A 72,089-nucleotide genomic window follows, 5' to 3' on the forward strand; every position below is an offset into this window, starting at 1 on the left:
AATAGGTGAAGGGGATTAAGAGACATTTCTATTAAAGAGCACTAAATAATGTATAAAATTGTTGAATCACTATATGTACACCTGAAACTAAATAACACTGTATGTTAACTACACTGGAAATTAAAAAAAAAAAAACAACAACAAAAGAAAACATACAATGGAGACTTGACTCATTCTGAGGTATCCAGGAAGCCTTAGACAAGTCACTTCACATCTCTTAGCATTCGGTTTTTCACTTATAAAATCGGGAATAATTAAACATATCTCTCCCTGAGATTTAGATAATGATTATTAGAGGTTTGAGACAATTTATGTCAAATTCCTAGCAAAATACTTAGCACACAATATAATAGGTAGTTATGATTGCTCATTAACTAACTGAAAGATTATCCATGCAAATTAAGAATCCCAAAGGTCAAGATCGAATTTTAAACTCTAAAGAGTTCGTCAATAATACTGCTAATTTAATTTGCTAGTTACTTTTAAAAGATGAAATATAAATTATATAAATTCTAAATATGGTATCATATATAATTAAGTCTTTATAATTGTTTTTCTGTATGCCGTGCAGGAACCAAAGAGGATGTATCTCGATTCAACTTAATGGGTAAATCAATCACCACCATCCAGATCTTTCTTGCAACTAAAGTGAAAGTCTTTTTTATTTTTTCCAGCTACTTGAAACAAATTGAAAAATATGAACCTGGAAACCAAGCCAACCAAAGTTCTAATAAGCCAGAGTGGACTTTTGGACGGCATCAGCATTCTGGTCCTCTTCAATTTAAGGATAGATTTGGAACTAGCTGAAGAAATGTAATCAGCATCTTCTCAAAGAAAGAGGTGGACTTAATTGAAAGCTGAAATTTGTGTGCCCTAATATATTCCTTTGGAATTATGAGGCTTAGAATAGACAATCACAAGATACCACAAAACAAATATATCCATATAATCTGTACACAAGAATACTGGGAGTCCTGCAGAAATAGTGATTGAAATAGAAATAGTGATTGTCCCCCCTCTCGTTACCCCACCCCATCATCCCCCCCCATGCCAAAATGCTTCCATTCCTCAGAACTGGCACATTTTCTAATGCCTCTTCACCTGGGTCTCCCCCACCCCCATCTCTTCTAAATTGTATTCATATTTAAGTCTTGAGCTTGCTGCATTCTCCAGAGAGCCTTCCTTGATTCTACCCACCTAAGTCTAGATAAGGTGTCCGTCTTAAATCCTCTCATAAACACAAAAGCTTCCTGTCCTCCCCCATGGCAGTCCTCTCCACACTCTTCTCTATCCTCCAACAGACTATCAGCCAGCCTCCTTAGGGCAATGACTATGTCATTCTGTTTCCCAGTTATAAACCTCCCAACTAGTACAGTGGCTGGCACAACACTCAATATTATTTAAATACTATACATTTAAATGGTCAGTGGGAACTGAGCAACCCAACTGACAGGATGTAGGGCAGGAAGCTCATGCCTTCCAAATATCACAGCGAGAAGGCAGCCCTCCAACCTTTCCAGCTACCATCTTAATTATGAGCTCATCCCTTCGTGACAATTGTTTAACAGCAACTCAACTCGAACTCAAACTAGAATGAGAGAGGATAGTATTGGGCTTTCCACAGGGTGGAGCCTCAACAAATGTTTAAAAGGAGACATCATTCCAATGGTTGCTTTGATCCAAGAAAAGAAAGGAATAAAAGTGTAAGACAACAAGGCTTTATCAGACTGTTCGCATCCCTTTAGCAGGCCAACTCTCATGTCCTCCTTTAAGGTGTGGCCCCTTTTGAAATCTGTGGGGTGTAGGTTGCTGAAGAGACCATCTGTTTTGCAACAGAGAATACTTTAGGAATAGGAGTGCAGGTGTTAACTGTCAGGCAGCTGAAGACTGATCTCTGCCTCCCCTCCTCCACCCCTCCACTCCTTAGCCCTCAGTGGCTCCCCCTTCTACTCCTTCACTCCTTTCTCCTCCTGCTCAACCACCAGCCACCACAACAGGCCCCCTACACTCACACCAGACAACCATCATCAGGACCATCCTCTATGCTTTGGGATCAGCTCCCTTCCCAGTCCCTCCCCTATCCACACAAAAAGCTTCTCTCTGAGGCACAAAATATTTACCAGAGATCTAACCGTAAACACTCACTTCCCCAATGAGTGGTGAGTAAGAAGGAGTCAAAATAATGTATAAAAATGGCTGGGATGGCAATCAGTCTTCTGCGTAAAAAAGAAAAATTCCCCTTTGGTTTTAACCATCTTCATTGTTCTGTCTAGTCCCAGGGCCTCCCACCCAAAGCTGATGACTGCCTGCTTCAAACCCTGCCACATCAGCAGGGAAGGAGCCTAGCGGCATTTGGTATTTGCATCAGTTTCCAGGAATGTGTTTCAAGTTATCAGTTTACTCTGCAGAGATATTTTTCCTTTAAGTTTATAAATGTGTGCTTGAACTGATACTTCACTAGTTTTCAAAAACTAGCTGAGCATTTTTTAAACTAAAAAAGAAATGACAGTCATGCTTCTACAAAATGTTCTCCCGTTTAAATGATCAGATTTGACTGTGGATTCCTCCTTGTAAAAACCCTCCTAGAACTGACCAGATACCCTTTCAAATTCCTTCCCTCCGAGTTACTTCAAAAAGTCTTTCTGAGTTATCCCCCAAGTCAGTGCCCTTAAGTAGAAGGGTTTATTATAGTTCTGTTTTCTCCCTTTTATTTCCATTTACCTGTTTGTTTTTAAGTTTAGAGAAAGCAACCACTTTAAGAATATTCAATGCCTTTGGTTTATAGCAGCTGCTGATGGAGTTAACTTAGGCAGAAATTTTTCCTTAAAGCACAGCCAAAAAAAAAAAAAGAAAGAAAGAAAGAAAGAAAAGAAAGGGGGGAAAAAACAAGGAAGGGAGAGATGGGGAAAAAAGAAAAGGGGGTTGGGGAAAGGAGGAATTGCAGCCCACTCACTTCTGTTTGGCACAGAGAGAATTGACCTAAAGATGTCCTTTTACGTTGACTTCTGGGAGCCCTTGGCATTCTGAGTAGCACAGGACTGCCTCACTGGGGGTGCAGAGCAGGCAGAAGTGCAGCCCCAGCCTTATGGGCCTGGAATGACATCTCAAGAGAGTTGAAAAAAGGGCCATCCACTGAGGTTGACTGCACCCAGTATTTCTGCACCCAGTAATTCTCAGGAGCTCTCACTGAGGGCTTTCACCCTCAGTCCTGAGCTCAGGGTGAAGATCTCAGTTCCTCCTCTGCCTGGTGGGGAGCAAAGAATGGGATGGGGCTGAAAGGGGAGAAGGAAGTTGGGTGTTCGGGAGGGAGTTAATATCCACACTGGTGAGGACGCTGCTTGGGGTGTGACCAAAGAAGACTGCCCCATCTCAGAATCGAATTGGAAGCCCCTCCAGGTGGGCTAGGTGTTTTCCCCAAGGTGTAGAGAGGAGCCAGGAGGAAGCCAAGAACGTGCTTGGGCGTTACCTATAAGAGTGGGGTCAGTGAATACACAGGGAGCTCGGGGCACTGGGGGTCTCGTTGGAGAGTTATCTGAGTCCAGGCTCCTCATGGAGCTGATTAATCCAGACAAGGCATCAGTGGAGAAGAGAAGGTGGAGAGTGGAAACCCCAAGGGGGAGAGGATGGATTCTCCACTGCAATCTCAGAAAGGAGAGACCCCGTAAAAGAGGCGTCCAGGTGGTCACTTGCAATCTTTTTGCTGGGCCCGATAATCTCCAAAGCCGAAGCTGAGAGTGGCCTCAGTATAGGAAGGGAAGGACTTCCCGAATGGCGGGGCCAGTCTGGTGTGCGCAAAGCATATCCTCCCCAGTGCTCAGTGCCACGCTACCCCTCGCGTGTTCCCCCCTCTCCCCAATGGCAGGCGTCCTCGGACTCCAACCCAACCCTGCACAGACAGAACCCCCTTCTCACCCTCTCCCGGAGCCAGGAGAGAGCGTTACTGCTGAAAAAGTGGGGGCACACACGCCCCAAAGCTGGAAAAAGCTGGGCGCGGGTGGGGGAGGGGACAGGAACAGGGGGCGGGGGGCGGAGGGAGGGCGGCCTCCCGCTGCGCCACGCTGTCGAATCCCCACTCCCTCTTCCCTTGCTTCCTCTGCGCCCGCCGCGCGCCCTCCACCCTGCGGGTGGCCTGCAGGGCACAAGGTGAGACAGGGCTGGACAGCTCCTGCTTTGATCTCCGGGCTCCCGTCCTTTCTACAGCTGCCTGGCAGCCCAGAGATCTGCAAAGTGTGCCCACGTTGGTGTCTACCGAGCGCTCCGACGTGTCCAAAAGTGTTTCCAAACTTGGAAAGGGCGGGGAAGGGCGGGGGGATGGGGAGGGCGGAGGTATGCAGACAGCGAGTCAGAGTTTCCCCTTGAAAGCCTCAAAAGTGTCCACGTCCTCAAAAAGAATGGAACCAATTTAAGAAGCCGGCCCCGTGGCCACGTCCCTCCCCCCTTCACTCCCTCCTCTGCGCCCCCGCAGTCTCCTCCCAGCTGTGGCTGCCCGGGCCCCCAGCCCCAGCCTTCCGATTGGTGGAGGCGCTTTTGGAGGCACCCTCCGGCCAGAGAAACTTTGGCCGTATAAATAGGGCAGATCCGGGCTTTATTATTTTAGCACCAAGGCGGCAGGAGGTTTCGGCTAAGTTGGAGGTACCGGCCACGACTGCATGCCTGCGCCCGCCAGGTGATACCTCCGCCGGTGACCCAGGGGCTCTGCGACACAAGGAGTCTGCATGTCTAAGTGGTAGACATGCTCAGCTTTGTGGATACGCGGACTTTGTTGCTGCTTGCAGTAACGTCGTGCCTAGCAACATGCCAATGTAAGTGCCTTGAGCTTGTTTGGGGCGGCCGGGGGGAGAAAGTTTAGATGGGTGGGCACCCTGGTCTGAAAAATGAAATCCTACAGTCAAGTCTAGGTCTAGCTTGGAGGCAAGGCTCCCTGGCATGTGGAGAAAGGCAGGCATGTATGAGAAACGTGGAAATTATTTTAGAAATGAAAACAGAAAAGACTCAACCCTCCCCCAAAGTTAGGGAACTTTTCTCTCAACTTGAAGTGAGTCTTAATTTTATTTGGATCCTCTGATCAGTGAGGCTCAAAAGAGAACGGAAAGTCTTTTTCCTAAGGGTGAGATATTGACAACTATCGGGCCCATGGCTGCACTGATGCCCACCTTGTAAAATTTGAGGCCTGCTTTAGAAAGCCCTTGAATTTAGTCATGTAGAACTCACCCCCTAAGGGCTTTGCTCCTCTGGGCGGTTTAGGCTTGCCTGCATGATGAAGATAACTATGAGGCGCCCTCTGGAGGGAGGACAGTGAAAGCACAGGGGACCAGGCCTTACGCTAATGGAATCCCCATGAGAGAGACCCCTACAGGTTTACAAAGGGAGGTGACCTGCGTTTCTGATTAAAGCCATTCCCGGTGGCTAGTGAGTGTATCCTGGGAAGGAAAATGATGTTACTTGGAATGGATACAGTCTGAAGAGTAGAATTAGCTTCTCCATTTATTATCTGGTCATGGACATGGTGACATTACTTAATTAAAATCTGTTTTGCCTTTCGTTGAGCCTGCAAGTTACCTCTTTATCATGTTCTTAATGACAGTCAGACATTCTGAACACAGCAAGCTGGAAAATATCAACACGGATCTGAAACTCAAGAGACCCGGGGTTTTCCAATGACTTGGCCACTAATTTACCATGTGACCTCGGGCAAGTCCTACTGAGCCTTTTCTAAAATGCAGAATACAGATTAGATGGACTCTGAGGCTACTTTCAGACAAAGGTTTCATGACCAGACTTCAGTGTCAAGATAGAAAGAAGAAAATCGGTCCTTCTTAAAAATGGCTGCCTAATTACCAAAGATACTGACTTGATAGAGTCGGAGGGGTGTCTGGCCACACCCAGCACTCCGAAAAGTTTGCTCCACCCACATGCCACGGTGTCTACCATTGCATCATTGTCGATGCATTTGTGTGTATGTGTGTGTGTTTCTCCCTTTGTCCACTTTCAGTATTCACACTGTGGATACTAATGAGTGATTGTATGGAACAAATTCACATTACCAATTTTGTTTTTATGAGACCTGAGGATGGGGGGAAAAGTTGGCTCCTAAAGGAAAGATGAAAACAGACCTAGGGAAGTCTGAAGGTACAAAAAGGCAACTCACCTTCTGACCAACAGCCAACGTCAGTCTGGAATAAAAGTTACCAAACACACAGTTCTTCAAAATGGCTCAGTCTGAGTAATGAAAAGGCAAATTTCCAAAATCATAAGGAGTTCCGTTAATCAGGCCTGGGCATAATTCTTCTTCCTACTGATGGACACAATGAAGTAAACATATCATTTTCCTTATTTAAAAGTAATTCTCATAAATTGCCCTTAAATATCAGTGCTGGATGTGGTCCACCCTCCTGAATTGTGACTCTTGAAACAGATGTTCTCACTCCAAATGACACACTTCTTGGCCACCTAATTAAAGCAATTTTTGGGGGGTGATTCATCTCGTTGCCAGCTTGGCCACCCTCATATCCTGTGTTAACCTATAATTTTTCTACCGTAGGAGAGGAATTCAGTCTTTAAGGTCTTAGAGCAATTATGGCAAAGGGGGGGGATATTACTTCAGTGTGTTTTTCCCATTACTTCTCAAGATCTTTCGTTTTTCCATTTATACAGAGGCAATTCCTTCTCAGGGACAAAAGAGATATATATTGGTAAAATGACCTTACCTAATTTAAGTGAACCAATGTAAAGCAAAATTTCGGATGTCTAAATGGCTCCATTTTCATGGTGATTAATTTGCAAATTAGACCTTTTGAAAAAGGACATTAAGAATGGTATAAACTCAATGAAGCACTAGGTAACTTTTATAAAAAATGAAATATTTAGGTAACAAAGTTCCCGAAGTTTTCCCTTTTTTAGAGTTTTAGGTATCAAAAACTATCTACACCATAAATTATTTCCTCATCAGTGTACTAGTCTTACATTCAGCCACCCACCCATTCAGTTTATCAACTTAATTACTATGCATTGGAAATATCCTTTGGACACATTAATATTTCACAGCATTTATAAAATAGTAAATAATTAACAATTTAATTCCAAAATATATTTACATATTAATATTGCAAACAAATCACCCTGCTGATCCCTGCCATACTTTTGACCTGCATAATTTCCAAGTCATTAGAATATTCTTAATAAAAAATACACTTGATCCTTTAATTAGGTAAGTCAATTTTATAGGCTAATATGTCTATTTGTTAATTGCTGCTACGAATCAATGAAATGATACTAATGATTATTTACCTCTTTTCCCTTTCCTCTACAGCTTTACAAGAGGTGAGTAAAATTACTTTTAGAATTTGTTTTTTTATACTGGGATGGTTTTGGCCGCGCTTATGCCTTCTCTGGGGAAGGAAGAGAAGGTTATAGTGGTGTGGAACAATTTGGATTTCCAAGAAAATCCTCAAGAGTTATGGTAGTCAAACTTTGCTGGCTGCCTAGAAAGTACCCACCCCAATTTCCAAAATGGGCGGTGCTATTGAATGAGACCACAAGAATGCTCATAAGAAACAGAATAAATAATCCAGTGGAAGTTTGGGTTTTAAGCATCCACTACCACGAAGCAGGAGACTTCACAGAGCTAGAGAATCTTGTTACTCCCTTGGAATCATTTGCAAGAGTATTAGGAACAAATTCTTAGCTCATGAATTGAATTTGAGGCATAATTAGAGATAAGTTTGCATTTTGGTTCTGAACATGTTATTTAATTTGTGGGTAAAATTTAAAATCATACTTTGAAATTTTGGAATAATGGTATGCATGATGTATGTACTCTTAGATATATTTGTATACTATACAGAAATGGGAGCCATTTTAAAAAATACACAATTTTTCTCATAATTATTTCTTATTCTTTTCTAGGAAACTGCAAGAAAGGTAAGAGTCTAATACTTTTCCATAATATCTGAAATGATCAGAAATAACTTCTAATTTAACTAAATTTATAGCAAACTACAGAAGGAAAATACTTTGTCAAGATTTTGCTCACATGGATATGCATTAAGTAAACCATAAAATAAAGTAGCTTTGATTTTTAAGATAACCAAGTTTTATTATCTTCCAGAATTATCTCTAATTATATTATACAAACTGGTGATTTACATACTAAAGAAAAAAAGACTTAATTCTGGAGATGGAAGGAGTATTATGTTAATTATAGGTAGTAAATGAAAGTTTATTTTAAAGGGCTTTTTAAATATACTGTTAACAGTGTAACAAAATGATAACTTTATCCACAGAAATCATATTTCTAAAAATAGTAGTTATAGTATTGGCCTAATGACTGGAGACTGCAGCCTCTAGTCTCCCAGGTTGAAAACATTACATGTAATTATAATAAAAACAATGTATATTTTCTATTGTATTATGCCATTTTTACAGCTACTTTCTAATAATACAGTGTTTAGATCAGTCTTACCGACTAATTATTGTCAAGACTGCTTTCTCGTTCACTGGAAATTGCTTAGACATTTATTATTCTGCTGTTTGTATCTTCCTCACAGGGCCCAGCTGGAGATAGAGGACCACGTGGAGAAAGGGTGTGTAATTTTTGAACTATTAAAAAGCTTTGGACCATATTTGAATAACTACAGATTAGACAGTTCATAGGATTATTATGTATTGAGATATTTGCACCAACTTTTAAGCAGATAATGCCCCGCAGAAGAGGAGAATGAGAATTATTATATATAATCACTATTTTTCTAGATCAAGATTATCTTTTTAGAAAGCCAAGATGTTAAAACCAGCCATGTTCTTTGCATTGGTTTGTCTTCGTTTTCAGTACACTTGTCCAACTTATGCATAATGGACATGCATCTACCTACACCCACAGTCCTCTCTTTGCACATGTTTTGTTTGCTTTTCAAGCAAGATCTCTTACAAAGCCCGGGAATAGTGAAACAGCAGTCAACAACATGCTTCCGCCTAAATTCATAAATGTGCAAGTTAGGTTTACGATTTATTCATGGTATTCTTAGATCTCTGTGCTCTGCTTATTTGGCATGTACAGCTACATTATAATGACACTTTTGCCAATATATAAATACCTATATCTAATATCTATTGGGAAGCGCAGTCTAAAATGTATTCCACTCCCAACAGTCTAGTAGAGGTCGCATTATGTCAGTAAATTACTGTAACGACATGAATAGTGTTAACGGTAGGCAGTCTGCAGGATTTTCTACCTTGTGATAAAGTGACTTTATCATCCTATCAATTAATCTACCATTCATACATAGTATACCAAAACAGTTGAGTAAGTTCATCAATCTGAAACTGACAATCAATATACAGAGAACACCACTGTGCACTGATCTCCATGTGAAATTTATAGAATTATAAATGGTAGCTATAATTTCTATCTTTATTTGAATCCTGGAGCTCCATTTTGAATTAATATTCAAAGGCTGAGCTATCCCTCTTCCAGCGGAACTAGTCTGCCCGGTGTCGTCTTTGTGTATCAGTCACTAAACCTCCTTCTAAGAAAGACCCACGTCATAAGTGAAGTTCAATCGATGACAAATATGGCGTATTAAATTTCCTTACCCCTTGCATTGAAAGGTCTGAACCACTGATCTTACCACATATATTAGGTCTCCTTTTATGTGTATAGGTTTCTATGGGGGTCTGTCTAACCATGACCGAATTTGCTTTTTACAAAACAGGGTCCACCAGGCCCACCAGGCAGAGATGGTGACGATGGTATCCCAGGCCCTCCTGGTCCACCTGGACCTCCTGGCCCCCCTGGTCTTGGCGGGGTAAGGCGTCTTAAGTACTGCTAACTTTTAGGTCACTTCAGTGTCTTCTACCTCTATTGATAGAAGGCTCATTGTGGAGCTTATTTTTAACAGTTAAGGGAGAATCTGCTATTTGGATATCAGTACATTTTATTTCATTTCTTTGGTTTCTTCATTCAAGATTTTGCTTTGCCTGGTTTCTTTGTGAGCCCTTGTCAGTTACAGAACTGGTCTTTGTGTTCACTGAAGGTAGCTGCAGCCCTCACGACTATTATTTAATTTGGGGATTTAATATCTTTCATCAGTAGGGCACAAATAAGAGGTGTTGCATTATTAAAGAGTTTGATTAGATTGAATTATAAGTGAAATCCCTGGTCTTCAGCAATTTCACAAACATCCTACTCTTTTTATTCTCCTTGGCTTGAAGTCTGCTGAACCAACATTCAAAGTAGTTTTAGGTTTAATTTGCTTGAAACTAATTTGAGAAAAGTACATTTCCCTTTTTCATTAATATCTTCTTTTAGCTTTATGTCTTTAACAATGGTATGAGTGCCAAATGGCCTCACTGCAGGAAGGAAAACATATTTGCTTAATTGGTTAGCACTATGAATCAGGAGCCTGATTCTAATATCCAACTGTATGCCAGTAAAATAAGACCTTTCTCCCCCAGAAGATCTTATTATGATTGCTTATCTACTGAGTGCATTAAAAAGCACCTCCTTTAATAGATCTACTACTATAAGAGAGATCTTTAACAGTAAAGTTATTACTGTGAACTATTTTTTAAAAGTTTAATCTTCCAAGGGCATTTTAATTTAATTTTCCTCTAAACTTGAAAACTCTTTATATCCTTTTTTGAAACTCCAGCAAGAAAAAGGCCTCTCAGTCACTTTTGTGTAGTTCTGGAGGAGCAGGACAACAGGTGGAAATGCAAAGGTGACCTCTCGGTCTCTGCTCAATTTCTCAGGAGTCTCCAAGGACTTAAAGTTTAGAAAGCTCCCCTTTCTCAGTGTAGAGCTAGAGGGTGGGAGAGGGGAGAGGTGATTGGCAGAGCGGAAAGGGTTTGAAAAAATGAGGTGAGGAAGCTTCCCACTTCAAACCAGGTGGGGATTCCATTTTAAACTTATATTCTCTCCTGACTTTTTAGGAACTTAGCTCAATATGGAATTATAAACTAATACGTTTCTAAAAATATCACTCCTTTTTTTTTAAATAACAACATAAAAATCTGCACAAGTAGGATGAGAAAATGAACTACAGAGCTGGTAATTTTTATATAATGTGTTTTTTTCTCTCTAGAACTTTGCGGCTCAGTATGATCCTGGTAAAGGAGTTGGCCTTGGCCCTGGACCAATGGTATGCTTCCCTCTTTTTAATCTCAGCTAAAAAAATTACTGAATAGAGAATTTGTTTCTATGTAAAAAATTTCACATTGCCATTTCCTTAACTACCCTAGGTTAACACTCAATACTTAGATCAGATAACGGCAACAAGTCCTTTTGTATTCAAATCTACAAGAATCTAAGCCTAGATCTGAGGGCTGAATTTTCTCTACAAACATGTGTCCAGTGTGTAAATAATCTCTAGACATAGTAACTATAATTTAGATAAATCAATTTAATTTGAAAGAGTGATCACTCTGATTAATTTTTTTATATCCTTTAACATTGCTTAGAATTTTAAGCATCCCGTAGAGATGCAGAGCTATTAAGTTCTATAAACTTGCTGGAAAGGAATAGCAAGTTCTAGTCCAGCCCATTTTTTTAAAAAATGCTTTATTGATTTCTTTCTTTATATATGTATTTGAGTGGGGGATGGAAGAGCAGAGGGAGAGGGACAAGCAGATTCTGTGCTGAGTATGGAGCCCAATTCGGGGCTCAGTCCCAAAACCTTGAGGTCACGACCTGAGCCAAAACCAAGAGTCGGAGGCTTAACCCACTGAACCAGCCAGATGCCCCCGCCCATTTGCCCTACACGAGAGAGTTTAAACTTTACTAGGGCCATGGAAGTGGTTAATGACAAAACTAGGACTTCCCTTCAGGCAGGATATCTGATAATCAATGACATCGTGTCTCAGGTATCTAGTACTTGAATAAAACATCAATTTATTCAGCAACTATTTATCAGACGCCTTCTGTGAGCTCTTCAGAACAGCACCTGTACTAGGGCGCTAGGGATGTAGCCGCGAATATGGCAGAATCTCACCCTCCCTCAAGGAGTTAACAGTACTGGAAATGTTTCTTTTAATACCTTTTGATTAATACCTTTTTAGTCTATTATAAATCCATACAGAAGAGAATAGGAGTGTAATTTAGCATTCATATCACTCAGCACAAATAGTCAGCAACATATCCTATAATTTGAGTAATAGCTAGAAAAGTTCCCTGCATGATTACGATGATGATGGTGTATCTTTAACAAGCAAGCCTTCCAATAAGCATTAATAAGATGTGTTAGAAAAAAAAAATAATATGAGCATGCACAATATATACTAGTATGTATAAAATAAAGGCAAAAATGGCTGGAACTAAAAATATTAAGTTAATTAAACACTGCAGTGTAACGTTAACATGGTCTATAAAGTATGAATTTCACCTGGACAGTGCATTCAGTGCTCTGTCTTCAAAAGAAGATGTTCGGCTGGACCTAATGGTCCACAGTAAGCTAATCCACTGTAAGGGCAAGATAATATTTTGTGTAAATTAAAACTCTCACTTGAGAAGTAATGTGCCTTTAATTGATGATTTCCAATTTCCTGATTTTTCTGGTAATTTTCAAACATCCATATCTAAAATGAAGAAGTAGAGATTTTCTTTGGCTTTGTTTGTATTGGGTATTTGAAATTAGCCATTTCAGCTAATGCTGAACATTAGTCAGCTTTAAAGCAGTACCTATGTCTCAGGAAGAAGCTAAAGGGGAAAAAAAAGTAAAACGCTAATAAAATAGCCTACATAAGCCCAGAAAATTAATATGGATTTCAGATTCCCCTGACTTTGGAACATTTTCTGGGGGGCACAAAACAGAGTGTTTTACTTTTAAATATCAGTGAAATATAATTTAAGCTTGCACCATCCCCACACAGTCACAGACATATGTAATCAGCAGATATGTGGTTCACAAATAAGAAAGATAGGCAGCAATAAAGTATTAAAATAATTTTCCATGTTGGAAAATCAATAACTCTAAAACCCCACAGGGTTCTTCTCTGAATTAATGAGTAATCATCGTCCGTCTCACAGCCTCCACAAAATAACTGCCTTTTATGTAAATGAAATTGTTGCAAATATGCGGAAAAATGAATAAATATAATTAAAAATTCATGGTGTCAAAGAAAATTATTTTTAATGTATACCTAAAAAATTATTTTGATTGAAAAGTGACAGTTTCTTTTAATGTGGAAGCAATTTCTAAAACCAAACAAATAATTCTTATAATTAAGATGAGCTGCTTTTTAATAAAATCCATATTATTTCACTCTAGGCATTAATACCGTGGGGCAGACTTGCCTGCAGAGTCCCCATGGTTGATGTGTCATGAACAAATTACCCTAGACTTGCCTATGCAATATTTTCAGCATGAAGGAGCTGGCCCCTACAAGAGCTCTTGCACAGACCTGCTTACTGCAAAGGGGAGTCAAGAATGTGGATTTAACTCACAAACTAGTAACACTGTCTCGCTCTACTTGCCTGTGGGACAGAAGGAAAAACAAAAGGAAGAAGCATCTGCTGTGGGTGTGGGCCACATTTTCAGTAATAACATTAGAACCTTCTAGGAGGATGTTTCAATAATGTTTCATTCTTCCTTCACCCCTCACTACCTCAGCTTTGGTCTGACATTTTCATCAGTCCCCAGCAGCCCTAAAAGGAGCTATAAGGTTACATAACAAACCTCCCTCTAATCATTAAGAAGGGCTGTTGATCCTTTTCAATTGATGCCCCTTGTGGCAAGAAAAATATCAATTTCTTCGCTAAATATGACAGGGGGAGATGACCTATGATCGAGGCAATCCGAATGGAAATGCTTCACCCACTGCCCAGAAGGTGGTTGTATATTCCATACTGTGCACACGGCTCCAATTCATGGCTTTAGAACAATCTGGATCAGCCCAGTTGTCTGCAAATTTAAGGAACCTGTGTCCACCCACCCAATTGGGTTCTGCTGATTTGGCTAGGAGAAAAGGCAGAAGCGAAGACAGAGAAATAGTGGAGGAAATGTTGGTCTGTAAGAGCCTCCCTGGCGGAAACAAAAACTGTGAAATAAAACCAGGACAATTCTGTTTGTCTATCACAAAATGTCGGTGGCACTACTATGCCAGTGCTCTCCAACTCAAACCAAAGCCTTCTCAGTGCTAAGACTTGTCCTCTTTCCAGGGCTTGATGGGACCTCGAGGGCCACCTGGTGCGTCTGGCGCTCCTGTAAGTACCCACAGCTGGTAACCTTTCTTATGGAAAAAGCCAGAGTTAAAGAGATGTGTGGAGTATGACGTACTGGTTTCTTTTAGGGCCCCCAAGGTTTCCAAGGACCTGCTGGTGAGCCCGGTGAACCTGGTCAAACTGTGAGTACATTTTCACCCATTGTGGTAGATTATGTTTCTTCAAGATGTTTATTAATACAACCTCAATGAAATGATTGGTCTCCTGTTTTCTTCAGGGTCCTGCGGGTGCTCGAGGTCCACCTGGGCCTCCTGGCAAGGCTGGGGAGGATGTGAGTATTCACTCATAAGCATTTCGAAAATGCTATTTAAACACTCCCTCCTCGACAAGACTTTCTGGATTCAAATGAAGTATTCGGCCAAAAGCTGGATATGCCCGACATAAGTCACCCCATGTGGAAGATGTTATTTTCATGAAATCTTAGTTTGTATTTTGGGAAATTCATTGTCCATTAAGTATGTGTTCGGACCCACATCTTTATAGAATGCCTTTTTCCCTCATCTTTAAAACCAAGATGTTCCAACTTTGATCTGATGGCTTAGCAAGAAAAGGCTGACTCTACGATGCTTTCATGTTTTAGGGTCACCCTGGAAAACCTGGACGACCCGGTGAGAGAGGAGTTGTTGGACCACAGGTAAGCTTTTTATCCTGGGGTCTCCAGCCCAGACGTCAGAGGCATCTCCCATGCAAGGTGGACAGTAAAACCGGTATCCGTCTAAACAGTTACCTAGATGTTGGATTGCTTGTACCACTCACTGAAAGCATCTGACTGAGCAGGGAGCCCAGTCAAGAATGCATACAGTGTTTGTTAGTGCGAGGAATGTCGTTTTAATGACAGCAAGCTTGCCGTAAGCCAAACCCTGTTTTGTTCAAACAGCCTAGTGTTACTCAAGTGAGAGCAAGCGGATGCGCTTAAAATATCCTAGTCTTTGATTCCAAGTTCGAACTTCAATGGGAAGAAATACTTTGGAGGGAAGAAATCATTGTTTTCTAATTTAGAATGAAAACATGACTTGTCCTCTTCTGTGTTTCCTTTTAAGGGTGCTCGTGGCTTCCCTGGGACCCCTGGACTTCCTGGCTTCAAGGGCATTCGGGTGAGCACATTCTTTACCCAGAGAGTACATGCTTTTAGGAAAAGCCTCGACTATATTTAAACTCCTGGGTGACACATACTTGCTTCCAAATTCCTGGAATTCGCCAGAGAAAAGAGAGTTAGAGAAGAGTTCAGATGGCTGAAAAGTATGGTGGGATGCACTTTGCTCAGTGTGCTCCCAGCTTCCAAGAAATGAGGATCCCTACAGAGAAAATTGTATAAAAGGCGTACGACTTGAAGAGGTACTTAAAACCATCTGAAAATGGTAAAAATTATTTAAGAGGGAGAGGCTGTGAGAGAGCATCTAATTCTATTTCCTTCCCTTCCAAGTGCAGAGAGGAGGCTTACCTGGGACAATGGAGCAAGTCTGCCCCTTGCAGCCGGCTGGCCTGGCCGGCTGGACCCTCCCTTGCACAGAAGGGGTCACCCCTGGGTGAGGGCAGGATTTGACCAAGCACTGTGATGGAATGGCATTTTAATAATAAGGATTTGCATTTCAGGGACACAATGGTCTGGATGGATTGAAGGGACAGCCCGGTGCTCCAGGTGTGAAGGTAAATACTAAGCCAGAACATTGTTGTTGTTGCTTTTTTAAATTGACTGTAATTCCCCATGACCATCAGAAGGGATATTTTTAGTGAAGACTACTCATATTCCAAAGAATATCTTATTTCCTCTTCATTATTTCAGAGCCTCAGTGGTGAGGCTATGGGATTCTGTGACAAAAGTCCAATTATTAATACCATTTCTTTAATTCAATAGCTGTTAAACAGTTGAGATAAAAATAATGTCAATAGTTTCTTCCTTCATTTCCTATCCTCCAATTTCAGCTGATCTCTGTAGCCAAAATAAAAGTAAATAAACATATCATCAGATACTGGAACACTATGTTATTTTAAACTGTAAATTCTCCTTTGCCATGCACTAATTAGATAGGTACATTCATGTCACAATACACTTTTCAACCTCTTTCCTGTGATTTATCTGTGCACACTCAAAAAATTTTTAATTAGGTAATTAAAGTCTCAGAAGTGTGTTATCTCTTGGCTAGGCTCTTCTCTGACAGCGTTTTCAACTATAAAATGTTCTCTCTCCTATTAAGGAGATAATGTGATATTAAAGTGAATACCAACGTAATTACAAATTAATGAGTAACGAATACTAGCGGGACTAGAAATGAACATGAATATGGAGAATCTGTTCTAACTTTCCAGCTGCCACACAAATGGATAAGGTCAAACTCATTCTCCCTAGAGCCTAATGTAATAGCTCAGCCTACTAGTCCCAGCATCATAAAATGTTAGCACCGAAAGGAGCTCATTTTGCAAATGAGGGAAACTGAGGCACAGAGAGAATGAGTGACTTGTCCAGAGTCACACATCTAGCAGTTAGGAGGGCAGAGGCTAGAAGTTCTGACTCTCAAAGAACAACTTTGTGCTTATTCCCAAAGAGTACACTTGACGTAGAAGCCTAGAAATGAATGGTTCCTAAAGGGTCTGTGAAATCTGTTTCTTCCAGACCCTAATCAGATTCCTTAGTAGCAAAGTTCCTTCACATGTGCCATTTTATTAAATGACTGTTCCCCCTCCCCTGCCGGTACCATGGTTTTTACTCAAGATAAGAATATGGGTTGGAAATAAATAAGACAGCTGTGAAAAATATTAGAAAGCTTTACATTTCCATGCATATTTTACAAAAATGAAAACACTGAGTGTAAGAATAACTTGAAAGAGGGTAAATACAGTTCTTTTGAAAGCAATTTATTCTCTGCCATCTCTTTTTATGATATCATTCCTAATACATAAGCCTAGTCAAAATCATACCCAAAATCTAAGGGGAAATATTAGAGCTGGGTTACATAACCCTCAAATGACCACATCTCCCTAGTACTCTGGTATCTGCTATTATCTATATTAAAAACGCATATTTTAGAAATTTAAAATTTTATGGATTGGCGTAATTGAGAAAGTCTATCTGTGTAAGAAATGTTACAAAATATATAAATGATTCAAATTAAAATAATAGGGTAGGGGCGCCTGGGTGGCTCAGCGGGTTAAACCTCTGCCTTTGGCTCAGGTCATGATCTCAGGGTCCTAAGATCGAGCCCTGCATCGGGCTCTCTGCTTAGCGGGGAACCTGCTTCCTCCTCTCTCTCTGCCTGCCTCCCTGCCTACTTGTGATCTCTGTCTGTCAAATAAATTAAAAATTTTAAAAAAAATAATAAAAAATAAAATAATAGGGTAAAAATGACTCAATCAGAAAAAAAAACTGATACCCTGAAATGAACAAAAACTCAATCCTTCTTTTCCACATAGGGTGAACCCGGTGCCCCTGGTGAAAATGGAACACCAGGTCAAACAGTAAGTATGGATGACTTGATTATAAATCTAAATGTATATCCTCTGTGCAAGCTGGAACTTCTTTCATGTTTTTGCTAATTACCATTTCCCTTGGCATTGTACTCTTTGATATGTTTCTAATAACCTTCTGCATACTTAATTGAAATCCATTACCTTTTAGTTGGAATTAGAACAAGACCTATTTATTTCTAGTGGATTCTTGTGCATGTTAGAAATTGGACAAAGCAAATGATGCCTGTGACATTTCTTAAATTAGCATTGTGGATGTCATTGAAAATATTTCTGCTTCTAGGGAGCCCGTGGGCTTCCTGGTGAGAGAGGACGTGTCGGTGCCCCTGGTCCAGCTGTGAGTGCTTCCGTTTTTGTCCCTTATCCTTTTAAAAATTGTTCTAATAACTGCCACTGAACTTTCCTCTGACTTTGTCTCCTTATTTTCTTCATAGGGTGCCCGTGGAAGTGATGGAAGTGTGGGTCCTGTGGGTCCTGCTGTAAGTTTTGACACTGAAGAATTTGGGAAGGGTTGAGAATTGGGGATGGAAACTATCTTCTTTATTAATTTGTAAAAATAATACCATTTTAGACACCTTACCAAATGTTCTATGTGGTTTCTCAAAGGTTCTATTTATAAGTACTGTGGCCTCCAGGGCTCTTCGTTGCTACATAAAGTAAAATCTACCTTCCCTTGGATACTTGAATGTATCCCCTTTGGTATTAATGGCAACAGACTGTCCATTTTCTCTTTGCCAGGATTAAATAAGATCAAGCCACTCTAAGCCACTTTAATTTTCTGGTCTTGTTGTGTTGTTAACTTGCTGGGAAGCAGTTTCTTACCATATTCTACTTCGGTTTCAGGGTCCTATTGGGTCTGCTGGCCCTCCAGGCTTCCCTGGTGCTCCTGGCCCCAAGGTAAAAACACTGCCAACCATTGTCATTACCTTGATCCATTTCTTACTGTGATGTGAAAGGCAGGCCCTGTGTTTGCAGATAGGAAGCTACACCACAGGGAGCTCAATGAGTGCCCCTTTCAGAATGGATGTAGAATGACCCGTTTTCTCACTTAAAGCTTGATGTGGATCATGTCTCTGTACTTGAGCTCAGGAACATAGATACAGAAGCCAACATAGAACTTTATTTTATGGGACCCCTCTGGGATATACTCCCAAACTAGTGAGGACTGACTAGCCGAGAACCAGAGTGTCTATCACAGAGAGACAGAGGTAGGTGAAGATGGTAGGTACCCAAGATGGCAGAACAAGGCCAGGAAAATAGGAACCCCAGTCCAAATCTGTGGTACCAAACGAGATGAGGGAAATGATTGCAGTTCCGAAGAAAGTTCGTGGAACTTGGGGGCTTAAAAATGGAGATACGCTGTTTAATTATCTGCAGACCAATGCCTTGGTGTCATTCCCTCTTTTAGGGTGAACTCGGACCTGTTGGTAACCCTGGTCCTGCTGGTCCTGCGGGTCCCCGTGGTGAAGTGGGTCTTCCAGGTGTCTCTGGCCCCGTTGGACCTCCTGTAAGTAGCCACCATCATCAGCCTCATAGAGTGGAAGCAGGCAGAAGGAGTGAAGGTGGGGTCAAAGAACAGAAACACTCCCATTGACTGATGACCTTCTCTTCTCTTTTTCCTCACAGGGCAACCCTGGAGCCAATGGCCTGACTGGTGCTAAAGGAGCTGCTGTGAGTATCTGGCCACCCTGGGCCACTCTGCTTTTAGGCACACTTGGGCGCATGCCCCCTCGTCTGCTCAGCGCCTCAGGACCCACCACACCACATTGTCTCCACAGGGCCTGCCCGGTGTTGCTGGTGCTCCCGGCCTCCCTGGACCCCGTGGAATTCCCGGCCCTGTTGGCGCTGCTGGTGCTACTGGGGCCAGAGGACTAGTGGTAAGTGGTCATGGCTGCAGCTCCCACCATCTTGAAAGGCCAACTCGGCTGTCATTTTGTCACCATCTCAACTTCTTGCGGTCTTCACATTTTTGTTTTTTTCTTTCCTGAGCATTTTTAGTGTGTATTACTTCTGTGAGTGCCTGTACATGTCTGGTCTGTCTATGTGTCTGTGTGTCTCTCTCTCTCACACACACACCCCTCCTGCTATCCTGGAACACTCCCCAGATGTCAGTGAGGTAGATTTCTATATTGCTCTTGTCTGTTCAGTGAAGCCAGTCCCCTGTCAGCTATTTGAATGTGAACCTGGACGCACATTTCTCTTTACCTTGATCCATAAATATTCCAAGATGTTTGTCTGTGAGAGAGCTGTGACACCTGTTTTTCCTTTGACCCCCATTTTGTATTGAACCCTAGGGTGAGCCTGGTCCAGCTGGTTCCAAAGGAGAGAGTGGCAACAAAGGTGAACCCGTAAGTAGTTCTATGACCAAATTTTATGGATTTATTACTTGTTCAATCTAAAAAGTCATACTTTTACTTTTTTAAAAAAAATTACTTTTTCTCTGGCTAGATAGGACATAAAAATGATTTTTCCTATTCTCTCCTCTTTTGCTTTTCTCATGAAACAGGGCTCTGCTGGGCCCCAAGGTCCTCCTGGTCCCAGTGGTGAAGAAGGAAAGAGAGGCCCCAATGGTGAAGCTGGATCTGCTGGCCCCTCTGGACCTCCTGGGCTGAGAGTAGGTTCCAGATGCTCTTGACACCCTGACTTACCAGCGGGATCTGAGGACACCCTTTCATTGGGAATTGGTCAGAACTACTGAGTGCATTTTCTAGACAAGGAGAGCATCTGCTTTCCATCTTCTTTATTAAATCAGTGACTCTCAGTTTGGTCTGGAAACAATGCTGACCTACTTTTGTAGAATGCCTCCTCTACACATTCCTTTGAGGTTTGGGTAAAGTTTTCTGGCTTGGTTTTTTTGTTTGTATCTCTCCCTTCAGGGCATCAAGATTTCTTGCATGCAAGCCATGTCTCAGTAAACACTGCCCTATGGGATTCAGGGGTTTTTCCCAATCCTTCCTGTTTCATTTACTTTCTTACAGGGAAGTCCTGGTTCCCGTGGTCTTCCTGGAGCTGATGGCAGAGCTGGTGTCATGGTGAGCTGTCCATTACTCACTCCCGGGGAAGGAATCTGATGCTTCTTTTGGTGGGGCTGTCATTCAATTTAGCATCCTCCCCTCTCCCTTCTGTTGAATAGGGTCCTCCCGGCCCTCGTGGTGCAACTGGCCCTGCGGGTGTCCGAGGTCCCAATGGAGATTCTGGTCGCCCTGGAGAGCCTGGCCTCATGGGACCCCGAGTAAGTTTCAGATTGATTTGGAGCAAGTCATACCTGGCACTGTTTTCCTTTTTGAAAGGAATGATTAATATTAGAAGACAAAAAAAAAAAGGAACCATCCAAAGTGTATCTGTTAGTAGATTTGCTGATGGTTGCCTTTTTAATTTAACTTTATCAAAGCCCAGAGATATTTTTACGAATTTGGTTAGTTCATCAATTTCTTATTTATTACTTGATCCAATGGTTGTGAGGTTTTTTGAAGAGTAGATTTGTTTTAATATACCCAAATTAGGTTGGTTCTCCTATCAGCATGAATCTTTTATCTCAATTTGTGAGTTTTATATAAGGTGTCCATGAAATGTATTAGGACTATACATTATCAGTGTATTAGATTCATAAGTGAAATCATTTTTCCAGCAATCACAAAATGCTTTAATGTATTCAACATCACACTAGCCATGGAGAAATGACCTTTAGATTCGTAGACACTCTAATCCATAGCAATAGAGTGATTTTTTTTTTGCCTCCATTATCTCTTATGGATGAATATCATCTGTAATTGTACCATAAACAAGTAATAAAGACACCAAATGTAGCAATAAAAAAATCCACTTTGAAAATTGCTTGCTGAAAGTATTTGTTTTTCTACTATGAGGTAAAGAACATGATACATTTTGCCCATAGAGTATGTTGCTTCCCAGTTTCTTGAGATCTCCATAAATGAATCCATTGCACTAAACTCCAATGAAAGGAAAGGTATAAAAAAAAACTGAGAGGAGAAAGATTTCAGAGCTCTTTTCATACCTCCCAGCTAGTGGCTAATACCCCTATTGGTTTACCCTAGGCAACGAACGAAAAGTCGGGGGTGGGGTGAGGGGAAGCGCTTTTGTGAGGTTTTCATAAATTGGAGTCTCGAGTATGTAAGTTGAAGTGCCGACATGAAAGCATCCTCATTTACTTTATAGGGTTTTCCTGGGGCCCCTGGAAATACTGGCCCAGCTGGTAAAGAAGGTCCCATGGTAAGAGTTGCTCCTCTTCCATTATATTTTCAAGGACGCTTCGTGCGCTCTTATCAAGTCTATTCTGCGGCTTATTTATACATGCACACACTGAAAATAAATATCAGCCACATACATCATCTGGGAATGCAAAGTAATAGATTGTAATTATGGAGTCCAGATGAATGCCGGACGGGAAGGAGGGAAGGGAAAAAAAAAAACATGGCAGGGAAAATTGAAGAGGGTGACGAGGGTCTGGAAAGGGAGGGGAAGGAGGGAATTGGGTGCATCTGAGATTGACTTGGCTGTGTGTGTACTGACATCCTATTTAGAAAAGGAAAATGGATTCATAATTCATTGACACTTTATACCAGGAAGCTCTGTGTGTTGCGAGGATGATTCTGTTTCTTCCTACGGGAGCATCCCCGGCTTGAGGTCGGGAGACCCCAGTCGATGCTGAGTGAACTTTAAACAAACTCTGCTTTCAGGGCCTCCCTGGTATTGATGGCAGGCCGGGACCGATCGGCCCAGCTGGAGCAAGAGGAGAGCCTGGCAACATCGGATTCCCTGGACCCAAAGGCCCCACCGTAAGCACAGCACACCCTCTTCCCTCGGCACGTTCACCAAATCCTGGCTTCCCGGCTGCCATCCATCCACTCCACCTCAAGGGCGGGGGGGTCCCTTTCACCACAAGAACACTGCAAGCCCCTTAGCACAGTGGCAGCCGCTCTCCAGGGTATCACTGCACACCTGATGGGGATCCGCCTCCAGAGCTTGCGTCCCTGCGGACGCAGGTGGGCCTCATTGCACTTGGGAGTTGCGAGATGGTGGGACGTGCCCTAGCGGACAGAATTCAAAGACTAGGAACCTAAGAAAAGAAAAGCAAGCAAGAAATTAACCTTTCAGAATTGTCGTGGTTAATTTGACATTGTGTCCTTTTTTTTAAAATGTTTATTCTAGGGTGATCCTGGCAAACCCGGTGAGAAAGGTCATGCTGGCCTTGCTGGTGCACGGGTAGGTGCTGACTTCGCGTATCTGCCCACGTAGCTTTCCCTCTGGAAACACGCGTCCTCCGAGGCCATCTGATAGAATTCTGTCCTTGTCTTTTCAAAATGGCATCCCCAGAGATCCTTTTACAGTCCCAGAATATCTTTTTTCTTTTTCGATCACACTTATAAGGCAGTGGAGCGCCAACAAATCAGAATGTGTATTAGGTCAAAATTATTTATGGGTGCATTTGATTTTTATTTAATCTATGATTAAAAAGCTATGCAGATGCTAGTAGCATTCTCAGGCCTTCATAAATTGCCCTCCATTCGTGGACTTCCCACAAGCCATATCAAAAGTTGGCATTTGGGCAGGGGACCCACAGTGAGTCATGCTAAGATGGGACATGTTGAGAAAGTAATGTATGAGGCTTTGAGTCTTCTTAACCTCACAGGTAATGCTGTACCTCTCTGTGACCTATTGTAGGGGGCTCCAGGTCCTGATGGAAACAATGGTGCTCAGGGGCCTCCTGGGCCACAAGTGAGTATTTCTCCCATTCTCGTCCTTTGCTGCCCCAAATGAAGCTAGTCCTCCCAAATGACCGTCTCCTTTTTCCTGTGCAAAAGTTGTCTGGGCAGACAGCAATGGTGCCGTACATCTCTACTTAGGCCCTCTTTACTATTACTTTCAGGGTGTCCAAGGTGGAAAAGGTGAACAAGGTCCTGCTGGTCCTCCAGGCTTCCAGGTAAGTCAACAGAGACAAACAGAATATTGCCTTTGCTTATACTAGCTGGTTGTAAATCCCCAGAGCACACCCCCAGCACAGAGCATGATTTCAGAACTGAAGTAAAGAAGGGTCCACCTTTTCAAGGCAAACTTTTGTGTAACTCTTTAATAACCTAGAATAGTTCGTGATCGTGTCGATATCAGATAGCGTCCAGAAAAAAACAATTATTCGCAAATCCTCTGACTAGAGTCACAAGATTGAGATTTGTGGTTTTTTTCATCTAGGGTCTGCCTGGCCCCGCAGGTACAGCTGGTGAAGTTGGCAAACCAGGAGAAAGGGTGAGTAAAACAAGGGATAGCAGGCTCACGGAAATTTGGGACTTCTCCCCCACCCCCATCCCAGGGAACGCAGGACTGCACTGCAATTATATTATGCAAAAAGAAACTTTCTATTTCATATGTTAATGATAGTGTTCTACTTACATTGGTACTTTGGAGAGAATAAACCCAGTTACTCGCACTGTCTTGGAATAACAACTCCTTTGTTTTAAAGACTGAATGAAACACTGCATTATGAAAGGAAAATATATCAATGAATATTCCATTTAATAGCCTTACTTTCTGTCTTGTTCTTGGTAATGTTAACATGCAAATTATTTCCTTCCCCATAGTGAAAAAGTAAATGCACTGCTTTTCCACCAAACTAGACCCTGAAAAATTGCATTTAATGTTTTTCTTGGCATTCAGACATGACACTGCTAGCCACAATCAGGGCAGGAGTTCTGAGTCATTTTCTCTGGTAATTGTGATGAATGTGCCTCAATTCAGTTACATTCTGTGGCCTGGTTCCTTTGTCAACAGTGGGGCACATTAAGGAGACAGCTGGTCAGTAATAAAGGAGATACACTTGGGTATACGATTAACTAGGTAATGTGCAGAATATGATCATTTCTATTAAGAAAGCAGTCTGTTATATAACTAAAAATAGGTAACGTCTGATATTGTTCATCATTTATCATATTATAAAATGAGATAATTTGTTTTAAAGTAATTAAGTAATGGAAACTTAAATTTTCTGATACCAGGTTCTTGCATAGAAATATCTTTGATATCAGTGGAATTCTCACTTTTTGTATCTGTCCATATACGACTGAAAATTCTCTTGTTCCTAATAGCCCTGTACTTTTACACACTCAGGGAGCTAGAGCCTAGCTGGCTTTGTTTGGCTATTTCAAAAGCTATCTAAATATCTTAATCATAAGTGGATTTCAAGAACATAGATACATTTCATGATTTATTTCTATATCATATTCTGCCTAGGGTCTCCCTGGTGAATTTGGTCTCCCTGGTCCTGCTGGCCCAAGAGTAAGTATTATTTAATTTACTTTCATAAACTTCAGTCAATGTATTTTTAAAATAAGTAGTGCTTTCTCTTAAAAGCTACAGACCTTGCAACAAGTTCCTGACACTCTTCTGTACTCAAATCTGTAGAGATCATTTGATTTCTAAATTGAAAGTAGACTTTTTAATTACTCCTATTTCGCAGCCCCAAACCACACAGTTCTAAGAAACATAAATGAGCTAATATATGTATTCTATTCAGTAATTTATATAGACAAGTTATATTTATGAAAGTGGCTCAAACTGAGCCAAGGAAAAGTAATATCTTACTAAGATTTTAAGTCACTTCTGCGATGTGCATTGATGTTCAAAGTCTAAAGCTGAAATCATGAATCAGCTCTTATTTAAAAAAAAAAAAGATTTAATTTGTGTGTGGTCATTAGAATAACTGGAATGATGAGTTTGCCCCAACCATAATTATAACAAGGGCCTTTGAAACAGTCGCAATGTGGACAACATGCATGTTAAATATTCTGGCCCGTGGAGTACCCTGTCATGGTGGTGCTGACGTGCAATTGGGACAAATGTAGATTGACAGGTAGAGAGATTGATATACACATGCAGACACACATACACATGTAAATCCTGTTAAATATTTTAACTGTTACACTGCTGATGCATAAGATTACAAAAGGGAGGGTGGGTATGAGTATATCTAATCCTATCTACACCTAGCATTGCTCTGCTAAAATGACAGTCTTTCCCTAGGACTACCATGCATAACCAGCATTTATTTTTACCTATGGATCTATTATAAAAAAAACAAAAACAAAAAAAATGAGTTCCAAGTTTGAATATTCTAAAAGAAAAACATTTAGGAGTTGTAGCCCCCGAACATGAAAGCCGAATGAAACTTTAGAGATCATCTCATCCCCTCCATTCATTTTGCTAGTAGAGAGATTAAGGGAAAGTAGTTATAATTTTATAATGGCAGAAACAGGATTCAAAAGCTTAAAAAGTAAGAACTCTGATGTGTTAAATGGAATCCCTGAAAGTGATGAAGAGTGCAATAGTTTAATCTCTCTCTCTCTCTCTCTCTCTCTCTCGCAGGGGGAGCGTGGGCCCCCTGGGGAAAGTGGTGCTGCTGGTCCTTCTGGTCCTATTGGAAGCCGAGGTCCTTCTGGACCTCCTGGGCCCGATGGAAATAAGGTAAAATTTTCTGTTCTCTATTGCTGCTTTGGCCCACTATGCTCTAGAGTAACGAGATCATTTACAACAGGAAATGAATTGTTTTTCAGGTGTTTTTTTTTTAAATTTCCTACTCTGTAATGATTTCCATCTCCGTAAATGACAATCTGATTCCAGTGGACCTGAATTAGTGTAAAGGAAGGGAAGTCTCAGTGTTCTACAGGCATGAATGAGTTAGTATGGTTCTTACTCTCACGTCATCATGCCGCTAATACTTGGATTTTAATCTAGAAACATCGCAAACAATTGGACACTTTTTATTTTTAAAGATTTTATTTATTTATTTGACAGACAGAGATCACAAGTAGGCAGAGAGGCAGGCAGAGAGAGAGGAAGGGAAGCAGGCTCCCTGCTGAGCAGAGAGCCCGATGCGGGACTCGATCCCAGGACCCTGAGATCATGACCTGAGCCGAAGGCAGCGGCTTAACCCACTGAGCCACCCATGCGCCCTTGGACACTATTTTTAAGAACAAAGTTCCACCTTCTACTTAAGAGAGAAAAACTTCCAGAGGCAGTCTGAGTTTTCATGATAAGAGAGGTAAAAACTGGACAATTCGTTCATCTCCCAGACAGAAGCCTGACAAGCTGGGTTTCAAACCGGAATCTGGTTTACATTTTAAAATAGGTGGAATGACACATTTCTAAAAAATGGATTACTTTGACCACAATAAAGAGAAGGCAATTCCTGTGACTCCTGATTCCTATGGAGGGGGGAGCAAAGATCAGTTGCAAAAAGCCATCTGGGGAGGTGGAAGGATATTAGAGAAAAAGCTAAGAGGGAGAGAGGAAACAGGAAAGAAAACACGGTCCGGAGGATAGTACTCTCGGTTTTCTCTTAGAAGTTGGTCAATAGGTCTGAAGTACATGGAACTGTAGGGTTTTTATATAAAGTGGGAGCTTGTACTCCCCACCCTTAAGGAGATTCAAATGTAAACATCTCCCCAGCTGACAAGGTTTCTCTCCATATCGCCTGCGTGGGCTGAGCAACTTATCCTTGAGAAAGGTTTGTGGGCCAACATTTTTCACTCTGCGCGTCCTATTGTCCGGGCCTCCTCTTTTCCATGGCTGCCTGCCCGCCTGAAGAGGACCAGGAGCAGGTTACAGAAAGCTCACGGCCACCCACTCCCAATTCTCTTCAGCCACCGCGTCATTAAGAGCGTCTCCCGCGGTTACAGCCTCCCTGCTTTTCAATAGCCCTCCTTTGTGTCTCTAAGCAGGCAAGAATGCGACCTATTAAATGTTAAAATTGGAATCCTTCAAGAGTTCGAGTTTCATTTTCTTCTCTTGCCGCTGACATAATTGATTTCACGTGTGTTTGATTCCAGGGCGAGCCTGGTGTGCTGGGTGCTCCGGGCACGGCGGGTCCGTCTGGTCCCGGTGGGCTCCCGGGAGAGAGGGGCGCTGCCGGCGTCCCAGGAGGCAAGGGAGAAAAGGTACCCTTTCACTGTTGCACCTTAACATGTGCTGTTGAGGAACTTGAGCCAAGCAGGCCACCCAGGGCTGCCCGGTTTGTTTTGTTTTGTTTTGTTTTTAAAACAGTTCCTGGGAGGTGGTCTGCTAGAGTTTTGAGACCTATCTCTACACATTTCTCTCTGCCACCTAGCACCTACGCATTTCTAAACTCACTAATCTGGCAAAATTCCTTGCTACCATGGAATTTCACGCAAACAGATGGTGTTGAGTAATACATGAGGCTCATTTTAATGCCACTAACAATAATGCCTCATCCTGCCCTAATTAATGGGAAGACGCTATATTGAACAGCTGTCAGCCGTGCTGCTGCATTAGTTACGCCGTAAGAGCGATCGGGCACCGAGGCCCATTGTGATGTCGCCTTAGAATTCTGTCCACGTGAATGTGTACCTTGCTTGATTATGCTGCAGGGGAGTGTATGGAAATTAGAAAAGAATATATTTCACGATAATCTGGAGAGGGCCCTGAATTATTTTTCCCTTACATTTTTTCTTCCCCTCATTCAACAACCCAGAGAAGGGTAGGGACTCAAGACGTGACTAAATGTTACAGGACTAGAGGTGTGTGGGATTTTCTGTACAAGCACTGCGGATTCGTTTTGATCCAGAAATTGGGCCGGAAAACCAAAAGTTGCTCTTGCTTTATACTTTCAGGGTGAAACTGGTCTCAGAGGTGAAGTTGGTAACCCAGGCCGAGATGGTGCCCGTGTGAGTAGAGTGTTGTTGTTTGTACTCAGACTGTTGTTGTGTTTCCATTTCATTCGGTTTGAGTTGAGCAGCTTTCCAAGACAGAACTGACAAAAGGAGGATCCGGGTTTAATAAGAATCTTCCTTTCCTTCCTGAATCTATGTACGGTAGGATCATTTAACATGTTCCAAAAGAAAGATTGAACAGAACTTATCCCTTTGAAAAGCATAACCTGAATGACTTTCTACCTTCCTCAGTGTTAACTCTACTGAGTACAAACTATAAGCCAAAAGCTCTAGGTTTAATAGAACATTAAGTGATTATTATAGGACTTTGGAAAAAGACCAGGAACACCTGCATTTTAAGAAGCCAGAACCTCACACAAGGTGCCATTTATTCAAATATGTGGCCTAAGAATTTTTCCCTCCAAGAGCCACCCCCGTGATTAGCTGTTAATGCCATGGAGAGGCCAAAGATCATGCCATGAAGGGATAATAACCCTGCCTGGAGAGTTGGCAATGTGGCTCTTCCAGGCCATTGGCCACCTTGGTTCTTCTCCTCACTCCCTCAGAGCTGACACCTCTGTCACACTGAAAATCGTCCTCTCTCTGAATCCCCTAGCCCTGGCGGTTTCAAACAAGGCTGCTCATTGGCTGCTCTCCGGGAAGCCTGACAAGAGCAGCAAGTTCAGATCTCCCCAATTCCTAATGTGCCCTTGACTTCCACATTCCCTTGATCACTGGGGTACTTTCCTCCCGAGAGCTGCTTCTAATGGTTTTGATAATTAGAACTGAAGTGCATCAAAAGCTTTCTCCATGTCCACCCTGAGTGTGCAGTGACAGCATTCGGTCACGGTCTGAGCACAGCAAGGGGAAATGGCAGGGGTCACCTTTGATGGCCTAGGGGTGTAATTAATAAGATTTGTTTCTTTTCGGTGCTAGGGTGCTCCTGGTGCTGTAGGTGCCCCTGGTCCCGCGGGAGCCACTGGTGACCGGGTAAGCATGCATTCTCATGGAGTCATGGCTCTGGGAGCCACTAGCAGCATCGACAGGTTTGCTGCCTGCCCCCGCCCTAGAGAGCCCCCGCAACTCATTTTTATGGCTTGGTATAGAGCCTACTTATTTAAAAACCTATCTGTTGTGATGGGGCCGCCCGAAACAAATGCTCTGTGTTTAAAGTTCTCTTTCCCTTCCTCTACATGAGCCAGCTATCTGATCTATACTTTAATCCCTATCATTTGTTTTAAAGACTTTCCCCATTGCCCATTAACAATATCCTAATGCACTGAGCCTCCTCAAAGCCTTCAATTGTAAAAAATCAATAAAATACATAGTGTGCCCATTTCACATTGAACAGTCCACTTAAAATAGACCTTATTTATTGTACTGCACAGATTGCAGCAAATAGATCAGCTCTGTGTCCATCTAAAAATTAAAATGTCCTCCTCCTCATATTGTGGGCACTGATTTATAGTGTTTTTGCAAGTGTATGACCAATACCACTTCCCCCCAAAATGAATACAATATTAAGCACAGTAAGAATCCATTTTATTTTACTTCCTGAGATGTGGTTTTCTCTTCGGACACAACTGCAAATTCTGCTCTCTATCACCGGTCCCTCTCCTTACTGCCTCTGTGAGCACTGATGTGACAAACTCCTCTTTGATCCCATTATAGGGTGAAGCCGGTCCTGCTGGTCCTGCTGGTCCTGCTGGTCCTCGAGGTAGCCCTGTAAGTGGAAACCTGGGTCATCCAGGACACTCATAACTTTTAGACCTTAATAAACCTAAGATTGCTGTGCCATTCTTAATATCCCTCCCCCCCACCCAGGGTGAACGTGGTGAGGTCGGTCCCGCTGGCCCCAATGGATTTGCTGGTCCTGCTGTGAGTATCTTAGGACGCAACTTAATCTGAAAACATCCTCAAGCTGGCACGTAGAGTGAGCTGGGACACCCGGACACAACTCTTCCTCTCTAACAGGGTGCTGCTGGTCAACCTGGAGCTAAAGGAGAGCGAGGAACCAAAGGGCCCAAGGGTGAAAACGGTCCTGTTGGTCCCACAGGCCCTGTCGGATCCGCTGGCCCCTCTGTAAGTTGAATTCACTGTACTCGACATGGCCTGTGTCATTACCCATGAACTCTTACAATTCAGCATAGATCAATCAAGTGCCTGCTGTGTACCAGGAACATACTGGATAGAAGATGATTTAAAAAATAAGAATTAACATTTGCATTCCACTTTATACTTTGTAAAGTTTCATAAACATCATCCCCTCTTACTTCTTTAGTATAACCCATGAGGGTGGTTGAACTGAAGCGAGGACATTTATTTCATGACACAGATGATCATCATTTTTAATTTCTGAATTGGTCTCTAATAGACATGTGAATGATTACCTTTGAATAAAAAAGCAACATTTATAGGAAATGTCTTGTGACTGGACCCCATGTCTTTCTGGTTTGTTTCCATTTAGGGTCCAAATGGTCCCCCTGGTCCTGCTGGAAGTCGTGGTGATGGCGGTCCCCCTGTGAGTATTTCAAGGGACTCTGATAACATGTCTTTCTTTAGAATCTATTAAAAACAACTTGAAAGTTTGGAGATGTTTGGTTAATTCTGAACTATACTCAGGAGACTCTTGAGATCCAGGTTCACTTTTTTCAGAGGAATTCTGATACTGAAGTTAAATCGTGGGTTACTAATCCCAACTGGAACTCCTACAGTGCATGTTGCTACCGCCTCACCTGAGGTAATAACCAAAGTTAACCCCAGTTGTTGAATTGTGAAATGGGTAAAAATAATTTCTCTGGTACCCCCTGTCCTTTTGCTGATCCCCCCCTTCTCCTGCCTGACCATGCTCTTTCTCTGACCTGCCCAGTGCTGTTACACTGACTCCTTCAGGACCCGAACCTCCCTAGGAATGAGCTGCACTCACTCTTTCCTGCTCTCACTGGACCGCAGTTAATACTCTTGGTCTGTTCTTGTACCTTCCTCTGGAAACAAAAGTACTTCTCCAGTGTTCATTTCTTTCGCACCCAGCCAGGTGGTTAAGATAGCATGGTATAAGACATTACACATCAATGTGTAATAATGGCATGGTGTCTTGTCTTCTTGTTCTTAGAAGCGTCAGGTTATATGGTAGCATTTCAAAAAGGACCATCAGAGCCTTAATGCAAAATACGAGTGTTGTGACAGGGGCATGCTGCTGGGAGAGAGGTGCAGACATGGAAGTCTTCGGAGTCCTTGTCAAATAATACCCTGTATGAGGCTGCCCTACGTGCTCCTTGGTCCGTCCTCGGTCACGTGTATTAAGGATTGGCCAGAGGAGAAATTGCCGTCTTACCCAAATCCCTAGAGTTGGTGTTGATTGTAGAACTTCAATGTGCTTCTGCTTGCTTCTTAGGGTGCTACTGGCTTCCCTGGTGCTGCTGGACGGACTGGTCCTCCTGGGCCCTCTGTAAGTAAATCACTTCAAAATATGTCATTTACTCTAGCCAAAAGGCCTTGTTTCTAGTAGGAAACTGGTAAGAAACTCTCTGGAAACCTGCTACTAATATTTTGCTATTACTTTTCTGGTCTGAAATCAGTTTTCCTGAAACATTAAGGCAAACCCATCACAGATTATATTTTATAAGATCAGCTTAAGAGGCTTTTATTCATGTGAACACAAGTCCCCTTTTAGGGGCATGGTCTCTTCGTTAAAAATAAAAAAACAGAACAGTTTTAGTCACATATCAGATATTTCTATATCTAATTACCCTTTATGGCCAACATTCTGCCTCCGTTGTTAAGGTATAATTGTTCCTGAATTTAAAGGTGGTTTGGCCTCTAATTTAATTCTGATTCAGACTCTCCTGTCAGGACTCAAGAGAATTTAATTAATTACCAAGGATTAAGTCTTCCGGTTAAGGTTTCAGGGGAAAAAAATAGCAAAGATGTTGATTTCTTGGAATCCTTTTACAGGTTCATAACAGAAAAATCTTCATTCCCTGTAGGCATTTAATTAAACCTAGTTGAGAGCATATCTGATTCCTCAATTATGAACAAAATGCCAGTATTGGTTTTCTTCAAAAAGAAATGAGCAGAGTCCTCCCAAACCCAAAGTCCCATTCATTTACGACCCACTCATCTCACTCTCCAGAGTTCTCATTCCAAGATGCCAGGGGCCTGGGAGCACAGCATTTCTTCTCCTCACAGACATTTGCCGTAGCCTTGAACGCAATTAGTCACCTTCTCACAGCCTCGGGAGGAGGAGGACAGGAAGTTGCCTCTCTCCATTAGAGGGAATGTGACAGAGCCTCAGCAGAGCCCCGGGATGGCCAGGATATCATTTTGTCGCTTTCAGCTATTTGCATCTTCCTCTCTAGAACCTCAGCAGCTCTCTCCTGGGTCTGCGACCATTAACAGAATAAATGACTCGGTCATTTGCTCACAGGGTATCACTGGCCCTCCTGGTCCCCCTGGTGCTGCTGGTAAAGAAGGACTCCGTGGGCCTCGGGGTGACCAAGGTCCAGTTGGCCGAACGGGAGAAACCGGTGCACATGGTCCCCCCGGCTTTGCCGGCGAGAAGGGTCCCTCTGGAGAGCCTGGTACCGCTGTAAGTGATTTCAAGCTCTTCTCTGGTAATACCTCGTACTGAATTACAGTAAAGCCTTTACGCAGATCTTCAGGTGGTGTGTATCTGCTGATGAGTACGGCAGGCTTTCACGTAGAGCTCAGTCGAGCCAGGAAATCTGTCCAGCACACACTGAGCTGTCAGAGCTCTGGCAGTTGCTTAGAAGACACTAGACGGGGATGACGATAAATGAAGGAACTCACTGTTTGATCAGAAGGGCACCTCCCTGGTCCTGGGATTAGAACAGAAGCCCACTGCCATGGCCATCCTATTGAAAACGAATCAATCTCCATAAGCTACCGATGTCTTAAACACGCTACGTCTGGTATTATCGTTGCTCTGAAATGTGCCTTTATGAGACTGGGTTCAGTTAGAGGCCAAGGTCAAAACTTGCTTCTTGGCCTAGATTCTGTAAAAACTCTATTGTACCACCCTGGATGACTTCATTAATCTCGGTCACATTTTTCACTCTTGTCCCATTGGTCCAGGGAGGAACCAGTTACAAAGAAATATACTTGCCAAGCCAACCTGTATTACCACCTCGTGGCTCCCCAGTGATAGTATTTTCCCTCTTTTTCAGGGCCCTCCGGGCACCTCAGGTCCTCAAGGGCTCCTTGGTGCTCCTGGCATTCTGGGTCTCCCAGGCTCTCGAGGTGAACGTGGTCTACCAGGTGTTTCTGGATCTGTGGTGAGTGTTTGACACCATTCTTCTTCTCATTAACATAATAAAAGATTTTAAAAGCTGCCACTTCAGATGTGACAGATTGATCACTGAATAACTCCACTTAAGATTTTTTATTCATGGCATTTTCTTTATACAGATCACATGTCACTTATCTGAGAAGCTTTAATACCACCTTCCTTAGACACACGCTATAAAGATACAGCTTAACATTATGCAGAATGATTTTTGTTCTTTTTACATGCTTAAGAACTATATAAGCTCTAATTGCATTTACTCCTCTGCAGCATGAAATGCTGGCATCATTTATCCTGTAGGAAGAATGAAACTCTGAAGTTCTGAATCATTCCATTAAATCTGATACATGACAGCAACTAGGAATCCTCTCATCTCCATAAACTCTCTCAACTTTGTGAATTCACTTCATTGGCAATATCAGATGCAACCAGGCTCACCTAGTATGGGGCGACATTCCAAAATTACACGAAACTGGCCATCTGAGTGTGGAGGGCGAGGGGAACGCGAATGATGCTTCTTGCCATCCTGTGGCCCATCCCCTCACTGCACTTTCTCTTTTCCAGCCGGTATCTCCTAGCCGGGATTGTGCTGGGAGGGTGAGATTTGTGCTCAGTCCAACAAGAGGAATGTTTCGTCTTCTTTGCCTCTAGGGTGAACCTGGACCTCTCGGCATTGCTGGTCCACCTGGGGCTCGTGGTCCCCCTGGGGCTGTGGGTGCACCTGGAGTCAACGGCGCTCCTGGTGAAGCTGGTCGTGATGTGAGTCTAACACGCTGTCTGGACAACCAAACCCAACTGTGTTCCGCTGTGCACAGCTTCATGTCCTCAGCTGAGTTCCTCTTGTTCCAAGTCTCTGAACAAGATGGTCTGTTTCTCCATGATATTTATGTGTCCTGACCATTCCTGCTATTGAAAATATGAAAAATTACTTGGGCTGGGGGGTGGGGGGATGGCTCTTTAAAACACGTCTCAGAAAACAAGCCTGGCAAGTTCTAATTGGCAGGTCCAACTGTCGGTCTGACTGGCAGTTCACTGTGGAGCACCGGGAGGGATGAAGATGGGGAGCTGAACTCTAGGGGCTGGTGAGGTAAAGAGCCTCCCTGAGCACCTTAACTGGTATGGTATCTTCACAGGGCAACCCTGGGAATGATGGTCCCCCAGGCCGTGACGGTCAACCTGGACACAAGGTCAGCACACCTCTTTGTCTTTCTCCAATTTAAAAGTGAATAGAATCCAGGCCAGCTGGATACTAAACTTCACTTTGCTTCTGGTAGGGAGAGCGCGGTTACCCTGGCAACATTGGTCCCGTCGGTGCTGTGGGCGCACCTGGTCCTCATGGCCCTGTGGGTCCCACTGGCAAACATGGAAACCGTGGTGAACCTGTAAGTTCGTAAATACCAGTCCCTTGGTGCTGTCCTCCTTGGAGGCTTCACTCTGACCTCCCCACACTCGAGAACTGTGGGGCTTTAGCCGGGGGTGGGGGGTGGTGGGCAGGATTGGGCTTGGCTGACAAGTTCGGTTTTGCTTCTCCAATTGGCAGGGTCCTGCTGGTTCTGTGGGTCCTGTCGGTGCTGCTGGTCCAAGAGGTCCAAGTGTAAGTACATGGTGAAAATTTCTTTACAGATTAACATTTAAGGAAACTCAGTCCAGACTGTCCATGAAAAAAAATAATGTATAGGCTAGATTTCATATTTTTCAAAAAATTCAGTCCATGTAGAGAATTGCTACAACTAGCTTCTAAGTCTCTTCTATTCCAGATCTCCTCTGCCTGTTTGTATTAAATAATCACAAAAATCCAGCCACTTAAGGGAGGGCTCAACTAAAGCAGATCAGGAGAATGGATGGCTATAACACTCATATGGTTCTCAACCCTCTGCATGTCTTGAGTTCGCTCTGTAAACAGATTAAGCAATGTTTGTGGGAAAGTGTCATTTTCAAAGGAAGGTAAATTGTCTCTGTCCACCTTTTTCTTTGCAGGGCCCACAAGGCGTTCGAGGTGATAAGGGAGAGCCTGGTGACAAGGGGCCCAGAGGTCTTCCTGGCTTAAAGGGACACAATGGACTGCAAGGTCTTCCTGGTCTTGCTGTAAGTAGAGTGTGCCCTTCCTGCATGTATACGGGTCTTAAATGATCTTCCTCAAATTTTCATTGCTCTCGCTCTAAAATGAACTCCTATCCACTTCCCCTTCTCTGGCTGACTTCATCTCACAGAGATAATGCTATTTCATCCCAACACAAAAAGGTGCGGGTTAGGGGAGATCGAAATATCCATATATTAAAATCTCCTGGCAACAATGTCCTTCAACCCCACTTAAAATAAATATAATTAGAGGAATGACTAATATGGCACAGCTGAAATAGCTTGTAGAAAAAAAATATAATTGAATATAATAGACATAATGGGAGAAAAGAGCCCCATTTTACATTTTCAATTTTCTCAAACCAGAGTCCATTGAAACTAAAGTTTTCCATTCAATTTAAAAAAAAAAAAAAACAAAACTGTTTGTCGACATGTGTTCTGAAAGTGTGATTTTTCCTGTCCTCTCTTTCAAGGGTCAACATGGCGATCAAGGTGCACCTGGTTCTGTGGGTCCTGCCGGTCCTAGGGTAGGTCAACCTAAAAGACCTTGGTCTCTGAAACTGAGCTTATGGCAGGGAGGGAGCCCCAGGCTTCTCCTTCCTTGTGGGGTTTTTACTGACTCACTCAGACCTGGTGTCCTTCTTCCCTAGGGCCCTGCTGGTCCTTCCGGCCCCGCTGGCAAAGATGGCCGCACTGGACATCCTGGTACAGTTGGACCTGCTGGCATCCGTGGCTCTCAGGGGAGCCAAGGTCCTGCTGTAAGTACTGTTCCATGAAATAATAAAGAGCATCATGGGCCTGAGGAATATTCTCTTCAGACTAGCCCAAGACGGCTGTGACCACACATTGAAGTAGTTCCCCCCCCTTCCATATGTTTAGTTCTAAACTGTGTAAAGATCATACAGAAGGAGCTGTACGGTCCCTGCAAGTATGCCTGGGATCAAGTTACTCTTTTTTCCTTATTAGAATGTGCTTGTGTGTAACACTCAGCTGAAAATTTGCTATCCCGACGTCTCTCACTATGACCAAATATGAAACCTCCTCTTTCTTGCTCTCACCTTTGCAGGGCCCTCCTGGTCCCCCCGGTCCTCCTGGCCCTCCCGGCCCAAGTGGTGGTGGCTATGACTTTGGTTACGAAGGGGACTTCTACAGGGCTGACCAGCCTCGCTCACCACCTTCTCTCAGACCCAAGGATTATGAAGTTGATGCTACTCTGAAATCCCTCAACAACCAGATCGAGACCCTTCTTACCCCTGAAGGCTCAAGGAAGAACCCAGCTCGCACATGCCGTGACTTGAGACTCAGCCACCCAGAGTGGAGCAGCGGTAAGTCAGGATGTCCGAGCCGGACCAGCCCTTCTCACGAGCTGGGCTTTGCAAAGTCTGTTCCCATGGACATTTACAGTGAAAAATTTTGGGGTAAAAATTGCATTATCTGGAATCATACCTAATTAATAAAGCCTTTTCCTCTCCCAGCCAGCACCCAGTCCCAGGGTCCTCTTCATATATATTTTTGCCTTTTTTGTGGTAATACACTCTGATTTTTCATGGAGGAGAGGAGAGGAAGAACTGACTAATCCTAAAAATAGCCATCCTCTTAAATGTGGGGTACACAGTGTTACTTATGGGAATTAAAATCTTTCTCTACTAATTATTAGAACCTATGCTCTAGTCAAGGAGAGGCTTTCTGAGCTGGGTTGTTTTTTTTTTTTTTTTAAAGGTTACTACTGGATTGACCCTAACCAAGGATGCACTATGGATGCTATCAAAGTATACTGTGATTTCTCTACTGGTGAAACCTGCATCCGGGCTCAACCTGAAAACATCCCAGTCAAGAACTGGTACAGAAATTCCAAGGTCAAGAAGCACACCTGGTTAGGAGAAACTATCAATGGTGGTACCCAGGTGAGGAATCTTACAAACACTCCTTCTCTCCTAGCTAAATAATATTAAAGTTGTTCACTTTTTAATGATCTGCATTTTAATTCTTTACCAAAATGGGGTTATTAAAAAGAACCTGCTCTCTTCTTGGGTTTTGGTTCTGTGCTGGACTGCACACTAAAGATGGAATGACTGGACATATCCAGACAATCTAAAGTTATTATTCAAATTGGACTTACCTGATAATCACTGATGAAACTAATGCCATTCAGCATAAGGAAGTGCCAGCCCGCATACTACATATGCCCATGCCTGTGTAGTCTCAGGACATGTGCTCTTCTGAATTTTTAATCAAATGTCTTCACCAACTTTATTGAATGCCTACTGGTGGGAATCAGAAAAAGAAAGAGGTCTGACTCTGTCTCCTTGCTCTCTTATTCTAAAGAAGAAACGTACACATAAAGGCTTATCTAAAACAGGTGCCTTTTGGAGATCATCTTGCCTCAGCCTGGTAGTTGCTGTGTACCTTCTAGGGAACTAATATTGCACAGACAAGGGAATTGAGTTTCCTTTGTAGAAGCATCTTTTCCCCAAGATTCAGATCTGAGTCCATCATTCCTCCCCACAGCAGCCTTTTTTTCCCCCATCTCTTTTTTGACTGTTAGTATCTGAGTCCCTCTCCACTTAACTAGCATTTCTTATTCTCTGTAGTTTGAATATAACACTGAAGGAGTAACCACCAAGGAAATGGCCACTCAACTCGCCTTCATGCGCCTCCTGGCCAACCATGCCTCTCAGAACATCACCTACCACTGCAAGAACAGCATTGCCTACATGGATGAGGAGACTGGCAACCTGAAAAAGGCTGTCATTCTGCAAGGTTCCAATGATGTTGAACTGGTTGCCGAGGGCAACAGCAGGTTCACCTACACTGTGCTTGCGGACGGCTGCTCTGTAAGTCATAGCAACATCTGGGGGAAGGGGGGGCTGCAGTTCTAGCTCAGACCACTGCATGAACAGGTGAAGGAGAGACCTACCTTATTCAATCCATTTTTGTAAGTGTATTTATTTAAATTCAGATGGCAAGTCCAGAGGAATTCTTATAAGATCTTGCCTTCGGAAATTCTCTGAAAAGCTGAACTACATACCATGGCCGCGCATTAGAGTTTTTCTTTAAACATGAGTTTGTTAAATGATGAGGGCTTCCTGGAACTTAAAATTACTTGAGGTTAAAAGGTCCCAAGGTATAATTTGTAGTGATATGCACGTTATTTGACTTAATAGTATTGTCTGCATATAATTTGTCTCTATACTGTGCTATACATTGAAGAAAAATTAAAATATACTCACAACATACCCACCCAGCTCTCCCTACTGAGACACACACCCCTCAAAAATGATACTGTAGCAATAAACCACTTGGAATATGTAAAAACGCCCCTGATGCTTCTGGTTCAAAGATGAACATGGTGATCTGGGACACACTTCATAATGAACACGCCCAAAAGTGGTTCTTAACTATCTCTATAGTGCTACATTATTTATACACACACACACACACACACACACACACACTTATATATACACACATATGTAAATATAAATATGTTACATAAACACACATATACATATATACATATATATACATATTTTTTATATATTCATATACATTTTTTTCTTTTTCAAACAGAAAAAGACGAATGAATGGAGAAAGACAATCATTGAATACAAAACAAATAAGCCATCCCGCCTGCCTATCCTTGATATTGCACCTTTGGACATCGGTGGTGCCGACCAAGAATTCAGGGTGGACGTTGGCCCAGTCTGTTTCAAATAAATGAACTCAACCTAAATTAAAAAAAGAAAAGAAATCTGAAAAAACTTTCTCTCTTTGCCATTTCTTTTTCTTCTTTTCTTAACTGAGAGCTGAGTCCTTCCATTTCCTCTGCACATCTACTTGCTTAAATTGTGGGCAAAAGAGAAGGAGGAGGATCGATCAGAGCATAGTGCAATATGATTTCATTCATTCCCTCCCCCACCCCCCCAAAAAAAAAGATTTGGAATTTTTTTTCAACACTCTTACAACCTGTTGTGGAAAATGTCAACCTTTGTAAGAAAACCAAAATAAAAACTGAAAAATAAAAACCATGAACATTTGCACCACTTGTGGCTTTTGAATATCTTCCACAGAGGGAAGTTAAAAACCCAAACTTCCAAAGGTTTGAAACTACCTCAAAACACTGTCCTGTGAGTGTGATCCACATCATTAGGTGCTGACCTAGACGGAGATGAGCTGAGGTACTTGTTTTGTTTTGTTCAGAATACAAAGGTGCTAACAGTATTTCAGATACTTGAAGACCGTTGATGGTGCTAGAAGAATTTGAGAAGAAATAATCCTCTGTAATGAGTTGTATTGTGTATTCTCTTTTCATCTGATTTAGCATCAGTATTTTACATCTTGTTCCCAAATAAAAGTATGCAGATTACTTGCCCAACCTTGTCCTCTTCTTTAAATTCAGCATTTGTTCTTTGCCAGTCTCATTTTCATCCTCTCCCGTGGTACCAAAAAGAAGCCTTGTTTCTCGGACAAGCAGAAAAATTGTACACACTATTTTGTATATGTGAGATGTTTAAATAAATTGTGAAAAAAATGAAATAAAGCATGTTTGGTTTTCCGAAAGAAAATATCGAGTAGAATTCCTTGCTTCGATGCTCTTTGTAATATAAATAATGGATTATAGCATCTCTACCAGCCATTAGACTGAGTGTTTCTCATTAGGTAGAAACTATGCAAAAAAGGCAATTTGGTACAGTAGAAAGAGCAGAGAGGAAGGACCCAGGAGATCTGAACTCCAGTTGTGAATACAATTGTGGCTGAGTGACCTCGACCACTCCACCTTTCAGTGTCTCAGTTCCCTACCTATAACATGGGGGGAGATTCCCTCTCCGAACTATAAAATATTTGCCTTACTCAAAATACTAAGACTTAAGCAAATGGTATTGCAGACCTAAGTTTATTTCACGTGGAGATCCACAGAACCTTCTGGTTTGTTATCTATTAAGCACTCTGAAACAGTGGCTGAAAGTTGGTCTATGTACAATTAATACTATTAACTAAAACAGTTTCAAATATTCAGTAACAATGCCATACACTTAAATCTGATGCAAGTGAGTACAATGCCTGTGAGGAGGTAATGTGTGTGCCGTCAATCAGCAGAGACAGCTGTGGATAATAGTACCATGAACACCTACCTGCCAAATCAAGTTCATTTTCCTCCCCTACACCTTTCAATGACATCTTTAATACACTTAAACATAGTAATGTGTCAAGTAAAATGTTAAGATTCATTTAGAGCTTATTTCCTGTTGCAGAACATAATTGTGATTGTAATATTTGCCTCCTGAAGTAAGTCATCTCAAGATTCAATTAATTTCAAAAGCAAAAGACTGAACATGGTGAAAACCTAATATCAGCTCTAAAAAGTCAGCAAGGTCTACTAACCAAATGGTAACTTCAGATTATGGTCTGTCCACCACCCGAATCGGAACACAGGGATGCTTTTTAAAATGCAGATTCCCAATTCTCAACCACCAAATTACGATTTAGTAAGGAATCCATATTCTTATGCACCTTGCAAAATTGTGTTGTACATCCATCCACTGGGAAACCACTAGATACGATGATTTCCACAGCCCTTCAAAGTTCTAACAGTTTGTATCTGGCAAGAATGAAGCAATATTCCTGACCAAATGACACAAAGAAAACAAAACCCCTGTAATCAGAATATGAGTGCTCCCGACAAATGAACTGAAATGGCCAGCGCAAACTTACTTGATAACCAGTTAGAAATCTCTGGGTTTCTTCAATCTGTTATGCCCTCAGGTCCACAGTCCAAGAAAGCTGGCTTAAAGAAGGCTACTAAAGTGAAGAAGGAAGAAATCATTTCCTGAGTATAAGCTGAGAGCCAAACACTATGCTAGATGTTAATAATGCTTTGTCCAACTGAATTCAAACAGGCAATATGCGTTAATAATCACTTAATCCTGAGTGTGGGATTACAGGAAATAGTTCAAAAAACAATATATATTGTATATCTGATAAGTACATACCTGCATATCTGATAAATAACAATGAGGAAATAAATGATGGTATATCCAATCAATACTTTTTAAAAAGGAATAAATAATGGTATGTCTAATAGACAGCAATAGGAAAAGAGTGAAATCTATCTTGATATCCCAATAAAATTTATGAGGATGATTAAACAACAAAAAAAATGCTTAGAATGGAATGTTATAATCTTTAAAATATCACATTCAAGTACATTGTCATTAGAAATCTATCAAACATACAGATTAAAATGCTAAGAGTAGATGCATTCATGGAGGAATGATAGGAACGACTTTTATGCCTAAATTTTCCAAATTTGCTCTAATATCACCATCATTTACAACAGATTAACCCTTAAGATATAATGAAAAGAAATAAGCAGCAAACAAGTGAAAACAACCATGGCTGAGGAGTGGCCATCTCCAGGGCAAGCGTGGTCCACCTCCCACTCACTTCTCTTCTGTAAGAGAAGGAAAAACCCAGCCCCCGAGTCATCACTTACTGTGACCCGGCCACTTACTGTGATCACTTACTGTGGGGCCCCAGGGAGGGTGCACAAAGCTATACGTTCCAGGCGGCAGTACCCTTAGGGGGTTCCATAGTACGGCTGGAGAGAGAGAATAAAATGTGTGAACACAGAATTAAACAAAGTGTCCTCTGAGGATAGCAGAGGACACAATTAATGAGAAGGAATCACAGAAAATGAATCTTAGCTTCATGCAGCAACAGTGACATTTGGGTTTAGCTGGGTAGCTTTTGCCAGAGAGCTCATTTTACTTTCAAAGCCTCTATCTGGCCAGAGGCTTCTTCTCTGGAAGCCACATATTAGAACCATCTGGTACTTACCAAACCAGGAGGTCCACTGTGAGTGTTTCCGGGGCCTGGGCCGAGCACTGAAGGCTTGACCCTTGCACAACCAGCCCCCTGTCTTTAGAGGCTAATCACCAGGCCCGAGGGACCCCGCTCACGACATTTCCTGACCCTTGGTCCGATGAAGGTCAGCCGCCTCTAACTCGTGCCAGTCTGAGAGGGAAGAAGATTGTGTATGAGAGAAGGAAGGAGCAGGTAGCCAAGATTGGAGGATGAGACATTAATCAAGTCTGGTAAAAAGGGCCATTTAAAATTCTAAAATCAATACAGCTAATGCATTTGGCAAAGAGCAAGGACACCTGACCAATGCAGAACACATTTACTATCTTTAATGCCAAAATACTGTTTTCTGCTATTCCACTTAATATCACTGAAAAAGAAGTTCAGAAATTGGATTATATATAAGAAAAGTTGGAAATGTCATTTTGGGTCAGAACAACAATCCATCTAGATGAGTACTTTGCCTTTGACAGTGGCACCAAGGGAAATTTGGGAGAAAGAGTGGTTGGCACTTCCTGAGAAACCAGCCTCAAAACTCCCATTTAATAACCCATTGTAAATCTTTTTTGTACATAGATGTATCTAAACCCTTCCAGAGCCCTCTATCTGTTTTGAAATATGTTGGTATTACAGTACCAACAGGAGAGAGCTAATGCTGAATTGTTAGCTCGGCTTCCTGGCCCTCTGATCAAGTAGCTAAAATGTGCTTTCTGTCCCCGTGCCTGGATCAGCCAGGGACTCAACAACTCAGTGTCCACAGGGAACGGTGGTAACAGCAGCTTTGAGGCCATCGACAGCCCATAACGATTGACTTATCCCCACTGTTGGGCCAAATAAGCACATAATTTGTGGTCAGCAGCCGAGGTTATGTGCACCACCGCTACCACCAACTGGCCAAGGGCACGTGGGAAAGTCTCTTAAGATCTGTAAGAATTTGGAGAACATGCCTGCTCTCAGAGATTTCCATTAGCGCGTCTGCTCTACCTCTAGCCCACGGTACCACCGGGAGGACCAAATGGGGCAGATGCGAATTGCTTCGTGAAGTGGGGGCAAATGTTACGTACCATCATTAGGTCCAAAATTTCCAGTCACCTTTTGAGTTAATCTCCTACCCTTGGCCCTCCAATGTACGGGGAGCAGAGTCGAAAATTTAAATTCAGTTAGCACCACTCTTCAAATTGGTAATCAATCAATTTTGAGTCATGCCTCCCCATCAGTAAAAAATGTGAGCCCTTATAATTAATTTTGTTACTCTATTTATATATAAATGTTATGCACATACTAGGTACTACAGTGCTAATATACGATGTGCAGTGTAAAACCTACATGGGGGAAAAAAAGCCTTTAAAAGAGAGAAAATAAATACAAACAGGAAATTCCATATTCCAATAGATCATTTTACACACCACCGGCATGCCCATTCCTACCCTCTATTAGAGAGACTAGTGCCCTAAACAAGGATTCATGATGGCATTCGGGGGAGGCAGAACATCAGTGAAGTCCTGAAATAGGGTGTTAAATTTTGTGTGTACGTGCATTTTTCTTGGGGATGGATCCTCAACTTTTTTCAGATACCTCAAAAGGGTTCATGACCAAAAATCATGTTATGAACTACCACACAAAGGCAGATTACTTATTTAATAAACCCTGGGCTTTCCTGAACTAGGACTTTCATATCTCATTTTGGGTCTCACACCTAGGAAATGCTGCTTCTCCTGTTCTAAGGCCTGGGCGAACCAACCAGCACCGACCCACATTAAAATCGAGGTTTGGGCGCCTGGGTGGGTCAGTTGTTAAGCATCTGCCTTCGGCTCAGGTCATGATCCCAGAGTCCTGGGGTCGAGCCCCACATTGGGCTCCCTACTGGGCGGCAGGAAGCCTGCTTCTACCTCTCCCACTCCCCGTGCTTGTGTTCCCTCTCTCTCTGTGTCTCTCTGTCAAATAAATAATCTTTGAAAAAAAATTTAAAAAACTAAAATTGAGGTTTGTTTTTCATTCTTCCACTTCCCTGCCATGGGCCCTCTCTCCCGCATTTTAACAAGGCTTGGCAGATGCTTTACGACCCAGAGTTGGACTTTCCAATATCAAAGTGCACCTCTCCACAAACAAATAAGAACAAACAAATTCAATAATGGAGACTGATTAATGAAGTTATGTTATTAAGTTATTAATGAGTTATTCTTTTTAGGTAAAATATGCATATGTTAATTTTTTTTAAAAGAAGTTTAACCACAAAGAAATTGTAATTCCTGGTACGATAAAAGACTGTAAGGACAATAACTGGAACATGTTCTTCAGGGACCTTCAAATCCCCCCAGAACCAAATGTCTCCTTCTCATCTGGCTCTTTCTAAACAGAGCTATTATTTCCCCAAGCTATAAGAATTTTGGCCAGAATTAACAATCCTCATGGACTCTAGAAAGGCATCCTTAAAATTGCAATTCATTACATATTTAAAGAAATTCACAAACACAAAATGCCACTAAAATGAAATTTTTCTAGTGTAGCATTGCTCTTGGTGCCCAATGACTTAATTAACCATCAACAGCATGGGGGGTGGGGGGAAGCAGAAACAATTTTTTTCATGGACTCTATTAATGCTAGGCAGAATAAGAACACCTACTCATACACCACCGTGCTGAGTAGATGGCCTTTCTCTCCCTACGGGATGTCACTTTCAGTTCACTGCTCCCCCTGCTGACTGGATAATAGAACACCCCAGTCTTCGACTGCAGCCCCAGGCACACCATCCAAGAAGGAAAACTCAGATTTCAGAGTTGAAAATAGAACGGCCTCCTGTGCTTATTTCCTGTCTGCCCAGACACACAGCCTTCCCTCCAGCTTCTGTGGCAGCCTACCTTCATGTCCTCAATGCTCCCGCCATTTTTTTACCCTTTTAAATCTATCCTTAATCTCTCTCCCATGGAGAGAGGTAAAATGGAAGTCACAAGTAGGCAAATGTAAGCTCAAGGGGAGAACGGGAGAATGGCCTTCTGGGTGAGTAGAGCTGTCCTGTGCTACTAACGTTGCCCCACAATGCAGTGAGTAACTCCAGGAGTGAAGCAAGGAGTCTTGGGGATTACACAGAATGGATACAACAGGATGTGACGGAAAGAACAGGGGCTTGGGTGGCAGGGCTGTCTGCCTACGAGCCCTATCTCCACCATCTCCTCCTCTGTAAGATGGGGATAACGATGAACTGCCCACCGGATGGCTGGGATTGGAAACGGGAAGGCACAGCGGCTTGGGGGTGGGTGGGCAGTGAGCAGGCAGCACCACTGTGGCCTCGGCCCCAGTCCCCGAAAGGCTGCATCTTCCCTGCAGCCTAGAGCACCACCCTCGCCCTTCCAGGAGCGCCCGCTTCTCTGAGGACAGTGGCCAAACCTCGAGCACATCTACAGTTCGGTGACACTTCCATTTCTCCCACGACAAATGGATTCCAGCAAACTTCCAAACCCTCACAGTTCTGGTGAATCCATCTCCACAATCCAATAAAAAAGCAAACAATGAATCATGGAACACTACATCAAAAACTAATGATGTACTGTATTGTGACTAACATAACATAATAAAAAAAAAAGTACTGAGCTTTTATTAGAAGCCTGAAAATCTTCTCAATTTTTTATGAAGAAAAAAAAAATCCCACCTCAACAGTAAAAACACAAAGTAAAACTTCTGAAAAAAATTTTTTTTCTAATTCAACTAGGCTCTGCCGTATGCTAATAGGTTCATCCGATTTGGGAGACAAAGCTTTCTGAGCAGAGACAACGGCACTTTGCTTGCTTGGAAGCCCGTTCTTGTACACAAATGGACTACAACTCATACATACATGTTGAATTAGCCAAACTCCTGACACTTAATTTTCACAATTCGAGTTTCTAAAACTTTGTCTCTGGCAGCAGAAATTTAACTCAAGAGTTATCAGCACAAGCGATGATCATAATTATTAAATCCATGTCCTCGGGGAAATTTCTTGGCCTATATGAATTTACTCAAGGGCTTTAAACATCATTAAATCACCTATTATAGCCAGTGCTTTGAATGTCTATATGAGTATTATTATAAGTGGATCCTTCAAAGAAGTTGGATTATAGTCATTTCCAACATGGTTTTTCTATCCCTGATTATAGGTCTCCTCTTCCTTATAACACAAAAGTCTAAAAAAATTTAAGCCTTATCAATGTCACTAAATTAAAGTTTCCATCAACTACTTTGCTCATCATAAGATATGTTCCTAATCAAAAGAGTAAAAAAAGACTTTACTCAGATAACATCTAGAAAATTATCTATATAACCCTTCCTCTGGGTTTATTCATAATGACTATTTATTTCTCATTAAATATTACAATATAGTATATTCACATTGGCTAATGTGAAGTTCCGCATGTATTCTTAGATTATCTTCAACTAAAATGTCACAATAAACACTCACCTTGTCACCATAAATTATAAAAAGAGTTGCTTTTCTTCTCCCAAGCGTGGGAGGGCTATCTATCAAACAGAGTACAAAGTCCACTAAATCCTTTGAACCTTTGAAGAGAAAAAGACAAATCAATGCCAAAAATGATGGGCCTTCTCACCAATACACAAATTAAACTGTGTATTTTGTAAGATTTACAGGGTAAGTGGGCTTCTTTTTATTATCACTTTTGCTAGGTATCTGTCAAGTAGTCTAATTCAGTAAAATAGATTGATTCATTGGGGGAAAACCTCTAATCTCCATTCTGGGTTGGGGGAGAAAACCATGCAGACAGTTTAGTCACCCTACACCACTCATATTATGATTTAATTGGTCTGAAATATTGTTTTAAAACTCCCTTTGTGATTGTAATATGCAGCCAGCGCGGTAAGGAAAACTGTACTCAACTAATGCCACAGGGTTCTGAAATGCTCCCTTAAGATCACTGGTGAAGTTGGAAGTGGGTGCAAATGTGCCTTTTTCTTGGAAGATTGGTGTGCAATACTTAAAGGTTTTCTAGAGCCCGTACAGTATCTACCTAACCAGAATTGCTGGGGGGAGTCAAGGTATCTTCATTTTCAATGACTACCACTGAGGTGATTCCCATGTATTCTCAAAGTTTGGGAACCACTGGTTTAGTTGTGTCACTGTATTACTGACATATTCTTGGATGATTCTGTGACCCTCTCCCTGAAATGTTTAGGGCCACAGCTTAAAATCATGGGCTCTAAGCTGCTTTAAATGAGAACATGTAATGGCTCATTGAACTCGTGAGCAATTAATTTGGGAACAGTTGCAGTATTATAAATGTGATTACTTATTGCAAACCCAATTAATCCAGTCAGGAGGAATGTTAATTACAAGGGAGTATGGAAATTAGCATGAGTGCATGACTAAATGCCTAAATTCTGACCTATTATATTGTGGTCTGGTAACTTACTTTAAAAAATACTTCCACAGAACAACTCATGAATATATGTGTGTGTGGGCATAAGGTAACATTAGTCCACACTCCAGGGCTGATGAGTGAACTTGGAGATACCCTACTTAGGAAAACCCAAGCTTTAGAAGCGGCTGCTGTGCCATTTCAAATGGGCATTGCTGAAAGCTACATCAGGGGATATATTAATTAGCATAAAAGATGTGAAAAGTAAATTTTTATTGTTGAAATAATGGTTGTTAAGATAAGTGACTACTTAATATTTAATATTAACAAAATTTGAGCTAAGCCTTGCTCTACTAGCAGCCTGCCACTTAATAATAAGATTGACAAGAAAAGACAGATAGTCCAATTGGTCTCCAACCACTAGAAGCTACCTATATTTATCTAAAACTCCTGAATCACTAAACTGGTTTAGATCAGGTTAGAAAATGACTCAAAAAAAAAATTTTTTTTTTGAGAAATGGCAGGAGATGGCCAAGAAAATAATAGGCAAAGCAAAACTGTATTTAATTGATTTAAAAAAAAAGAAATTGCATACAATAACCATATTTCTCTTACAAGCAATGGAATATCAATCAAAACAAATCCAGACAGAGTAGAAAGCAAATGGGAAGGCTTTCAAAGCTCCCCCAAAATGATCTCTCCTAATTTGGGAACAGCTAAGATTTACTAGGTCTATGATTTTATGGCCCTTTCCCCTTCCATAACTGAAAAAATAGAAGAGGCAGATCCTTAGCCACATGGGCCATCTGACTCCTTTTTCCTGAGAATGTAAAACTTGGAGTGGAGAATGACAGAGACTGGGAGCCACTGAAGTTGAGGCATGCTAATGACAGCACTCTAGGGGTGGCCATAAACTTCTGCTGATGAGATCGTAGAACCATAGCAGGTTTTGGGTTGTGCTTTGAATTATGAAATAACCCAGTATCCTTTCACTATCTATTTCACCTAAGTTAGAGGAAAGTTGATTTCTATTACATAAAACAAAAATCTTTAACTCATACACCTAGTAAACAGATATAGAGTGAACAGCAAAAACAGAGGACTATAGGGCTATCTTAGAGTAAAGAGATACTTAGAGTTAGTATAAATAAGAACCAGAAATTTAAATGGCCCAAAAACATTACCAGAGAAAAAATATTGTAGGGAGACAGTGCCACAAAATATCTTGCAGACAAAGGTACTGATAACATTTGTTCTGGACTAACTTCTCAAGGATGTTCGTAGAGTGATAACGAACAGCCCTGAAAGAGGGAGACAGTGTCTCCTTCCAGAGTGGAGAACAGGTTACTGTCCAATGTAATAAAGATAATGTCTCCCTATAGGGCAAATGTCTGGCAGGTTTGCTTGCAGTCCACTGTAAAACATTCGGGTTCCCTATGCTTTGTGTTCCTCTGTTGTGGCGGGTCCAGCTGGGTTGCTCTCATTGCCCCCACAGGCCCTGGGGGCAAGGGAACCGGAAGCAAACATAAAGCTTCTGTTGCTTGCCTTGCTGTGAGTAACATCTCCTTTATCTCTGATCTAGAAGTTGTATGTCTTCTGCCAGCATTTGTTAAACTGTAGCTGGCTAACATCTCAGCTTTAAAGCAGAGACAATTTCAGACCCTCCACAGTTCTTGACAAACATTTTGAAGAAAAATACATATCAGAATGGAGCTACCTCAGATCTGTATTCCTATCTTTCAAGTTGCCTAGCAACTAGTTGGTCACCATTGATCTGACACTCTGCAGTAATGAAAGACCACACTATGTAGAAAAGTATGATGGAACTGTATACTTCAAGATCACAGAGATTGTTTGATTCGTCTCCGTATCTCCTTTATCACCTAGCCCAAAACCTAATATAGACTGTATGCTCAATGATTTTATGTTGAACAAATTGTTAAATCAAAGAATTAACTAAAAAATGACTCTGCTGGGATATGTATGGAATTCTAACTGAGATAGTTTTAAATCTGTAGCATAAGTACTTTGCCTCGGAATCATTCTGTTTCTTCAAGTTCACTTAATTGTGAATAATAGAGATGACTCAGGGAAGCTCATGCAGCAGGGACATAGAGTGGGAAAGGTAAACAGCTTTGCTGAAACCGGAGCTGGAAAATGCCTCTTTATTTAAGGGGGCTCTAGAGATCTCAGGAGCAGGAATTTGTGACTCTTTTCTCTGCAGCAATCCCACTAATCTGGTTCATTCATATTCCACATGTTTGTCTTTTTAGGTCTACTATTAATTGGCAGCTTTTTTTTTTCCCCTTGCTACCCTAATTCCTTAGGAAGAGATTTCGGTGCAGTTCATAAATCCCCTGGCAGCCTACTAACTGATGACCTTTGAGCAGACATCCCATCAACTGTGATCATTAATGTCATGTTGTATAACACCTGGCCACCTAGGCATCAGAAGCCATGGGTGGGGTGGTTTTTCAAGAGGGCAAGGACATGAAAGGCCATAAACAACATCTCTATTTGGAGGTATGCAGCCTATCTATCCTCTCACTCTTTTCCTGTCACTTCTTCCTCCTGAAAAATATGTACCTTATTTCATGTGGTTTGAGTACTTTGTCTTCAGATAAGAATGTAAAACACAAAAAGTTCTTAGACATTAAAAAAACACGTACCTATACCAAAAAAACTTGGGTGGTGGGGACACCACATTTTTTTTTTTCTGGAAAAAAAAAAAAAGACAAAATGTCATTAAATAAACAAAAAAAATGTTCAACTTGTCTAATAAAGAAACAAAAAGTACAATCTTAACTGGTCAATGACTATCCTTCTTTTTTTTTTTTTTTTTTTTTAGATTTTATTTATTTATTTGACAGAGAGAAATCACAAGTAAGCAGAGAGGCAGGCAGAGAGAGAGGAGGAAGCAGGCTCCCTGCTGAGCAGAAAGCCAGATGTGGGGCTCGAACCCAGGACCTGGGATCATGACCCGAGCCGAAGGCAGCGGCCCAACCCACTGAGCCACCCAGGCTCCCCGACTATCCTTCTTTTAAAAATAATAGTGTTTTAGCCAAAATATCAGTCTTATGTACAGCTGGCATGAGTATAAATCAGTACAAAATTTCTGGGGAGCAATTTATCAGTATGTACCAAAAGCCTTAAAAATATTTTTATACTTTTGAGCAGTTATTATTCCACACCCTGGAATGTATCCTAGGAAATGAATCCTTAATTTTTCTAAAGACTTTTGAGCAAGCAGAGTTTGTATGAAGAGTGAGACTCTAATTTTCTTCCCTTGTCCAAATCTAAGCACATAGCTGTCCTCTCATGCAGCTGCCCAGAGCAACCTAAGCTTGGAGAGGGAGCGCTATACTGGTATGAAAGACAAGCCCATGAATCACAGAAGTCTTCAAACTTTGAGAAATGCCATGGCTATTTGCATCATGAAGTTGACAAAACCAGAACCCTGGAGCTCTCAAAAAAGCCACAGCAAATCCACTCTTTGAACTGGCTCGCTTGCCTAAGTGCCAATCCAACCATCTGAACAGAAGGTGTCCTGGTAAGGAGTCTCCAAGAAACACCAAAAGGCTGTACTCATAAATATATGTCTGACTACCTCCTCTTCCACTGAAGTCGATCCCCAGCTGGCTATGGTGAAATCACATTCTCCCGCCTCCTATATCCTATCAGCATGAACGTGATAGAAGGGCCTAAAGGGAAGACACTACAACAGCATAAGTATAGCACAAAAATAATGATCATATCTCAGGCGCAACAGTTGTCATAGCCTTATTATAGCAAAAGATTGGAAATTAACCAAATGTCTAATAATAGTGGATTGGTTAGAGTAGATATGGCACATCCAGATGATGTATTGCAATGCGGTTATGAAGAATGTTCTCCAGGAATACTCAGTGATATGGGGGGAATTAATAACTATATACTAAAATAAACAAGTAGATTACAGTGAAATTGCCTCTCGGGCAGGAGATAGGATTTTAAATCACGAAAAAAAAAATCTCATATAGTTAACATTATCCTTGAAAATCTCCAGTTTGGAGAGCAAATACCATAACTGCATCATAGTTTTTCTTTTTAGCATTAGAATAGGTCATTGTGTCTGTGATTGAGCATCAAAGCAGCTGGTCTGAGTTTAGACCTTGTTGTAGGAAAAAATATGTATTTTTAACCACTGGAGTCATGGTCACTGTAGCAAGATGCACATACCATAAAAGATACACAGGAATTGAGAGAGACTAAGGAAACAGTAAATTCCTATCACCCATCTCATGCTTATTCTGGGGCATATACTTGTGAACAAAATGAAGGGGAAATTTTTAAAAATCTATTTAAATTGTTGTCCTCTCACATGCACACAGAGTAAAATTCACATAAGTTAAATGTGTGTAATGGTTATCTGTATAAAATCACTATCTACAAGTCCAAGACTGCTTTAGAATTTTCATTTTATACAAATATGCATACATGATCCAGAAAGAGTATATGCAAAAACTGAATAGCCATCATCTCTAAAGAGATGATGGGTATTGTCGGAGTTTTCTCCTCTTATTTTTCTGTATTTAAAAAAAAATTTTTAAATGAACATTTATTGCTTTCATTATCAGAAAAAAATAGTGACTGTTTTTAACTGGCACTCACAAAACATAGATGCTATCTTTAAAACCAAGCCTTATTCTATTACAAATCCTTAGCAGTATATAGCATTTGATGCACAATCTCTGTATCAAAAGAACAAGCACTTGGTTAAACAAACTACTGCTAAACATGACAGAAACACGAGAACATACATGGAGTGCAGGAAGTCTCAATCAACAGAATTCTATTAGTCTACCTCAGGAAAGCAGTGTTATTAGGGACTATTGAATAGGACACAGAAGCAGCCTCCTAATATTGAACTGGACATTAAAATGTACTTGTCAAAAGAAAAAAGAAGGTTCTGTCTAGATATGGATTATGTAAATATGCAGAGTCTATAGTAAATTACGTTAGGCGATGCCTTCTGAGCTTCCCTGAATTCCTATCCTTTATGCACTTGCCTAAAATTTCATTAAAATACCTATTATAGCAATACACTCTCTGCTCCATTCATTAAAAATGCATAGACGCATTCATGTAATAAAGGAAATTTCTCACCAAAACACATATATCACTCTGGTAAGTCTGTTTTAGTGACTGGAAAAAATAAATGTCTCATAGGAGAAGGATTTAAAAGACAGGTCAGTTAAAATAGTTCTTTGATTGTGTAAAATTACTGGTCATTGATCCATTGTGTCAGATGTGAAATGAGATTAAACTGTAAGAGTCGGTTTTAAATTCTCAGCATTAAACTGAATTAATACATTGAGCAAAGACATGGTTCAAGTAGGATTGAAAGGTTCTGCTAAAACCAGACTGTTTAGATCCATTAGCAACACAGCTATAAAGAAAGAATATCTTATCAAAAAGGAGTGTAGGCTGTGGAAAATTAATAGAGAGTGCGAGACCCAATCTTGGTGTCGAATTACATGGAAGGGATTAGGAAGTGAGGGGAAGGTAATTAAGTAGAAAGAACAGCCGGAAAGAACTGAAAAGCGAAAGATCAGATGGTCTGAGGTTGAGCCCCTCACCATCTGTTGGCAATCATCAAAATTTATTTGATCTTATTGTGTATTTACTTTGTCAAGGGCGGGGGGGGGGGGGGGGGGGAGGGACTCATTCTAATGAATGAATAGGTGGGATACAAGGTGAATGCCCATTATAACAGACCTCATTATTGCTGGAGTAAAATCATTGCCGTTGCAACATAACAAATACAATTAATGCAACCTGATTGTTCCATCTTTGTTCATGTCTCTGACATCAGCTTCATAAAAAGGTTCTTATGCTTTCCTGCCTTTTGTGATTTAGTTGGAGGGTTTTGTCTGTAATTTTACTGTCATTGTTTATTGTATGTCTGTCTATACAATTTGCTCTTGTAAAATTTCTGAGTGACTGCATGTCTCCATTAGGAAAGTAGGTCAACTAGCTACTTATGTTTCCCCCTTCTCATCACTATCAGCACCTGTGATTTCAATATCAGTTATACAAAGAAGAAAATTTAATTCTTTCCTCGACTTTACCTCTGGCTCCCATATTCACTCAACTACCAAATCCTTCTGAATGTTTTTCCGACATGCTTTCCTTTTCAAAAATTTTGGTGCTTCCTCTCATTTTTCCCCCCCATATTGCAACTTGAGGCTTTCATGGTCTTTCACCTTAATTGCTACCTCTCTTTCTGTCTCCCTCAAATCCATCTGCTATCACACAGAGAAAACACAAATCTGACCTTTCAATCTCCTGTTAAGAGATTTCTGTTTCCACATCACTTACAGGATAAAGTCAAAAGGCATCTGTGTGGTATATGAAACCCTTCACTATGGTGTCCCCTGACAATTTCACCTCTCTAGCTCTGCTCTCCCATCTCATAGTTTATACCCTTCAGCAAAACCAGAGTGATTTATAAAGCAACTACTAATAAATAATTAAGGAATTTTTATTATAATCAACCCATGACATGCCTCAGGGATGAGTATTTTCATTCATTCTTTATGCCTGTGCCATGCATTACTATTTTAAAATTAGCTGCTTGGGTTTTCAAGTGCAAGCCTTACAAGTAAGGCAGAAAGGACGACGACACTGCCAGCTGTCACACAAGAGCGTCAGGACAAGAGGTCTCAGCAGAGCTCAGCAAGACTAGCAGATACATCATCGTATCTCCGGACACATATTAGTATTGCCCACCAGTCGAGCAGTGTGCAGCTACACAGGAGAGTTATATATTTTCCTTTATTAAAAAATGATTGAAACAGTGTCGTTCTTTGTCTAGTATCATCTTTCACATACCTAGCAACACACTTTTAACATGCCGGATATTTGAAAGCTTTATCAGAAAAGGCTGGCTGCCTCAAATCAAGGGTTTTATTTAATTTAGCTCTGAAGTTGCTGGAGGAAAATAAATTGATGTCAGGTTTTTAATTTTAAAGTTACATTTGCATTGCAGATGGACTATTTAACAGTTCACATAATCAATAAAATTACTGCTGAGGCACAGGATGCGTTAATGAGACTCTAATATCTGAGTAAGTTGTTTCCTTCTGAAAAGTCAAATCATGTTTGTTTGCTTGTGTAAGTTTGTTAATTATAAGAAATCACCTTCTTTCAATGGAAAAATAACTGTTTCCACAAGGTACTTGGCTCCTTGCACATGATAGGGATTAACATTATCTTGATAAGCAGAGATATTCCACCCCACACCCCCTACCCTAGAAAAGAACGTGCAGATCCAAATTTGTGTAAACGGTTTTAAAATGCTGATTCATTACGGTGCCAAATGCCAGCGAAGAAATAATTTTAAATGTCTTGAGTATTCCACATATCTACAAATGGGATGAAATAAACACTGGGCCGTTAAAAGTAATGCTACATTTTTTAAACATTTAATTTTCTTTTCAGAAAGAAAAGATGAGAACTGTTTCTGTTCTGTTACTGAGCAGTTTTAAACTACATATTTTAACAACTTTACTGAAGTATCATCAACACAATAAATTGAACATACTTAAAGTATAAAATTCAATGTATTTATTTGATATATATAGATAGACTTTATTATTTCTAGTTAAGAAGTCAGAAAGATAAGAAAACTATCGACTATATTCATAGAAATACAATCACCATTAAACCTTTAAAACACTGCCCTTCCAAGTTTAAAAAATCTATTCATATATATGTTTGAATAAAATAGATATATGCTTCTACTTCTACCAAACCACTATACTGCATATGTTCCCTCGTTTAACTATTAAATTCTCATGAATATTTTCCATGTCTTTCCTGATCGTCCTAAAGATGATCTTCAGTAATACAATGTACATTTTTATCAGTAGTAAAATAATTACAAAATGAATGATGAAGGAAATAATCACCTATAACCATAGAAATATAAACAAATAACCATACAAATAATCACTATTAAACTCTAAAACAATTTTAATCTACATAGATGAATTATAAATAAAGATATGTATATATATACATATGCTCTTATTTTTATTAATTAGTAATCAAACTACCTGTATTATTTTGTACTCAAGTGAATTTTAATGAGCATATTGTATATTTGTAATTTGTGCTGCCAAAAGTCAAAAAATACAGAAACGCACAAAGAAGGATACTATCACCAATAACTCTAGTATTACAAAAAATTACTATTAAAACTTTGGAATAATACTTTTCTGGAGAGCTATAAACTGCATTATTATTTAATTATTGTTATTTGTAAACTATATTTGATATGGGCATTTTTTCATGTCATTAAATACCTTTTTAAGGAATAATTTTAAATAGAAAATAGCTCTATAGTTGACATCATTGGTATTTTTTAAATCTTGGCCAATTTATAGCTAAATTTTTCATCTCAAAAAAAAGTACAATCCTTTGATTAGTAATGAAGTTTAACTTTTTTTTTTTTCAAATGCTCATAGGCCTTTAAAAAAATATTTATTTTGTCAGTTCTATATGCTATAAATATTTTTTCCCAGCTTCTCCTTTGTTTTTATGGTAATATTCTTATACAGAAGTTTTCAATATTTTCCTTTATAATTTTTCCTTTGGATTTTTGCTTAGTTTAAATATTCATTTCTGTATTTTAAAATTTATTTTATGTTTTTAATTTTCACATGTGGAATATATTTGGTAAATGATGTGAGGTAACCAAGCATCCTTGCACATGAAGTTGAAATGGCATCTTTATCACATAATAAATTCTTATGTATGCATTTGAATTTAAAATTTGTGCTAGTGGAGTGATGAAAGCCGCAGTTCAATCTCAGAGCTTTTGTTCCTTTTGTATCTGTTTAGTTAAATGTGGCATTGATTTAGGGTGGTGCTTTTTTTTTTTTTTTAACACTCTATAAAGTGCTGTTATTGAAGGCTTACATTTCGATTTATATACACACATATAGTTATTTTTCCTCTTCAGATTTATATTTTCTGTTAAATCAATACAAGCTTTCTGCAGAAAAAAAAAACTAACTAAACAAAAGTATAAAGAAGCAACAAAAAATCAGTTTAATCCCTCTTAATCTTAGTATTCAACAGCAACCACGGATAACACTTTGACATAATTAATTCTAAGCTTTTTTTTTTTTACCCACTTCACCACTTTGTAGAGGCTATGAGAGATATAAATAAAGGTTTCTAAATGGTTTTATAACAATGGCTTTTTTGTTCTTTCCATAAGGCTTTAAATTGTTTCATAATAATGAAATTCTTTATTCTTTTAATGGAGTATAAAATACATTTTTTAAAGAACCTATATGTATAAGCCCATACTCTAAAAACAGAAAACAACTATGTTTTCTTATTTGGTGAAAATGAAAATTCTCTGTTTCACCAGCGGGTGGCAATCTCAACATATACCCGCTTTGGTGATGGTAATGGAACTTGTTCAGGCAAAGGGGAAAACTAACCTAAAATGTCTGACAAACCTAACTCCAGCAGCTGTTGTTGCCCTTCAGTTGTGTGATTCAGAAAAGAAAACAAGAAACCTGCAGAAATAATCACAAGTGAGAACATTACACAACATGGAACAAAATTACCTTGGCTTAAAGAGGGCTCGGCGAAAATAAAAGCTATGTGTTAAAATATTATTCCTTAGGCGCTTCCAAAGAACACAGTGTTTTAAATATTCCCAGGTAGGACTAAGAGTTTACATCGAACAAACATCCTACAATTACACGAATTACAACTCTTGCTGAAAAAAAACAGAACAAAACAAAAGGTAATGGAGAATATTAGTGTAATGGGAAAACAGCAAATCTGAGTTATTGGAGAAACACCCAAACACACAGTTGAGCCGCCATGAAAGGTAGTCAGGAAGGTAGAAGGCTTATAAGGGCGGAAGAATCCACATGGGGATGGACTTCTCCACATGGGGAAGTAATAGCCAGAAATCACACTTACCTCTGATTTCGGAAACAAAAATGAGCAGAAAATCAAAGTACTTGGTTTTTCAGGTGCAAGATTCAATTATCCCAAACATCAGATCACGAAAGAAAGCAGTTCTTGGTACTTTCATTGATAGTTTTGACCAACACATTTAGATACTTAGTCTCTAAGCCAAATATAGCATAAATATGCCAATTTTTTTTTAATTTTGTAGAAAAACCATATTCTTTTTTGCATTAATGATTAAGAAAATAAAACAGCAAACAGACATATAGCACAATCACTTGAGGTGGGGTGGGGGTGGGGGGGGGAATCTTCAAGGTGTTGGGCAGTCTGAGATTGAGGATAGGGCTCTGTGGCAAAGCCGAAGGGTGTGTCTCCAAACTCAAAAAGATAGAGCTCTGAATCCACTCTGTCCAACCCAGTTCTCGCTTCCTGACCAGGAATCCAGGCCTGTTGGCGATCTACAGTCTGTTAGTTCCAATTTCCCTCTAGTTTCCATCCAGTGCTTTAGAACCTATGGAGCTGTGGGGAAGCAGGGCACAGCAGGAGTCTGATTCAGGATTCAGCAATGCTGAGGGCCCCTCTGGCAAACTGGTTAGGTGCTACCAGGGCAAAGAGTGAAGAGCCTCTAGGGAGCACTCTGGGGGCGGGGAAGGGAAGGACAATGAAGCTGACCTAGACCTAGAAATAAAGCCATAGTGGCTACAAGAGTATTTCTTTTTCTTTTTCTTCTCTTTTCTTTTTTTTTTTTAAGATTTTTATTTATTTATTCGAGAGAGAGAGAGTGCGCGCAGAGGGAGAGTGAAAAAGGGAGAAGCAGACTCCTGACTAAACAGGGAGCCCGATGCGGCACTGGATCCCAGGAACCCGGGATCATGACCTGAGCCAAAGGCAGACGCTTAACTGACTGGGCCACCCAGGTGCCCCAAAAGTAAGGGCTTCTAAAGTGTGGTGACTTTTTTTTTTTTAAGATTTTATTTATTTATTTGACAGAGATCACAAGTAGGCAGAGAGGCAGGCAGAGAAAGAGGGGAGAAGCAGGCTCTCCGCTAAGCAGAGAGCCCAATGAGGGGCTCGATCCCAGGATCCTGGGATCATGACCTGAGCCAAAGTCAGAGGCTTTAACCCACTGAGCCACCCAGGCGCCCCTAAAGTGTGGTGACTCTTGATGGTAACTACCCCCAACCCAGCCTCGGGGATTTCTATTAAAAAGTGACTATAAATAGAAATCTAAAAACTGCAAACCTCTCCACTAGTATCAAACAGCAAAAAAGAGACACTTTTATTCCCTGCCTTATCCAGTCTTTTCCACCACTTCGCATACAATGTAAGGTTGCCAGATGCCTCCCCGCACCCCCCCCCAACTTGCTTCCGATTATCAGTGTCACTCTCAGGGTATAGCTTACCATAATCAAACCCAATATCCTATCAATGAGGAATAAAGCAGGACTTCTATAAACTGGACCTCTTTCTGCATTAATAAAACACAATATTCCTTTAGCTTTTTTCGTATTGACTTAGAGCTCTGAATAAATATTTATCAGAGGTCAGTTTGATGTGAACAGCGCTAAAATAGGCAATCTGCTAACTTAAACACTATGCGAAGCATATTCAGCACTCCGGCGGGGATTCAGGTCACCTCAGTAGATGGTGATAGATGAATTAATGCAAGATCAAGTGCCACCAGGAGCATGGCAGATTCCAAGAGCTTTAGTAGTTCAGAGTCCAGAAGCAGTTACAGCAGACAGGACTTAACAGCTAACATTCACTGAGCGTCTACTCGGTGCCAGGCTCTGTCCCGTGTTCTCTCAGTAGCATGATCTCACTTAATCCTCACATCAACCCTATGAGTTAGACACTATTATTATCTCCATTTCACAAGCAAGGAAACTGAGCCTTCGAGATGTTAAATAATTGATCCAAGAGTACGCATTCGTAATTGGGAAGAGCTGGTTCTTGAACCTAGACAGCCTGACTCCATTCTGCTGTGCCTTCTCCCTCCGCAGCTGTGGCGCCGTCGGTTTCTCAGTCATGCCCGAAAAATCAGAGGTGTCTCATTTAGCTTAGTTCATGGTGGCTGCTTTCTGATCTTCAGGGACTGACACTTCTAGGCTCCCTTTTTTATGTGAAACCAGGCACACTGGACATAATGAAACAGTCTGAAGCTTTGTCACATCTGAGTCCACCGCATTCATGAGGATCCGGCCCACGCTGGCAGGGTAGAGCTTCGTGAAAATGAGCAGCATAAACATCAAAATAACCCACAACGGAAGATGTATGAGAAGAGCTAATATTATAATCTATTTTTGATTTGGGGATAGTAACGTAGATAATTCAAAACTATTTGAGTGAAAACTCAAATAACAAGCATGACAGGCTGCATCATGTGTGCAAGGTGTTGCAAGAGATACTCTGGGTATTCACGGCGGGGCTCTGGGAGATGCTTATGGATCTCTGGAAGCTGATATACTTCTTAAGGTTTTTTCCCTTGGGACTTAAGTTTTTAATCCTAAGCATGCAAAGCTATCACGACAGACGTGAGTATGAAAGATACTACATAACACCAAAGAGAAATACACCAAAAAGTAAAAAGCGTTTCCCCAACATTAACTGAGAATATTTATATTAGTTGAATGCCAAAAACTCCAAGCCTATTATGATTGTATTCTCAGCCTCAGGAAGACAGTGCTGTGAATAATGATAAAGTAGAAAGAATTCCTTCCATAGTAATAAAATGTTTGGACTTTTTATACTGTTCTGAGGACAGGGAGCAAAACAAAACAAATTTGTCAATAAAAATATGAATAATCCCTATTAGAATAATGAAAATGAAAAGTGATTTTATGTTCTTTAAAAACTTAAACATTTACCTAGACAAGTACTATATTTAAGGAGCCAAATTCTGCCTCACAGGGAACCAGCTGGCCATGAAATATAATCTCTAGCTGGATGGAGGATAAACAAAGTTTCCTTCTTCGTGCACAACATGCAATGAAGATAGAAAGCACACTGCCCTGGGATTTGTCCGGAGCAGGTGTCAGCAGCCTCTGTGAAATGGCTGCCAAGTCTTTATTTATTCACTCTCTCACGAACTGGAAGAGGGAAGGATTCTAGTATCTTTAGGTCATTCACACACACAGGCCCAGAAGTGGATGCACTTTGAGGCAGTGAGGTTAAATCTATAGGCAGAAACTCTATGAAAAACACCTGGCCTATGTTTGCTGCTCTACTGAAAATGTGGGGCTGGGGCATCTCCCCCAAAGAACCTCTCCTTCCACAATTCCAGTTACTGCTCCTAGGGCTTCTTTGGAGTCCTTGAGAATTTCCTTTTATAATGCAAATACCCTTAACAGAGACCACACCTTCTACCTATCAGCACAAAGCCTTAGGACATTGAAAGATACCAGTCAAGCATACTTAGGATCTTATGATAGGAGAAGAGAACATTTCAGTTTCACGTGTTTATCTGGTCCCACTGGTGTGGGCAGGAGAGGCAGAGTGGCAAGGAAAGGCCTAGAGTGTTGTTGGTTATGAAAGGGAGTAGTAGCTGCTTATTTTCTGGCTGTTCTGCTTGTCTGCATTAAGATCTCAAGAGGAAGGTGCAGTAGATCAGCTTTGAGGCTGGAATACCACATTACAATCATATTTTACATATATTTATGCTACTGAGTGGGTCAGTAAACAACAATAATCGTGTTCTGACCAGAAGCAGCATACTGTATTTGGGATTTATGAGAAAAACAAAAAATATAGTGTGGTTTACCTCTAGATGGCTAGCCAACAGAATTTTTACAATGATTTCCCTACTCACCAGAGACAACTGGAGCAATGCAATTAGTCCTCCAGATCATCATGTTAAATAGTCATAAGTGCACCTGGATCAATTAAGGAAACATTCACTTTTTTCTGTTTTATCCCTATATAATTTTTTTCTTTTCTTTTTTTTTAAGATTTTATTTTAAAATAAAATAATAATCTCTTATTCCCTGTGGGAAGTAATCTCTTCCCACAGGGTGGGGCTTAAACCAACAACCCTGAGATCAAGAGTTGCATGTTCTACCCCCCTGCCCTTTTTTTTTTAGTTTGATCCTAAATAAACTGTCTTTAGTGTATATATGAGAAGAGGGATGTTATGTAAGATTGATGATAGAGAACTAATTAATGAGAGAGCTTTAAAAATTTTCATAACTCGATAAATTCTGTTATCAAACAGAAACTGAGAGCCACCTTCAGACTCTACAATTGGGAGCTTTTAGTCTATTCTCTCTGTCTTCATATCCACCCATGTCTCTAAGATATTTTGTTGTTGGTCTTGACTACCCAATATTCATATCCTACTTCTTCAAGGAAACTGCACAGTTTTCCGTGGCAAACTATTTACCTACCTCTCAACAATCAATCTGTATATTTGGGGTGGCATACCTGGTCCCTGGCCAGTCAGGGCAACAGATCCCCCAGGAAATTGGGTGGGGATCCCATGACCCAAGATGGTCCCATTACAATGGTTCCAGGGATTTGTGAGGAAACTGCGAGAGAAGAGACACTCTTGCTTCTCCTCTGGACTTGAATGCTGGAGAAGTTAGGTCTAGAGCTACCCTGAGAAAAAGCAAGCCCAGGAGATAGCAGATTTCAGAGAAATGGCAAAACTAGGCCCTGATGATATCATTTGAGTCCTGTATCAAACCCCAAGATTCTCCGTTCCATGAGCCAATACGTTCTTCTTCTTAAGCTATTTGGAGTTAACCTTCCTTTCCCATACAATCAGAGGACACTTATCTGATAGACAAATTTATTTGCTTCTTCTTACCTTGTGACTATTGTGTCTTTTTCCCTTCTCCAATTCAGTATATTAGATATTTAACAAAAATACCAAATTTCCTGGACTAAATAAAATTTTTTTTTCATACTTTACAACCAAAGAAACTTTGAGAAGTGATGATGTAGCTGGCATTGCCTGCACATTGACAAAACTTATCTAAGTAAAAGAAGAGCCTTGTATCGAGTTGGGATCTTTTTTTGCACTGGTGTCACACATTATACAATTGCACATGACAAATTCAGATTCCAAATTTTCATTTAAAATACTTTCAAAATGACTACATTATGAAATAGCACTGAAATGAAACATTGCAATAGCAGAAGATAAAGATTACCTGGCAGAAGTCGGGCAACGCAATTAAAGGCAACAGAAATTGCCAAATCTTTTTAATAAATCATCAAATTTTCAAAGCTAGGAGAGATTGGGGCAAACGATACATGCCTATAAAGAATCAGAGCTGGGCCTCCAATAGTTATCTGTCAGAAATATTGGCTGACTTTCAAGAGAGGTTATTTAACTTCTAGAAATGCTTAATTCAATTACAGATAAAAAGAATGTATGAGTTTAATCAAATAGGCAACGCTTACAAAATCCTAGTGCTCTCCAATGTTATAGTGCCCATGTATCAATCCTAAACACGTTAAAGAAGTTAGTTTCCTAGGAAGTGTTTTCCATATGACTGTCCATAGATGAGAATGATTCATAAGAGTCTTCAGACTCCAACTATATAGATTCAATCTCTATGAAGCCAAAGACAAAAAATATCATTGTTTACATAAACTAACATACAGGTACTAAATTTTATTGACAGATTCTGGTTCTATGATACGGACTAACACATGCTGATATCTCTTCTTCACACATAAAACCAGAGAATAACAGAAAGAAGGGAGGGAGGGATGGAGGGAAACCTTAATAGGAAAGGAAACTCTTGGTAGGTGTAAGCCTGTGAGGTATCACTGAAAGAGACTGGCAGCTATAGCAATGAGCCAAAGTTACAGCCATAAGTTTAGGAGGCATCCAGGTTATTGTTGGAAGTCATCATAATTGGAAGTCATTATAGGCCAAAAAATCTTTGGGCCCTCTACATCTGGAGCATGTCACAGTTGCTGTGCTAAGGCATTAAGACAGTCATCCTGAAAGGATATACTGCCCTTGCTATAGCCACATCGCGTTCTATCAGGAGAACTACATCAACCAAACTGAGAGTCAATTCGGATACCATTAGGAGAGTGCCACAGCCTAACATATACGCAGGAGAATTCTATCATGGGAGATAAATGTCTAAATGAGATTTATTAATCCCACAGCAACACCATGAAAGACAGCTAACAAGCTCAGCCCCTCAACTCACAAGAAAGAACTTACACCTGAGGAAGTGAGTTAATAGAAAGTTAATAGAATATTTAATCCTATAGGAGAAATAAAGCAGGAAATTTAATCAAATGCCTTATAAGCAAGAACAAATAGTTACGAAACAAGAATACACAGCAATAAAAATAATCAGTTAAAGATTTTTAAAATGAAAAATTCCCTCATTAAAATATACAACTTAATAAACAGACTGAATAACACTGGATTTATCGCAGAGTAAATTGCTGAGCTATCATATATTGCTGAGGATTTCTTCTAGAACATAAAACAGAGGCAATGATGTAAACTCTGGAGGAAATTTTAGGAGATATAGCAGATAGATTCAGAAGTTCTAATAACTGATTTAAAAAATTTTCAGAAGAGAAGACGGAAGACAAAAAGGAAGAGCAATGCTTGGAGAAACAGAGGCAAAGAATTTCTAAGAACTAAGTGATGAGTTTTCCTTGTTAAAAGTGCTCACCAAGTGCTACCAGAAAAATAATTCAACAAGAAAAAAATCCAAGTTTAGAAACTTCAGAGTAAAATTTCAGACCATGAAAGATAAGAAGTAAACCCTTCTATTTCTCCTCTTTTCCCGTTACCTAATTAGTTTCCTTTCTTCCACTTCTCTTTCTTTGGAGGTGTTAGCATGGCCGAAAGCACAGGAGGCAGTAGTGGGCCCGGAGCTGAAGAGGTGATTGGAGCATGGGGCCAGCAATGTATTTGAGGAGGTCCAGTGAAGACAGGGACCACATATGCATGAGGACAGGGAAAGGGGAGTAATGAGGGGATGATGGTGAAGCTAAAGGCCAAAGATATGGCTCCTATGGTCAAGAGATTAGTTGCATATAGGAGAGTTGAGGGGAAAGAGTAACAGTATTAAGGATAACAGGAGCTAGATATAACAGTGTTAGAGAGGTGAATTATAAATATGAAAAGGAGGAAGGCTAGAAAGAGGCCTGAGCTGTGAAATTGGAATTGGAAGTACCAATGTGAACTTCTGTTTGTTTGATATATTTATGTGGGTAGATACACAGATATAGAGATGTATGTATCATAATATTGTGTGTGCATGTTTATATATGCATATATATTTCTACCTTCTACTGAGAGACTCTAGGAGCAATGGCACTCTAGTAGCTAACAATGAACATAAGGGAGTGCCCAGATCCAGCAGATTCAAATAAGTATCAACAATGTCTGAATAACACAACTTAACATTTGCTAATATTTATAAATATATACATGTATATCTATGTATACACTTACATATGTATATAATCTAAATGATATATACATATATATCAGAGCATGAGTGTATATATATGTATACATACAAACACACACATTACACACAGAAAATTAACTTTTTTTAATATAAATAAGTTTACAACAACAAATAACCATGTGCTACCCACAAAGGTTCAACAAAATACAAAAAGAAAAAAAAAGCCCTGATACTATGAACATCATGTTCACTGCCCACATGCAATGAAATTAGATGTAGAAACTAAGGCAAAAAACAAAATAAGAACACATAAAATAATAGTAAATGAAACATTTATTTTCTGGTTTTCACAACTATCAGTAAATGGATAGGGCATAATTGGTGACATCTTACAATTGAGGAAATATAAGCCCAAATCTCTTATTCAAAATTGCATAATCCAGAAACCTCTGAAAATCTAAAGCAATTTTATATTTGTTTGGTATCAAAATAGAATCTGATCTGATATCATTTAGTAGCAAAAGCAGATCTAAATTGACAAGAGGCCATTTAAAGACTTTATTCTACTAAGAGTATGGATATTCCTATGTTAGTGGCAAAAAAATCATATTTTTGAGTAAGCAATGCTGACCCAGGTCCCTCTGGGAGATGTTACATCATAAATTCACATGTGGTATTGTAAGGACCTATTTAGCCAGAGCAATTCCATCCAGTTAAACAGTGATTTTGCTGTTTATGCAGTAAAACTTAAACTGATCCTGTCCCCGCCACCACCCAGGGGACTTACTTAAAAGCATGTCCAGGAAACCAGTCCCAGGTAACAGAGCCCAAATACAAGGGTGGATCAGGCCAGGTGGAGACATCCAATCAGTGGGGCGTGCATACTGTCTCCCTAGCTACCAAGGAGTATGGGCCCTGCCTTTTGGGTGCCAATTCTGACCAAGGTGATAGGCTAGTTCAAATATCTACTATAGGGTAAACTGTGATTCAATTGGTCACTTGTGTGTGACCTAGCATGACTATACAGCTTTCTCTGTGTGTTGCAATCTCACTGGTCACCTGTGTGTGGCCAGGTTCAACCACATGGCCTTTGCCCTTTTTTTTTTTTTTTTAAAAGATTTTATTTATTTGACAGACAGAGATCACAAGTAGGCAGAGAGGCAGGCAGAGAGAGAGGTGGAGGCAGGCTCCCTGCGGAGCAGAGAACCAGATGCGGGGCTCGATCCCAGGACCCTGGGATCATGACCTGAGCTGAAGGCAGAGGCTTAACCCACTGAGCCACCCAGGCGCTCCGGCCTTTACCCTTTAAAAGTTAGTCGGCAAGGCAGGGAGGGGTCGCCCTCTCTGTAAGAGGTGTCCCCGACCGGTTGGTTTGATTCTCGATGCTTGGCACAAAATAAAGCTTTGCTTGACCTTTGCTTTGTATCAGTCTCGCTCCTTTGGTTACGGACCCATCAGTATATGGATTTATGGTACCATTTTAAAATCTAAAAATTTTTTAATTCTGAAATACCCATCAGACCTCAAGTGGTTTTTACAGGAAATATAGACCAGTACAGTATTTCTTCTGCATTCTTAACCTAAGAAAAGGGATAAAGAGGGGAGCTGCTTAGTTCCAATATCTATTTTCCACCTCCTAAAGTTTCCCAATCAAGCATTTTTCTGTGGCAAGACTACAATTTTATGGCCATTATAATATGCAAACTCGAACTGTTTAATTTTTTCTTTCTTTTCTTTTATGTGGAGAATGATGGAATACAAACATTTCCCCTCACTTAGAGACAGGTTTTGATATCAAGAAAAAGAACTAATGTTTTGGTTGTTAATGATTCAACCTCCAAGGGTAATGAATCATCAAAGTTTATGGAGTGGGGGGAGGGAAACAGGAGAACTACATTTAAGGAAAGGGAAGATGCCTGTGAGGGAAGTCTGAATAGATAGGAGTGGGCTTTCCACCACCTTCCCCCATCCCTGGCTAAAAGGAAGATGGAAAGAAGTGAGTAAATGAAAGGAAGTACCAGAAGTAGTCCCAGGAGCCTACAGCCCAAGAAAGAGCTTGCCACATGGGAAAAAACAAGTGGGTAGATCTAATTAAAGACTATTGCCAAGAGAACTATTCTAGTGCCCAGAAAAGAATGGAAGGTGAGAAGCAAGCAGAACTCTGTAGTGAGAATGTTACAACTCCAACTGATCCTCTCTTTAGCAAAGATAAAGGACTTAATTAGAACCCAGTATTTCGCCAACTGATTTTAAGCAGGGATGCTGCCTTCTGGGTTATAGACTTCTACTAATCTCTTTCTGAATAACCCATTGAGGAAATCTCCCTTGTGAGTATGATACTCCAGGACTTCTCTAAAACCAAGATGGGAGAGATAAAATCCTGGACAACTAGTATAGTAGTAATGATGGGGAAATTACTCCCTGCATTTCTGCTGCAGGGGAAAGGGTAAAGAAATGAATAAAACTTCATTTTGTAAATAGCCTAAAAGACTGTCCTACAGCTGAAGGATTTGGAAACATGATAGCTTATGCCCCTAGTTATCTCAACATCTCTTTATTGATAGCTGTTATCAGAAGTGTGGGCAGTTTTAGCTACTGAACCAATTTACAGATTTTGAAAAAAAAAAGTACAAGAAATCATATCAAAAATAATTGCAGTGGGGCGCCTGGGTGGCTCAGTGGGTTAAAGCCTCTGCCTTCGGCTCAGGTCATGATCCCGGGGTCCTGGGATTGAGTCCCGCATCAGGCTCTCTGCTCAGTGGGGAGCCTCCTTCCTTCTCTCTTTCTCTCTGCCTACCTATGATGGCTGTCTGTCAAATAAATAAATAAAATCTTAAAAAAAAATAAAATAATTGCAGTGTAACAGATTAAATGCAAAAACAGATTTTGTATAGGCACTACTAAAACTAAGAAACAAACTCCAACAACAACAACAAAACCCCAGGCAACCTTTATAATCTTACAGACCTATTTCCCTTTTTTTTTTTTTAAGATTTTATTTATTTATTTGACAGAGAGAGAGTGAGAGAGCACAAGCAGGCAGAGCAGCAGAGAGAGAGGGAGAAGCAGACACCCCACTGAGCTGGGAGCCCAATGCAGGGCTTGATCCTAGGACCCTGGGATCATGACCTGAGCCAAAAGCAATTGCTTAACCAACTGAGCCACCCAGTCGCCCCCTGGGATCTATTTCCTATGTTGACTAGGTCTATATCTTAAATTTCACCAGAGGCAAGCTCTTATCTTTCACAACTTCATAGACCATCATTCTACCCATTCAAATATGCCTAACTCCCATTAACACCTGAATGCCCTAGGAGTTTCCATAAATGAAAACATAAATCAAAACTATAATGAGATATCACATTGCACCTGCCAGAACGGCAATAATCAAAACCACAAGTAACAAGTGTTGGCGAGGGGGTGGAAAAAAAGGAACCCTCCTGCACTGCTGGTGGGAATGCAAACTGGTAGAGCCACTGTGCAAAATAGTACGGTGGTTCCTCAGAAAGTTAAAAATAGAACTACTTGAGGATCCAGTAATTGCACTACTGGGTTATTTATCCATAAAATAGAAAAACACTAATTCAAAGGGAGACATGCATCCCTATGTTTATAGCAGCATTATTTACAATAGCCAAATAACGGAAGCAGCCCAAGTGTCATCATAGACGACTAGATAAAGAAGAGATGGAATTTTATTTAGCCATAATAAAAGAATGAGATCTCACCATTTGAAATGAAATGATCGGAGCTAGAGTATTACACTAACTGAAATAAGTCAGTCAGAGAAAAGCATATACCATATGACTTCACTCATGTGCAATTTAAGAAACAAAATAAGCAAAGAGAAAGAGAGAGACAAACCAAGAAACAGACTCTTGACTATAGAGAACAAACATGGTTATCAGAGGGGAGGTGGGAGGGAGAATGAGTGAAATAGGTGATGGGGATTAAGGAGCACAATTGTCATAATGAGCATAGGGTGATATATGGAATTGCTGAATCACTGTATTATACACCTGAAACTAATATGACACTGTATCCCATATTACTACTCTGGAATTAAAAATAAAATAAAAATAAATAAGAGTTTCCATAAATGAGCAAGCCCAAGGAGTAATTATGTTAGATGATAATTTTCAAAAGAAGATAAAACCAAGACTCTCATACAAATACAAAATTAACATATGCCAAAGGTGTTATTTAACTCGTTAATTAAATGAGAGACCCATTACAATAGGTTCAAAAGGAGACCTCAAAGAAGACACATTCATGAATCATGAATAATATTGACATGAATTTGCAAAACTGGCTTTTCCATAGGAGGAGAAATGTTTTCCTTCTATATGCAAAATTTCTGTGCCTGTCTACAGACAAGAATTATTTGCAATGTTAGCCATTTTTCTACAACTTAACTTTACTCTGTACAGAGTTGTAAAATAACCTAGAGACAAGGTTGCATATTCCTATAGGTTCAGATAATCACCAAAGGCTCTGTATTGTGTTGAATATATAGACAGAAGTTTTCTTTGCTTATTCCAAAGTCTTAAATTTCCCCTTATAAGTATTATTTAAATACAATTTTCAAACTGTCACAGCTATTTCTGCAATTCTATAAGTCAAGCTGAGGATTCTGTTTTAAAAGAAATGTTCATCATTCATGTGTATAATAAATGTCAAGGCTTTTTGATAATTGTCAAAGTATCAATGACAGTGAGTAGGCAGAAATGATTAGTTCCTGTTCTGATACTTACTAGATATACTTACGGGTTACAAAAACTTAGGCAAGGATAAAGGGAGAGAAAAATATTTTGTCAATCATTACTTTAAAAATAATGTTCAGTAGAAGAAACATCTTGATAGTCATCAACAGCAATGCCAATAAATATTTTTATGTGTGCTGTAATATATCTGGGTAGAATAGAGATCAATAAAAGGATTCTGTTAATCTTTGAGAAAGGTTACTGAGAGGAAAATGTAGCAAGTAGTTCAAACTTTATTGGAAACATTATAAAGAGACCTAGTTTATCCAAATTATAATTCCTGAAATACTTTCTGCATTCTAAGACAAACCTATAATGAACTAAATGCTAGTGGTAACCACCATATTAACTGTGGATCAACATATTGATATAATAAGGTTTTTCTTGAATATATTACATATCACACACATATGCTAAAGTTCCTTATATGTAGCAGAAAGAAACCCAGAGCTATTTTCACAATTTTAAATTATCACATCTGTGTAAATGTTACAGCATTCATGGGGGGGTGGTTCTCTTTAGGATTTACTTGGTGCCAAGTCTTTTGGTCACAAAACCCTAAATTAAAACACCAGGAAAGTACCTGATTTTCTTAAAAACATTACTTACTGATATGACAGAATTATATTGCAGCAAAATATAGGGATTTCCTTATATATTTTTCCAAAGAAAGATAGGGAAACTCTGCTTCTGGCTATTATAGAAAAGCATACATCAGAATACTCTTCTTGCCAAAATCAACTACCAAATGCATGCAACAAGAGTTTGACAACAGCAGAGAGTCCTGATGGCAGGCAGGACTTGAGAAGCAGCAGTCCTGCAGGAAAGATAAGCACACTGAAGTGAGCCAGTTCCCCTCCAGGCATCTGCAGGTTTGTAGCAGAAACTGATGCTAAACAGAAAGACAAACCCAAATTGCAGCATGCTTCCTGGGCTGAAGAGACAGAATTATGTAGTTGAGGGCAGCCAATGGGGTTAAGGCTTGAGAAAGAAGAGGAAATACATAAAAGTGAGCTTGAAATCCTGCATGCAATTTCCCTGAAAAGAGTTCACCATCTCGAAAGATGCACAAACACAGGGGAAGACTCCCAGGAACCTAGCTGACATAGCAGTATGGTAAAGAGCTAGACAAAAATTTTAGTAGTATGGTGTTACTGAGGACATACAGATTATAATTCAGGGATCACAAAAGTAGAAGGGATGTAGGACATAACTCCATGATACATTTGAGAGCATACAAACCTATGCCTTAGAAATAAGCCTATCTATGTCCTAGGAATGAAGGCAAATTAGTAGACCAGGCCCATCAGAGTAGAAAATCCACTCTCAACCAGTTTAAGGGGATCTTCCATGTATCTATCTTCCTGTCAAAATGAAAAGGGAAAGACATCATCATGTAAGACTGCTAAGAATTTTTATTCAGGATGCCCAATACTCATCACATATTAATACAGAAAATAAGAAGTTGGAATGTATAACAAAAAATTTAGGAAACATTTGAGAATAGAAGTAGAACTAAAGATGACCCAGATATTGGAATTATCATTGGAGACTTTAAAATAACAATGTTAAACAGCTACATGCTAAGAAATGAAACTGGACCACTTTTTTTACACCATACACAAAAATAAACTCAAAATGAATTAAAGACCTAAATGTGAGACCTGAAACCATGAAACTCCTAAAATAAAACATAGGCAATAATTTCTTTGACATTGGTTATAGAAACATATTTCTAGATATGTCTCCTCAGGCAACACAAACAAAAGCAAAATTAAATTATTGGGACTATACCAAAATAAAAAAAGGTTTTGCACAGTGAAGCAAAACATCAACATCAACAAAACAACAAAGCAATCTACCAAATAGAAGAAGACATTTGCAAATTATATACCTGAAAAGGGGTTAAAAGCTAAAATATATAAAGAATTTGTACAATTCAATACCAAAAAATTTCAATTACAATGGACAGACGACTTAAGTAGACATTCTTCCAAAGAAAACA

At 40.5% G+C, this 72,089-nt stretch overlaps 1 protein-coding gene and 1 long non-coding RNA gene across 2 annotated transcripts; one reads left to right on the forward strand and one right to left on the reverse strand.

The window, feature by feature from the left end:
- Positions 1–4,377: 4,377 nt before the first annotated feature.
- Positions 4,378–39,780, forward strand: COL1A2 (collagen type I alpha 2 chain). Its single transcript, XM_047695794.1, has 52 exons — positions 4,378–4,802; positions 7,310–7,320; positions 7,906–7,920; positions 8,547–8,582; positions 9,711–9,803; positions 11,082–11,138; positions 14,153–14,197; positions 14,284–14,337; positions 14,433–14,486; positions 14,796–14,849; positions 15,256–15,309; positions 15,809–15,862; positions 17,624–17,668; positions 17,961–18,014; positions 18,112–18,156; positions 18,521–18,574; positions 19,086–19,184; positions 19,304–19,348; positions 19,456–19,554; positions 19,972–20,025; positions 20,184–20,291; positions 20,656–20,709; positions 20,811–20,909; positions 21,854–21,907; positions 22,375–22,473; positions 22,847–22,900; positions 23,360–23,413; positions 23,565–23,618; positions 23,885–23,938; positions 24,920–24,964; positions 26,051–26,149; positions 27,514–27,621; positions 28,315–28,368; positions 29,290–29,343; positions 30,025–30,078; positions 30,178–30,231; positions 30,328–30,435; positions 30,821–30,874; positions 31,748–31,801; positions 32,780–32,941; positions 33,540–33,647; positions 34,310–34,417; positions 34,792–34,845; positions 34,933–35,040; positions 35,199–35,252; positions 35,636–35,743; positions 36,211–36,264; positions 36,388–36,495; positions 36,804–37,062; positions 37,457–37,641; positions 38,329–38,571; positions 39,308–39,780. Exons 1-52 carry the CDS (start codon positions 4,733–4,735, stop codon positions 39,452–39,454), a joined length of 4,104 nt encoding a protein of 1,367 aa, XP_047551750.1. The 5' UTR covers positions 4,378–4,732; the 3' UTR covers positions 39,455–39,780.
- Positions 39,781–40,008: 228 nt separating this feature from the next.
- LOC125081243 (uncharacterized) lies at positions 40,009–44,421 on the reverse strand. The gene is made up of 3 exons (XR_007121626.1): positions 42,575–44,421; positions 42,231–42,335; positions 40,009–41,533 (listed from the first exon to the last, which is right to left on the reverse strand). It is a non-coding gene; the product is annotated as an uncharacterized LOC125081243 (long non-coding RNA).
- Positions 44,422–72,089: the final 27,668 nt, after the last annotated feature.

The sequence above is a fragment of the Lutra lutra genome, chromosome 11 (assembly GCF_902655055.1).
Source record: "Lutra lutra chromosome 11, mLutLut1.2, whole genome shotgun sequence".
NCBI lineage: Eukaryota > Metazoa > Chordata > Mammalia > Carnivora > Mustelidae > Lutra > Lutra lutra.

Coding starts and splice junctions, on each gene's coding strand:
- COL1A2 (XM_047695794.1), top strand. CDS start 4,733: ATGCTCAGCTTTGTGGATACGCGGACTTTGTTGCTGCTTGCAGTAACG. Junction 20,910..21,853: donor CTGGCCTCATGGGACCCCGA/GTAAGTTTCAGA, acceptor TTTACTTTATAG/GGTTTTCCTGGGGCCCCTGG. Junction 22,474..22,846: donor CTGGACCCAAAGGCCCCACC/GTAAGCACAGCA, acceptor TGTTTATTCTAG/GGTGATCCTGGCAAACCCGG.